Genomic DNA, 61,952 nt, shown 5'->3' with positions numbered 1-61,952 from the left:
ATTATGTGAGATGCATAAATTGTCATCATGATGTGTTGAAGCAATGCGACTTTCAACTGATTTATCTTCTACCTCCACAACAGGAAGAGTAGGATCAACAATTTGTGACTTATTGGAAAAATTAAGTTGATATGTAGGAACAAACATTCTATTGCAAGTTTAACCTCCATCCAACAGAGATGGCAGGGTGGTACCATATTTTTTTTGGCCCCAGTTGTCTTGTGGATTAATATTACCTGCTTCTTTGTTTTTTTTTTTAAATACATCCTAGCAAACCTGTTATCGTCAATGATAATTTCCTTCCCTTTGTTCGAATCATGGAGGCCTAGTAGGAGCCTCATGTTATGTTTTATAGACATCAGCTCTCTCCTGTTGGAGTCCCTCACATGAATCACGTTGAATATATCTCGGAAGATATATCGAATCTTGATGATGCCATCGTTCTTAAGACGATACAAATCTATTAACTTAGCCAAACCTTCAGTTATATATGCAGAATAATGACCTTTAATAATTCTAAGCTCTATATGATTATTGTTAGAATCAACTAAACGCATTGTTCCACATAGGAATTCCTTAAACCTTATGTAGAAAACAGTAGGAAGAGCGTGGAGGTCCTGTGTGACAAATAAACATTAAAAAGAATAAAACTTGTTGTGAAGCAGTGCATAATTTATGAACATGAGATACTATTTGAATAAAATACACATACTGAGTATGGATCAACATCGAGGTAGAAAGTGTGATATTCCATTACTTTGTAAGGGGGCATAATTTAATTCAACATTGCTAATTTAGGAAGTTGATGGATGAAATACTCCATTGGATAAAATTGGGTGGATAATATGATATTAATTATCTAACTGATGTGTACATGGTGGTAAATCTATATCAGCTAAATAGAAATAAAATTTATGATCAGGAGAATAATAAAAGCAACATGTTTATATGTAGTGAAAGAGTGTTGAATGGCGGAACGAACTCATTACAGATCAATGCTATATATATATATATATATATATATATATATATATATATATATATATATATATGAACGAAATAGGGAAATGAGAAGTGTGCTATGATATATAAATGAATTTCAATGGTTTTTGTATTTTTTATTTGATGTAAAGGATCTGAAGGGTTATCGTAGGTATAATTATTGCACTTCGTAGATATTGGGGCTAAAGGCTAATATAGGCTACGGCTATACAATATTAGGAGAAACGATAAAAAACCTTGCATGTTTTGCACGGTTCGACGTATAGTAAAAGGAATGTTATTGGTTAAGGCTCTAATATGTTCAGAAAGCTAATAAGTGCAAGAAAAGACTTTCTGTACAACATACCGTTCATTGATTAGTTCAAAAAAGATGCAAAAAGGGACTATTAAAAGGAGCCAGCATGAAATCCTTTTTGCGAGAGAAGTTGTACACTATAGGACATGAACCAAACAATCAGTGGTTCTCCTGCCTGAAAATTTAACAACTGTAAAAAGTGGAAACAATAATCGAGTAAAGTCATCATGATCATCATTAATGAAAAATGGCTTTAGGGGAAAGTATCAGCTTATCAATAGAAATATGGCATGTAATAGCTTTATTTATTCCCCTCTATTCACAATAGAAATATGATGGGATGATAGTTATACATTTTTTAGTATTCATTAATTTAATATAACTTAAAAATGTAATATATTAAAATTGAATAGCAAAAATATTAGAAAGTAAATAATTTGTACACATGTTAAATTGACTATATATGCATATTTGACCGATTATACGTGTACCACTACAAGAAACATCGTTAAAATCGACGGCCAAATCGACAGTTAAGCCGTCGATAATATTAAAATTCGATGGCAAAATGGACGGCGGAGGTGGTCGCTATTAAACTTTTCGATTTTTCAAAATTCTAATAAAATCGACGGCTTACTTAGCTGTCGATAATAATTTAATAAAATCGACAGTGTTTCTGTCTGTAATATGAGTGTGAAAATTTTACATTCTTACTAAAATCGACAACATTGTCGTCAATATTATTATATAAAATCGACGTCTTTTATGTCGATATTTGATTCAATAAAATCGACGTCTTTTGTGTCGATATTTGATTCAATAAAATCAACAACACTTTCGTCTATAATATGCTTAATAAAATCGACAACGTTGCTGTCAATATGTGATTGAATAAAATCGACACAGTTGCCGTCGATTTAATTATTTAGATTTGTCTATTTTAAATTTTAAAAGCGACAACTTTACCGTCGATTTTAATAGTTATATGTTTTATTTTTTTTCTATTTGAAAAATAGTAAACAATTAATACAAATAAACTTTTAAATATAAAAATAAAATTTATACAGAATATTAAAAAACTTTTTTCTCTCCATCCAATCCATGTTAAGTGACTATATATTTAGTTAAGATGGTAAATATTAGATTTGAATCTTAAATAATAACTAGAAAAATTACTTTTTCTATAAATAGATAATAACATATAATTTAGAAATAAAAAATGATATATTTGATGAGATGAGATACAAGCATGAAATTGTCATGTACAAAAGCAAGGTGGTGGTCATCCATCACTTATCAGTGCACGTGTAAAATAAAGATGACCACTCAGGATTGGTATGAGACTAAAACAGAGGTTGCAGAAGAAATCAGCAGCCTTCAGCCTCAGGCTTTCTTCATATTACTGAAAGGGCAATGCTGTTAAGTGTGTAATATCATTTGGGAAACACATACACACAAATGAAATAGTAACATAGTAAGATTATTCCAACGGCAGTCAACGGTTTTCCGTGGTTTTAGTGGCCCCTTGGCAGGATTAAAGAAAAACTCCACATCGGTCCAAAAGTTCCTAGAAGCAGGACATTATATATATATATATAATTAGAGTATTAGAGTGATGGGGAAGAACATGGGAGGCTGGCTGGTTTATTATCAAGTATCCACTCATGTGTCGGTTCCACATTGAGAATAGACATATGCTGACTCCACATTCTCTTAAAGCAAATTAAAGGCCCAACCCCAATGCCTATTAGCTATTTGTCGGTTCCCATTCCCTTTAAGTCATTAAAATATTGCTAACATGCATATCAAAGAAACTTTGGCAGATAAACCTACTATGTCTTTCATTCTCTTATTTTATATATATATATATATATATATATATAAAATAACTCACCCTGCATGTACTTCAAGGTCCCATTAACTTCGCTTTCTATCTTCTTCTTCTTCTTCTATACCATTGCTTCTCATTACTCTAAGAGCCTTGGTTCATCTGAACAAGTAAGTAATCCAAGTAGTTTATGCTTTACACTGATTAATGCTGCATAAAGAAAAAATGTTTTTAAACATTTTCCTTTTTTGGCTTCTAAAGTATGCTTCTACTAATTAATCCTTAATATTGTGTTGTTTATGTAGATATTTTCAGGTGCATTCCCTAAGAACTATGAACCTCCTGCTAATTTCTACTATGAAGTAAATGATGATTCTCCAATTGTACAGGTAGAAATCTAACTCAAGTATTGTTCTTCAGGGCTAACTAGCTAGTGTTCATTTAAAAATATGTGGTTTTTAACTTGAAGGATGATGTCAATTTGTTTGACTACAATGTCCCTGAACGTGTAAATGAGTTCGTCGTAGCGGCGATATCTCAGGTGTGGAACTTATCCTTAGATAGTTGTTTGTTCTAAATTTGTATTCCTTTTAAGTTCATAAGATGCTTTGAAGTTTTATATATTGCTGACTATCCTGTTTCAGGCCGAGATCAAAGGTACTGAGAGTGCAGAGAAGCTAAAAACATAGATACATGAGGAAGTAATGAGCATCCCTTTGCAGTCTTCCTAATGGAGGGGTCAGAGCTTTCTGCAAAGAAGCATCCGAAATAATATTAAGAATGTGTGACAAAATCAATTATTCTAATGGAAATGTTGTTGATCTTCCTGAAGAACAGGCGAATAAAGTTAATGATGTCATAAATGATTTTGCCTTTGAAGCTTTGAGAACTCTTTGTGTGGCTGTTAAAGATATAGATGCAATAGAAGGGGAAAACAGTATCCCTGATAATGGCTATATTATGATAATAGTTAGTTTAAAAAGATAGTTTGTATTAACATCTGTAATTGTAATTCAATTATATCAAATCAATGCAAACAACTTCTAATTATGTATCATGCATCTCATGCTTAGCTTATTCAAACCAAGCAATAAATAAAGCATATTTCATCAATCATGATGATGTCTTCATCAGCAGCAGCTCCTTCCAGTTATCGAAACCCTAATTCAATTCCAGCAGTAGTAAAGAGAAAGCGAAGTCAACCAAGAAGACCAGGCAAGAAATTAAAGAATACCTAATATAGCTTGAAATCTGTTATTATATATGTGAATTGATGAATTAAAGCATGTAGATCCAGAGGCAGAAGTAATAGCTCTATCGCCAAAGTCGCTGATGGTGACGAACCGTTTCGTGTGCGAGATATGCAAGAAAGGGTTCCAGAGGGACCAGAACCTGCAGTTGCACCGGCGAGGGCACAACCTGCCATGGAAGTTTCGGCAAAGGGAGAAGGAGGTGGTAGTGGTAGACGTGGGGTGAATGAGGGAATTTGGGGGAGTTTGCATTTCTGAACTTTGGACGCGGGAGGTGGACGCGGGAACATGTGTTTTTAGTGATAAAAATCGATGGTATATTTGTTGATTTTAATTAAAAAAAACAACACATATGGCGTCTATTTTATACATTAAATCTACACCATTTATTCCATTTTAGAAAGCGATCTAGACCGTTAAAATTTATCGACGGTAACGTTGTCGATATTTTAAATAATAAAATAGACACCATATTCGTCGATTTTATTTTCGACTTCTGATGCTTCGATAATATGATGATAATAGGAAAAAATATTAATGCATCATAAAAAAATCGACAACCTGGCTATTGACTTTAATATTTTATTTTTAATTTTTTTAGTAATATCGACAGCAAGCCGTCGAAAATTATCGACGGCAGAAACAACCGTCGATTTTTGGCGTCGTAAAAAACGCTTTTTCTTGTAGTGTACATATATATATATATATATATATATATATATATATATATATAGTTTATTACATAATTAATTTTATAAATATTAATTGACCAGTGTTGTAAGCTATCGGTACTTTTTATTAATAATAATCACCACTTCGTTACTCTTGAGATTTTATTTTTATACTATTAGACTATAATTTTTAAAGTTGATAATATATTTTTTAGTATTTAAAAATGATAAAATATTGGATAAAAAAAATAAAATTTATTACTCACGAAATTATTCTTATATAAAGACTATATTTAAAAAATATTAGAGTTTATATCATTATATGTATCACCTTCATACAAAACCAACATTTAAATATTCAATTAACAAATATTATTTATTTATTCAAGAATAAACTTTGTGAAGGATTTATTATATGTATTTTGTGATGGAGTAAAAAAGTCAAAGCTTTCAGTTTCTACCAAACCTTAGAAGAAAGAAGATCAGAAATTGGACTTTGTGATCCTTCCTTGCAATAGCTTATCAATAGAAATATGATGGGATGATAGTTATACATCATATGATGTAGTTTATTCAACTCATGATTGAGATAGGCATAAATCTAATTACAAACGCTGGATAGAAAACACAAATTTAACAAAGTGGATAACAAGACCGACTAAGTTCATCCGAACCAAAATTCTTAACCGAAACATGTAATTAACCAATCACAACGATATCACGTCAACATATAAAAATTCCTCATTTGGTGGGTATGCAGTGAATTTCAAAAGAGTTCCATCCCTAAATCCATGTGTCTTAGAGAACTGCATCCATCCCCTTGTTAGGTGTAACTGAGTCTTTCTAACCTTGCTCCAACGTAGTCCCATTCGATAAGTATGAGTATTCTAAAAAACGACAGTAACTGATGCTGGCCTACTTGGAAATGCCTTGTTGGCGAAACTTGCAGGAATTATCTGTGATCTATAACCATAAATTAGTTACTATAAATATTTAAAAAATTATAAAAAATTATATTATCACAACGTAACAAATTGAATTTATCTGCACCTACCACTGAGCTAATACCAACTTGACTAAATGAAAGAAGCCTATTGCAAGATATTCCCTGGGAGGTGGGTTTGATTTCATTAACACCATGAGGTATGGAAGGGCTAAACAAAGTGTTGTGATTAAATTGATGATTGGTGTTGATTGTATGAACTTGAACATGATGAGATGGGTTTGTCATTGAATTAAAATTAAACCCAATTGGGTCACTATATTATACGGGCAAAGGAGCATGGCAGATTGATGACTGATGGGATGCTGGGAAAAGAAACTGGCACTATCATTTGCAGAAGTATAATTCAGTTGCTGACTGGAAAGTTGACTAAGGTTAAAGGGCTTGTTCTCAACTAAATCAGATTCTTTAACCATAACAGGTAGATTATTAAAACTCATCTGCGTGACCGTTGTAGCAGGTTGATGATCACAACCAACTGAAGAAAGGCCCTTTGTGACTCGGGCAGTGATGGAATCCATAAACGAATCAGATGATATCTCAATGGGGACAATGGTTGCATAATGAGTGTACTTTGTTGGTATGTTGCAATTTGGCATTGTAGAAATTACTGAAGCATCAGCATCAAGAATTATCTTAACTGACGAAGAAGTCAGAATCCTCCGGACCATGTTACAATCCTTAACTTTCATAACAACGAATACATCTTCACCAGCATATATCAATTTCATCCATCCTCCATCATTCAATGCATATAAATTAACTAAGTTCTTAAACCCAGACCGAATGTACCCAGTAAATGCATATAAAGTAACTAAGTTCTTAAACCCATACCGAATGTACCCAGTAAAGTGACCTTTGCCTAACAAAAGCTCAACCTAGTTATGGTTTTGGTCAATGAATGTCACTGTATGATTTATTTGGTCCTTGTATTTTCTATAAAACATGGATGGTAACTCAGGGAGTACCTATCACCATATGAAAAAAAATAAAGTTATTGATTCTTCATGTAAGCATAGCAAAAAATATAATGATTTTCACTTAGAAATGTATATGTATAACACAAAGAGAGCTGATACAGGGGAACTTACAGCTTCTGGATCAATTTGAAGGTAGAAAATCCGATCCTCGTCGAAGTCATCAGGGATGAAGATTTCCTGGTCCATACCTGACATTGTAAACAAAAGTTTTTCATATATAATATGCATATAAACTACATTTTATAGAATAGAAATCTCTTCTTCTTAATCTCATCTTCTTCTAGTTACTTGTTGTGTTTGACATAAGAAACTATGATATGAATTGTATTTGGATGTTAAGATAGAAAGCATATTTATAGAGGTAGCCTTCTTTTTTTAAAACTTAAATAAATGGAAAAGCGTCTAAAAGCGTTACAAATGTAGGAATTTACTATTGAAAAAAAGATGAAGACCAAGCATGTACCATAAGTTCAGACTGTCCATAAAATTAAATTTTGAAAAAAGGAAAATAATACTAATTGAGTAGGTGGTGGCTAAAGAGGCAATAAGTATAGGTATAGTCCTGACATGGTTGGAGAAAGAGCCATAAAAAACGTCTTTAGCATCTATGGTTTACTTCACTAAAAGTTATGGGAATTTAGAACACCCTTATGGTTGTTTTGAAGTACAATATGTATTCCAGTATGGAATTTAAAACACTTATAAAACTAAAAAAAAATTAAAATGGTGTTGGTTATTTTAGCATATATTAATGCAGAAATTAAAATTGTGGTTTCCCATATCAAAGCATATTCATGGTACTTTTGTCTTGCAAATAATAAGATTCCAAGTTTAAGTAAAATAATTATCAGATAAAGATTTCACTATTTTTCAACATCTTACGTAAACATATAAGTTAGGATTGGAAGCTCCTATATGATGCGTGAGCATCTTTTCTATCTTTTCAGAGTGAATTTGCATTCAATTTGTTGAGTTTAATCAAGAATAATTATCTTTTAGCCACTATAGATGCTACTTTGAGTCTTGTGCAATTCTGTTTATTTTAGATAGCATTTGGTTGGATTTGATGGAGCTTCCGCGGAAAAAGAGAAGAAGGTTATATAGGGCAGAAATGCTTAGAGGATGGAGAGGAAGCTTGCACAAATGGAAGGAGCACAAGAATTAAAGGAGATGATCAGCGAGGAGTGACGCATGCGTGTGCCTGACGCGTGCGTGTGATTTGGAGCTTTCCATGGCGACGCGTGCGTGTACCTGACGCGTACGCGTGAAAAGTGAAGTTGCTCAGCGACGCGTGCGCGTACCTGACGCGTACGCGTGACATGCGCGACATGCAGAATTCGCAAAAAATGCTGGGGGCGATTTCAGGCCAAGTTTCGACCCAATTTTTGGCCTAGAAACACAGACTAGAGCCAGGGGATAGCAGAAACTCAAGGGAGATTCACACAAGAATAGTTATGCCCACTCCAAGTTAGGCGTGGACCCTACGAAGCAAGTGGTCCCCATCCATCAATTGAAGACATGCTGATTGCTTTAATTAATTCTGATTTAAACTTTATTTTAAATTTAAAATAGGAAAAGATATTATTTTAGTTTTAGAAAATAGATTTTAAATTAATTAGGATTAAATATAAAAGGGGATTGGCAACATTATTCCACCTACCAAAATACATTTTATCAGAATCCTTATTTTTCTCTCTGAGCCATGAGCAACTAAACATCCACTGTTAAGGTTAGGAGCTCTGTCTATTGTATGGATTGATTCTATTATTTTTCTATTTTAATTCATGTATTGATTTCTGTTTCAAGAATTATTTTCGTTCTTTATTTTATGAATTTGGGTGGAACGGAAGTATGACCCATGTTCTAATTGAGTTCTTGTATAACTTGGAAAAGCTCTTTACTTGAACAACAGCTTAAAAACAAATTCTCCTAAATTTTAATTATCTAGATTTAACGAGATACATGACATATAATCCTTTTATATTTGGGTGATTAGAGTTTCTGTGGCATATAAACTAGAATTGAACTTCACCCTCTAATTGGAATTAAGTGACCAAGGTATTGGCAGTTGATAAATTTTAGAGGAGACTAGGAAGGTCTAAGGAATTAGGGTCTAGTCACATATAGTTTGCCATGAATTAAATCTTGCATGATTAAAATAAATTAATAAGAAAAGTCAATCCGGAAAATAGATAACTCTGAAACCTTAACTGCCTTCTCCATATTTTATTCCTAACTTATTTATTCGCCTGTCTTTAAATTAATGCTTTTTGAACTCTCAACACTATTTTCTTTTTGTCTAACTAAGTAAATCATTTAACCATTGTTGCTTAATCCATCAATCCTCGTGGGATCGACCCTCACTCACCTGAGGTATTACTTGGTACGACCTAGTGCACTTTCCGGTTAGTTTGTGGTTTATAAATTCCGCACTAAGTTTTTGGCACCGTTGCCGGGGACTGATAGTGATTAACAACTATCAGTTGTTTGATTGCTTAGATTAGGCGTTTTAATTTTAATTTTTTTAATTTTTTGCTTAGTATTTTCGAAATTTTTTTTAAATAGCACTAATATTTTTCCTTAATTTCTGAAATTAAGTTTGGTGTCACCTAGTTAATTTTATTTTAATTTTCTTGTTTATTTTCTCTATTAATTTTCGAAAATTTCTATCTAATTTCAGTTATCATTTTCGAAATTTATTTATCTATTTTATTTAGTATTTTTATTTTATTATTTTACACAGGATACCTCACTGGGACTTCTCTGCACTCTGACGTAGAGAATTCCATCTTTTCTTGTCTTCTATTTGTTTATGCGCAGGAACAGGGACAAGAAACCTCTATTAGACTTTGATCCAGAACCTGAAAGGACTTGTAGGCGACGTTTACAACAAGCAAGACTTTGCAAGGCTGCAGAATCCACTATGGATCACAATAATGCTGTTAATGCCAATGTGGCAAATCTAAATGGGAATGAAGAACAAAGGAGGGTGCTTGGCTCTTACTCTGCTCCTACTGCAGATCTTTATGGAAAAAGCATTGTGGTGCCTCCTATAGCTGCGAACAACTTTGAGTTGAAGCCACAATTGGTCACCCTGGTGCAACAAAACTGCCAGTATTATGGTCTTCCCCATGAAGACCCAAATCAATTTATTTCTAATTTTCTGCAGATTTGTGATACTGTGAAGACAAATGGAGTGAACCCAGAGGTGTACAAACTCATGCTCTTCCCATTTTCTCTGAGGGATGGAGCAAAGCTATGGCTAGATTCCCAACCCAAGGAGAGTTTGGATACTTGGGACAAGGTTGTTACTGAGTTTCTTACAAAATTTTTTCCACCAAAGAAGCTGACTAAGCTTAGGGTGGAGGTTCAGACCTTCAGGCAGAGGAATGGTGAAATTCTTTATGAAGCTTGGGAGAGGTACAAGCTACTGATTAGGCAATGCCCTCCGAACATGTTCTCTAAATGGACCCAACTAGACATCTTTTATGAAGGCTTGGGTGAAATGTCCAACATGTACTTAGATAATTCTGCAGGTGGTTCATTGCACAAGAAGAAGACACTGGATGAGACTATTGAGCTGATTGAATTGGTTGCTAGCAACCAATATTTATACTCATCTAATAGGAATCCTGTGAACTCTGAGGCTCCTCAGAAGAAGGGTGTTATGGAAGTAGAAGCTCTTAATTCTCTTCTTGCTCAGAATAAGCTTATGTCTCAGTAAATAAGTCTACTTACTCAACAGATGGGTGGCATGCAAGTCTCAGCTATCAACACCTAAAACTCACCTCAAGAGGTCTCTTATGACATGACAGGTAATTTTGTGCAAAATGATAATTATGACTATGCTCAATGCTCTTCTGAACAGGTCAATTACATGGGGAGTGGTCTTAGAAATCCCAACAATGATCCATATTCTAAGATATACAATCAAGGATGGAGAAATCACCCAAATTTTGGGTGGAGGGACCAACCTCAGAGACCTCAGAATTTCAATAATAATTCTCAGGGCGGCTTCCAATAGAACAATCACAATAACTGCCAATTTTAGTCTCAGCAGCAATAATCACCTCAGCAGGCAAACTCTAAATCCCAAGAAGATTCTAATTGGGAGATGATGAGGAGTTTTATGCAGGAAACCAGAGCCTCCATTAGAAATTTAGAGGTGCAAATGGGCCAACTGAGCAAGTAAATACCTGAGAGGTCTGCAAGTACATTTCCAAGTGATACAGTGGTGAACCCAAGAGAAGATTGCAAGGTTATTCAATTGAGAAGTGGTAAAATAGCTAGCTCTAAGACAAAGGCCAATGAAGAGCTAGTTGAAAAGAAAGCTCCAGAGGAGAAGAAGGAAGAAGTGGAGCACACCCCTCCAAAGCGTGCAGACAACCCATTCCCTGACTCTCTTGACACGTATCCTACATTGCCAAAGGCTCCTGAATACAAGCCAAAAATTCCATATCCTCAGAGACTTTAGAAGGCTTCCAAAGAAAAGCAGTTCTCTAAATTTTTAGATGTCTTCAAGAAGCTACAGATCAACATTCCTTTTGCAGAGGCTCTTGAGCAAATGCCTCTTTATGCTAAATTTATGAAAGAATTGTTGACTAAGAAGAGGAATTGGAAGGAGCAAGAAACCGTGGTGTTAACCAAGGAATGTAGTGCTATTATTCAACATAAACTTCCTGAGAAAATGCAAGATCCAGGGAGTTTTGTGATTCCTTGCACCATTGGAGATGTCACCATTCAGAGAGCTTTATGTGATCTTGGAGCTAGCATCAATCTCATGCCACTTTCAGTAATGAAAGAGCTTCAAATTGAGGAGGTAAAACCCACTCGTATTTCTCTTCAACTTGCTGATATTTCTATTAAATTACTTGTGGGTGTTGTTGAGGATTTACTTGTGAAAGTAGGACCATTTATTTTTCCTACTGATTTTGTTATATTAGACATGGAAAGGGATGTAAAATCCTCTATTATTCTTGGTAGACCCTTTTTAGCTACAGGAAGAGCTCTGATTGATGTGCAAAAGGGTGAATTAACCCTAAGAGTAAATGAAGAACAGGTGGTTCTTAATATTTTTGAAGCTCTCAAGCACCCTAATGATTCTAAAGGGTGTATGAGAATTGATGTTGTTGAACCACTTGTTCAAGAAGTATTGGAAGCTGAAGTACTTGATGATATTCTGGATCCTATTTCTGAGTATGAATTAGTTGAAGTTGATGATTCACCACCCCAGAAGGCTATGGTTCACACGCCTAAAGCAGAGGAGGAAGCCCCCAAGCTTGAGCTCAAACCTTTACCTCCTTCTCTGAAATATGTGTTCTTGGGTAAAAATGATTCCTATCCAATGATTATTAGCTCTTCCCTGAAGCCTGAAGAGGAAGAGGCGCTTATTTCAGTGCTCAGGAGCCATAAAACAACTCTTGGGTGGACCATTAGTGACTTGAAGGGGATTAGTCCAACCAAGTGTATGCACAAGATCCTCCTTGAAGATGTTGCTAAACCAGTTGTGCAACCACAAAGGAGACTCAATCCAACTATGAAAGAGGTGGTCCAAAAAGAGGTAATGAAATTATGGGAAGCATGTATTATTTACCCTATTTCTGACAGTCCTTGGGTGAGTCCTATGCAGGTAGTTCCCAAGAAAGGAGGGATGACAGTGATCAAGAATGAAGAGAATGAGCTTATTCCTACAAGAACAGTCACATGATGAAGAATGTGTATAAACTACAGAAGGCTCAACACTGCTACCAGGAAGGATCACTTCCTCCTGCCTTTCATTGATAAGATGCCTGAGAGGTTAGCTGGTCATGCTTTTTACTGTTTTCTAGATGGATATTCTGGATATAATCAAATTGCAGTGGACCCTCAAGATCAAGAGAAGACAGCATTCACATGCCCCTTTGGAGTATTTGCCTACAGGAGAAGATCAACCTTAACTGCCTTCTCCATATTTTATTCCTAACTTATTTATTCGCCTGTCTTTAAATTAATGCTTTTTGAACCCTCAACACTATTTTCTGTTTGTCTAACTAAGTAAATCATTTAACTATTGTTGCTTAATCCATCAATCCTCGTGGGATCGACCCTTACTCACCTGAGGTATTACTTGGTACGACCCGATGCACTTGCGGGTTAGTTTGTGGTTTATAAATTCCGCACCAGAGTATTGAGTAAGAATTTTCGTTATGATCCACTACCTAAATAAATGATGGTTCATCTTAATTTTACTGATAACGAATTCAAAGACCATGTACACATATATTTGTGAATAATATAATGATGATTAATTGATATTGTCCGATCCAACCAGTGTTACTAAAAAAATAAAAGATGGTGTGCGCAAAGAAGCTTGATGTACTTAGCTGCATTGGATGTAAAGCATCTGAAGTACAATACATATTTATTTAAACACCACTATTAGTGATAATTAGTAAGAAGACACATGGACTAATTAAACAATAACGTGGTGCCATTGCATCCCCGTTAGTTATTGATAAGAAAAACACAAAGGAAACAACCATCTTTATTGATAGACATCATATAACTACTCAGCATGTTCTTTGACGGATTTTTCATTAAAGCTATCCACAATTTTTTTTCGTTCAAGGTTGGAGAAGGATCCTAATTAGTCTTCCTGGACTTAGATGATGAGTTTTCAACATCAGGAAAAACCTCTGACAATCGGCGTGACCATCCACCAGCAATAAGTGGCTTCTGAGGAGTGACAAATGATTTATCCCCATTAAGACTAATAATTTCACATGATTGTGTGCTTGTCTCCTGTATAGGTTTAAAAAGGATTTACATATTGATTCTTTTTGAATGACTGGTTCAATTAGGAAATAGCAAGCTGTATTTAAATATAACTTGTCTTTACCTTAGCAGTGTCAGTGGATTCAGTTTGGAAACTTAGAAGCTCAGAGTTCTCAAGCAATAAGTTTTTCTACATAAAATAAGTACAAAAACGTGTTAATTTGCTAGAGTTTGTGATATTAAAATCAAATATATTAGATAGTTTATGGTCATACATCATAAATCTTGTGCTTTGAAGCAAATGCAAATAACAACCTCCTATCTTCGGTTAACCTCAAGACAATTATCTTGCATGGTTGGAAGGCATTCATGTCCTCCAACATAACAGATATCTTAAAAAGGAACTTCTTGCTTTTGAATGAGTTAATCTCATAGAGCATATCATCATTTGTACATCCCTTTAAATGAAAAAAAATTGAATTAAAAACCCATGTTATTTTTAGTTTGTAGCTATATAAGAATTATGTGATGAATAAGTACCCTGGTTAGCTGAACAGCTCGAAGATCAGATGCAGAGTTACCAAGAAACCTGGTGCATTCCTTGTCATAAACAATGAAATAAGCTATATCCGTGTCATCAAAGACACGTAGATGGACACAGAATCTACAATTTAACAACATGATAAATTAAATTAACCGAAGTGACTTGTTTGAGTGAAAATATAAGGAAAAGAAAAATAATAATACCTTGGAACATGAGTTTTAAGATAAGTATCTCATGACATGCAATGATATGAATTTTCTTCCTCCTTCAAAGAATGCATACACATCTTGCATCCCTTGTACCACCACCCATTGCGATTCTCAATTGATATCATAGTACCAATGGTGGTATAAAAACCGTTCTGTATCGTGGGGTAGGTGAAATAAAATTAAAAAAGAGAATATGGATGAAATAGAAGTTTCTAAAAATTGAATGATAAAGAGTGATAACATTAGCCCCTTCCTTAAGATCAGCTATAGATTTGTATGGGGTCTGATGAAGAAGATCATCCTCAATGTTATAAAATGGCACAGCAAGAATTTGTGATGGTGTGCTTGCAGACTGACTAGTAGCTCTTATAACACTAAAAATAATAAGTTATCTTAGTGAGAAAACCACAGTGAAAGGACTAATTAAAAAAATTTTTGAAATTATTGTATTCAGACCTTTCTCTAAATGCCTTAACCTCATCGAAATCAGCATTGATATAGAGAACTGAATTGTAGTTAGTGTTAGAAATACCCATTGTACCTGATTCAAAATCAGATGGAAGAATAATATCTGACATTAGTTATTGTTTGATATAGTATGATAAAATAATAATATAATTTTTTATTTCAAATGTAAAAATGTGGTAAAGACAATCACCTTTAAACAGATTAAATTTTGCAAATTGGATCACCACGATGTATTCTGTTGTAGGATGTTGTTCAATATGTGTAACTAACTGTGTGGCAAACTCCTCCCATAATGCACATCTAATCCTGTCTTTGTTCCTTGTATTGTATTAAAAAAAAGAGTTTTATGAAGGATTCATAAAGATACATGTATAGCAATTTAAAAAGTTATTTAAAGAAAACAAATAATTTGATTAAAATTATACTGCTTGTCATCCAATTCAATGACAATATAGATGGATTTCTTCCCGTTCTTAGTGAATTCTATGATGTCACCTTTGGCAGTAAGGAGTCCAATTACATCTGTCAAAAAAAATAGTACAATTAGCTTGTGAAGCCCAATGTAACAAAAAATAAAATAAAATAAAATTGGGAGTATATAAGGATACCAATAAATGGGATTGGGCATTGACATGGGTGAGGATCAATTCATTAGGAACAAAGTGAAAAAAGTTTGATGGGAAGTTAACATTATCGACTCTTCGGGGTATCGTCTCCCTCCTAAAGTATATGCGAAGTTCATGGGTAGTGTGGCTTATACTTTTAATCATTTATCGCTAATGAGAAATTTGATATGCTATATAATTTTTCATCGGTGATGTCATTTTCAAAAAATCTCCTGAGGATTCTTCACAGAACATTGGATTTGATTACTCTGTAGAAGTAAACACATATTCTGTTAGCTATGTAAAGTTTATATAAAAATATAATGAATGTAAAGGTATAACTATGAGAAAATGTTTTTACCAACTCATCCATGACGACCATCTCAAGCATTGGCTTTCGATATCTATCTTCTGTAATTTGAATGGACCATGATTTGATGACCCTGACCTTGATGTGCCATGCTTGGTGGTCTGCTGCAACGTCGAGATCTTTCAAAAGATTGTAAGAAGCAGCCATGTTGTTGTGTTGATAAGAATGAAGGCTATAGGGAATCAGGTTTATGATAATACTAAGAAAGGATATTTGTCTTTTAAATTTTGAAGTAAGTTACGAAGCAGGGTAGAAAAATTTATAGACGGAATGTTGTGGCTAAAATAAAAAAAAATGTATGTCCATTAGGATGAATTATGGGAGAAATAGACCGAAAGAATGTAGCACAATAAAAAGGTACCTATGAGGGCATGTACAACAATATAAGGTGTGGCGTGGAACTTAAAGTGATTGGTGAAGAATATCATGTAAATTTATAATTAAGCCAAAAGCATATGATGCTTGTAAACCTATTGTTGATAGGTAGATCAAAACTTAGAACATACTAAGATAAACATGTAGAAAACTGAGGCAAAAGTACCTTATGACATACGGTTCATGTTGATATAGAAGTAATAAGTGGTGTGTTAAAATTTAAAAGTGGTTAAATAGTCCTAACATCCAAATAGTGTGTGGTTGTGTTGTCCCTTATTTGCATGTATAGTTCATGTTTGTATACATCCAATTAATCATGCATAAAGCATAAAACATAAAATTTTAAAAGACGATAAGTGGACTTTAGCATGAGATCCTATTGATTTTTTACATTTACTTATTAAGCATTAGAATAATTTTATATGTGAACGATATTTCGTAAATAGAGAAAATAAAACCATTTAGATTTAAAGAAATAAAATGATTATCTACTGCTTTTATAATGTTATAAATGGGAAACAATAATGACACATAGTAATGAAACCATGATTAAATGGTAGCCTCAACTGGAGTAATATAGAGGTAAATAAGATAGGATGATCTAATAAGATTTGAGTTGCCAATAATTCTAAACTAATTTATAGGCGATATTGTGTATATAAGATGAAATAATGGGAATGTCTAGTTCAACAAATCAGAAAAAAGTATGGAAAATATATACCATTATAAAAGGGTACATTTGAGGATAGCTAAACGTGAAAACAAAGTCATGGGATAGTTAAAATTTTTGATGTAGTCTTTCATGTAGCTATAGAACTAAATCTATATAGTTAAAAGATATGTTGATGTCCAATGGTATTTGATAGCTAGTGTTACTTGTACAATAGAAAAAAGAAATATCTATAGAACAAATACAGAGGCGAAAATACTTTATGAAAAAAGAGTATCTATAAGTAAGGCTATGTTACAAAAAGTTTGTATTTGCCTTGAACCTAAAGTACATGTAAAAGTTATGTTTCTTTGCAACCGCTAAATCATGCCTATAAAAATAAAATTTATTAGATGACAATAAGTAGTAGCCTTTTGCATGATGAGAATTTCAAGCTTATTATGGTATTAAATTACATGTCAACTGAAATTGAAATTTAAGAGATAAGTTGTAAAAACTAATATCAGCATGATAAAATATATAAAAGATTAAGAAGATGATATATGTTACCTTACTAAGAATAAACTCACAAAAAAGAATATCTATACTGCATTAAAATGCTAACCACAAAAGAAACAAATATATTGATAATAGTTTTATTATGAAGATTATTTTATAAACTAACCAAGAATGAAAACATTTTATATGACTGGAGATTTTAATGCAACAACGCTTATGAATATCTTATATTATAAAAATAATTGATTTTCTAAATAATTCAAACTAATATGATGAAGTTAAGAAATAGGCGAATTAAAAATAAAATAAATAAAAATATGTTATGAAAGATGACATTAAACACAGATAATAATTTGAAGGAAAATGCTATTTGTACACTAAAATTAGCTATTAAAATCAGCCACCAATGTATTTATGTATAAATACATGTGTAGTTTAATTTATTTTCAATATGTATTTGTATTCCAACATGTATTTTATACTGGTAACTGACTTTGGTGGCTGATTTTGGTGTACACGTAGCATAACCCTAATTTGAATCATAAACCTTCATTCCATTTAATTGAGTTATTGGTTAGTACCACTATGGTAAACTATCGCATTATTTAAGTCTATTGTAGGTTGATTAAAATTATATCATTAAATCTACCAATAATAAAAATAAACAAAAAAAGATTAAAAAGTACTTTAAATAATTAATTATGATGGCAGCACATTAATTGCAAAACAATAAATTAAAATAACTCAAATTTTATCCTCTTAAAATAATTGATCCATTAAATAATTTGACCGAATATAAAGTTAAAAGATATGATAAAGAATTGTATTAAAAAAAAGTTTTAATAGACCAAAGTTTATAATAAGATCTGAGTATATATAGGTGAGGTCGACAAATTTAACAAATGTGGCTTCCAACTAATATAGTAAAATTCAAAATGTCAAGTGAATGTGTATAGCTTTCAGCAGCACGCTTTGGAATTCATATATAATAATTTTCATAATAGCAAGATAAATAAGATCCGATGATCCAATAATATATACAAATTAGTTGATTTATCAATGGATATGATAATTAGGAACCTAAATTAGGGTGATTAACTTTATATTTATTTGTGTTGCTGAAAAAACAAAAAACATGAGAAAACATGATTGAAAATGTGATGATATCATCAAGCATGATGATTAGATATTCATTACATGATCAATAAAAATAGGGAAAGATTGTGAAATATAGGTTATACCAAAATGGATAAACGAAATTATATTAATTAATAATAAATTACTTTAGATAGCATAAACATACTAACAGCTCACATAACAAAAGTTAACCACAAATCCGTACATAACTCAAATGATTAACTTTATTATTCTTAAAGTTAAGATTACTCAGGGACTTATGATAGCAATAGATATGACTGTTTGATCCAGCGATGAGACGCTAAATCTAACAATGGTTCCCTTCTTCAAACCATGGTTCCTTGAAAATCTACGCCACCCCCTGGTGAGAAAAATCTCTTTCGATCTGTAGATTCTCCAACAAAGCTTCATCACTATATACGGACGACCATGTTGAATAACATTAACATAATCAAGCCTAGAGGGGAATGCCTTGGTTGCAAACTTTGCAGGAAAAAGCTGTAAGGGAGAATAGGAGAATTGGTAACAAAGTGTTATATCATAATAAAGAATATAATTAAAAATATTTATTAAAAATTATTAGTCTGAATTACCATTGAATAATGCTATGCCTGGTAAGTAGTCATAACATTTACGATTGAGTATACCACCGGTGTAGGAGGAGGCAAGTTTATGTTAACTGGCACATCATTTGGCGGTGACATACCAGAATGAGGTGGCATAACTTGGTTAGGAATGATGGATTCATGATCCTCAACAAATGACGCACATCTATTGATATGGGCATCCGAATTTTGAATAGTACCCGTGCTATTGGACACCATATAATCATTAATTGATGAGATACCATAATAGGTAGTTGCATGTTGGTATGGTGGAAATATTGGTGTAGAATCAAAAGATTGAATCGTAAATGTAGTAGTATTAACATCAAACATCTTGAGACATGACTTTGAGTTAACAGAGAGAGTTAGACTGTAAGGCTGGTAGAGCTCGTGAGGAATACATATATCATGAAGAAAGTTACTTTGGTTGGTTAGACTTGGAACATAAAATGGAATTGATGGATGAATTGGCTCAACATAGCCATTATCATTAGTATGGTTTTCTAGTTGGGTGATTGCAATATTGACTTCTAATTTATCGTTAATAACGTCAGAATCTATGGTAGTGTTTATATCAAATGATACCCTAGAAAGTGATTGAGAAAGATCCTTAATGGTCATATTGTGATCAATGACTTGGTCGATTATGAATCGATTGTTACCAATAAAAGAGACTTTCAACCATCCTCCGTGGCTAAGATTATATACTTTAGACAAATTAGTGAAATCTTTTGAAATAATGATTCTGCTTCTCAATGGTTAAATCAATGAAATTGCCGGCAGAGTCTGTGAATGTTATTTCAATTGACAACTCCTCCTTAAATCTTTGGTAAAATATTGATGGCATCTCACCTACATCCTGATAAATAAAAAAAATGTGAGATGATATAATTACATAATATATTAGAGTAGTAGATATGTGTCTGATGAGAAATAATTAGTGGGGTGTATTATATATAATCACTATGTCAGGAGATATTTCTAAGAAGAATCCACGGCTTTTCGTTTGGGTAACACTACCTTCCATGCCTTGAAATGAAGAGAATTGATGCAAAGATGTTTTTAGTAAAAATGATAGATTTATTCCTCTTGTATCAAAGATTAAAAATATTTACGAAAATGAGTAGGGGATGGGCATTATATAGCGGGAGAAGGCATATAAAAAAATTGAAAATTTAAAAAATTAGATAAAATAGGGAGATATCATGTAGTAGATGTAGTAGATGGTAGCTGCTATATCTTAAAAGATGTATCAATCTAGTAATGATGCTCCTCGTGAGGAGGAAATATAAGCAAAAAGAAATAAAAGTTAATAACATGGTACATACAATCCACATAGAAGAAGAAAAAAGTAGTACGTGGTTCAAGAAAAAAGGTAGCAGAAAGTGATTTATGGCTAAAGCGGGTATAATGATAGAAGCAATTGATATTATTGGTTGTTAGTGCTGAAATATGTAGCTATTATCACTTCATAATATCTGCTATTTTATACTAAAGATGTATTTTTTATATAAATTTTGTATATTTTTTTTGTATTAGTAATATATATGCTAATTTTTTTTAAAAAATATTCTAATAGCATGTTGGATATTATGTTATAAAATTATTTAACTAAAAGATTAGACGAATAACTATATTTCTAATACGAATATATCATATTTGATTTTTTTAAAAAAAGTTGTTACATAACTTTCAATAGTTTAAATACCATTAAAAATGGGTATATATTAAGCTTCTTAAAGTTAAAGAGGAAGGACATATTCGATAAAATAAATTTACATGGTAGAATCTCATTATTAATTAAAAAGTGTTGTAAATTATGTGTATTTTTTAGTAATATTAAGTACCACTTCGTTATTTTTTATATTATATTTTTATACTATTAAACTTTAAAAATTTAAAGTGGACAATTTATTTTTTAATATGTAAAAATGATAAAATATTAAAAAAATAATATTTGATAGTCACAAATTTATTTTTATAAAAAGACTATAATTAAAAAACATTAAAATTCATATATATCACCTTAGTATAAAAACATTTAAATAATCACTTCACAAATATTATTCACTTAATCAAAAATAAAATTTTTGAAATATATATATATATATATATATATGTATGTATGTATGTATGTATTTCACTATTTTGTGAAGAAGTAACAAAAGTCAAAAGGAAAGAAAATATGATGAGATTGAAAGGTTTTAAAAATAGGCATAGGTTATGAAAAAAATTCATGCGTGTTGTCATGTTTACATGAACTAACAACTCATGATTAATGGAATATACATATTATATGAATGATGATAGTATTATAATACACATAACTCAACCAATGAGCTGCATAATTTAAATGATGCGATGCATGAAATAAATTTCATTGTTCCACCATTATCGAGGTTTGAGACAGCGTGGAATTCTACTACAGCATGTTCTTTTATATAATAATGATATAGGATGTTTTTTTTTTACTAAAAAGTTAGGTATAATATTAATAATAATGTTAAGTAACTTAATTTGCTTATGAGTGTTATTATAGTTTAAATATTAGTTACAATAATAATTTTTAGTATATTAAATTAATATGAATATGTGGTGTCCTGTTTTCAAGAATTTAGTGGATATTATTATTATTATTATTATTATTATTATTATTATTATTAAGACTGTTATGTTTTTACACATAGTGTTATGAACTTTTAATAGTTATTGTTATTGTTGTTTATAATTATTTTTTTGTAATCTTTACTATTAATTACTGTTGTCATTATTAATTTGTGTTTGTTTTGCTTTGAAGAACTATTTTTTTATAATATTAATATTTTATTATTATTAGAAAATTGTTATTGTTAATGTTAAGCATAACTATTTATTATAGTTACTATTATTATTAGTTAAGTGTTGTTAATATTTTATTATTTCCAATATCATCATCATCATCATCATCATCATTATCAACAAATGTTATGATTTTTGTCTGATAAAATCAACAATTTGTTATGGTAGTTAATATTTTATTAATCTTACTATTATTACGTGATTCTTTACGTTTATAATATTATTATTATTATTATTATTAATTTATTATTTCTATAGTTACATTGTAACAAGTTACTAGTAGTATTCATATGTATTCAAATTGTCTATTGAAAACAATTTGAACTACCTCAACTAATGCATTTTATTATTATTATTATTATTATTATTATTATTATTATTATTATTATTATTATTATTATTATTATTTTAACAATTATCATTATTTGTTAGTTATCTTTTTTAGAGTTTTAGAGTAATTGGACTGAGATACTTATATACTCTAGAACCATATGATCGAATAATAGAATGATATCTAAGAGCTGCTGGCTTCTACAATGTGTCTCAGATTTGAAAAATTCCAAGACCAACGGCCCTGGTCAATACCTTAGTAGAAAGGTAGAATCTAGTGACTCATACGTTCCATTTTCCTATAGGTAAATGTACTATCACTTTAGAAGATGTAGTTTTGATCTTCAAAATTCAAAGAACTGGGATACTGGTTACAGGGCCAACCAACAGTAATCACGGACTCATGGTGCAAGAATGCTTGCTGAATTTTGGAGTTGCACCTACAGCGAGTGACTGTATAGGCAGCTTTATCAAGCTGACGTGGTTGCGTAATATTAAACATGGAATAATGTTCTAATCATGAGGCTATGGAGCGTTATACCAGGTGCCACATCATGTCATTGTTTGGTAAGACGTTATTTGCTGACAAATCTGGTTCAGGCTGCATTGAAAATTTTTACCTTTACTTCGTGATATTCCCAGAATCCAGACATACAGCTGGGGATCGGCATGTCTTGTCCATTTGTACAGGTCTCAGTGTAGGGCTACGCAATATGATTGCAAAGATTTGGATGGGTCGTTAGCACTATTGTACGTACGAATTTGGGAGCGGATGCCTTTCCTTGAACCAATTTGCCGTTCCCCGGCTTTCCCGTTAGCTTGTTGAGATGAGCTCTTAGGATATTCGTTATTAATGTTATATTAATTTCCTATTTAAATGCATTTTATCCATGTAATGCTGTCATGTCACAGGTGGAATGAGTGTGATTGTCCTTCGATGGAGTATAAATGGTTGACACTTGCACATGTCAGGCAGATGCTTGATAATATTACAAATATCAATGTATGTAAATCGGTGCTTATGTTTAATTCCTCGTCTTATATATACCATGCATGATAATTATTTTTACCATATTTACTTAACCCACTCTTTTCCCGTTGATGCAGTTTCTGTGGGATCCATATAGTCCGCGACACCTTGGAACGGATTTCGTGCTACATGATATGTATGAGGATGCACGCATGTGGCTTGCATCATCTCCACTCATTTCCTTCAAGTGCATTGAGTGGTGTCCAACCGATCGGGTTAAGAGACAATTTGGGAGACGACAAGACAGCTCGGATAATGCGAAGGTTTTTGGAAATGCACACAACATGTTGTTGACGGGTCCTAAAAATTTGAACTGGGCCCAAGAGTGGAGCGAATGGATAAACTTGTGGCAAGATAGACAATGGGGCGTGCTTGGTGCAGAGATGATTGAAAATTTTGACCCGTCAAATGATTACATAGATTGGCACCATCAAGAATATGCTGAGCACTTATAGTTGTCCGCTCGTGTGCCTCAACCACAGTCACATCCATCACCCCAGCCATGCCCACATCCGCCATCGCCTCAGCCACAGCCAACTACATCACTGCCAACACCACCACCACAGTCACATTCCATGTCACTACGACCGCCACAGCTGCAGCCACGATCACAGCCTACTAAAGCTGGATGGATTCCAAATTTTAGTGACATGGACCTATAAAACATGTGCACAACTTGCCGTATGTTCTGTCCTTTGATGTACCAGGGAGTCATCACAGTCCACCGTTGACAGAGGCAATGGTAGAAATAGCCTGGGATCAGATCATCGGGTTCATGCAAGATCCAAGTACATCGCAACTGTCAAATGTGATGGACCCAACCCAACATCCCCTATACTAGTAGGAGCAACCTCCTCAAGTGGTGTAGCAGCCGCCTCAGGTGGTGCTTGGTAGATTGTCATTCGATTCACGGGTACATTGACCTACCAGTTCCTCTTATTCATCAACTAGAGTATCACTTGGCTCCAGCAGAAGCGATTGGAGTCGAGGTATTGGTCATGAGTACAACTCTGGAACTATTGCATATATACCAAGAATCGATCTTAACCTTATTGATTTATCAATCCAAGAGACAGATGAAGAAGACCAATTTGCACATCATAGATATGGTGCATACCATGATAAGATGGACTCAAGTGACGAGGATGACGATGAAAACAATTTTGATGATGATGAGGATGATGATGATGACGAAAATCATGAGCAGCCTAGGCCGACCAGAGGTAATTTAAATTTAAGTCTTATAGTGTGATTATCTTGTAGTGTCTGTGTGTAGCATAATATACAAAATATACTTGTGATTTATGTTGCATTTATGATGTACAAGTACATTAAGATATGATGTATTCATTGGCAGGTGTGACTGGTACAACAACAAAAGAAGAATGTGACAAAGACCATAATTTGAGGGTAGATTCACTCCGTCAAAGCCAAAATAGATATACCCCATCAGTGATTATGAAAGCTATGTCTAAAAAGTACAAAAAAAAGTGGTGAACACAGTTAACAAAAATTTACAAAGTATCAGTGGCAAATTGATATGTCGTTTCATGATGTATTTTGTGCCTAGGACTAATAAAGGTGATTGTACTAGCTAATGATAATAATCATGATGTGATTTATTTTTATGCCCATGCTATGATAAACTACCAACTTGGCTAGACATATTAATGCATAACTTGGAAGCATACTTTTTCTTACTTATTAGTAGATAATAATTATCATTAATAGAAATTATGCCCATTATTCTTCTTTAAATTACAAACAGTCTTTCATATAATATACTATGCCAGTGGAGATGAATCACCTCTAGCACCATAGGGACATCTACTACGAATGTGACCTTCTATATTGCATACCCTACAACATCGTGGACCTCCCATTGATCGTGTGTCCATCTCATTTAGGAAACGAGTTTGCTTGGGACGAACTTTAGTAACTCTCTTAAGTCAAGGATTAAGTATCATCATTGGCCCTCCATACATGGGCCATATTGTTGGGTTGCCTAATGGCCTAAATCTAGATCGGTACACCTTTTGGATCTCATCCATCCGATACACCTCGTGTACATATACTTGCAACTCAAGACGTTGGTTTGCACAACATGCAAAGACATGACGACATGGAAAGCGATCTACTTGAAAATAACCACAATAACAGTGCCTTCATAGTAGATATACTGCATACTCAACACCGCTTGGTATCTCCTACAACTCGAATACCTCATTCTGCCTATCAAAGCAACTAACCATAATGTTTCCAGCTACGATCAAATTTGCCTGAATCCTTTCGGTCACTGCTTTAAAGAATAAATGTCCGGCTCTAATGCGAGTCTCAGCATCAACCCTCTTCCTTATGAAAAGCTCATTCAGTATATAAAAAGTCGCCTTAACTAGTGCTGTGACGAAAAGATTGCATGCACCCTTCAACACCCCATTGATGCACTCCACTATGTTTATCGTCTTATGACCCTATCGATTACTGCCATCATATGCCAAAGAGTGCTGCTCACAGGGAATCCAATCCAGCCAGTGAGTGTATGCCTCACCCTAACTACGCAACTGCTGATAATGGATTTCATATTCATCCACCATCCTAGAATAGCCTGGAAAATATCATACAACAAAAACACGCATTAATAACCCCTATTGGAAACATGTTCACATAGTGCATAAAATATTAAATAGAACACGTTGCTAAATTACCAATGTTTACCACAAGCTTTAGCATGAATAGTTTCTTGAACTTTCTCAAGAAGTTGGATGCTATGTGCCTAATGCAAAACATGTGTATGGCTCTTGGTGGCTCCCATGCTCCATTGCAACGAGAAACAGCTGACCTAATAGACTCATGTCAATCGGAGATAAGCCCAACCCCATCCTTCGTCACCACATGTGTTTGCAAATGACGAAAGAAAAAGAACCATGCATCTGATGTCTCACCCTCAATAAGGGCAAAGGCAATTGGCACAATATCGTTGTTGCCATCCTGAAAAACTGTAACCAACAACGCTCTTTTATATTTTCCATACAAGTGTGTGTCATCTACCTGCACAATCGGCTTGCAGTGCCTGAATGCTCTAATGCATCGGTGGAAACTCCAAAAAACTCGATTTAGAATCCTGACATCCTTAGCCAACTCATCTTCGCAGTAGCAAGGTAGCATTTCATATTCGACGGCTGTTGATGGCTCTTTCTTAACCATTGCCTTAGCTTAAACCATGTGGCCAACGCTTCATAAGAGGCTTCCCAACCACCAAAAATTTTTTCAACTGCCTTCTGCTTAACCAACCATGCTTTGTGATAGCTAATCGTATAGTTAAATTTTGATTGGACATTTGCAATCACTGATCGCACTTTTATAGATGGATCGGCCTCTTTTTGGTATATGAGGATCTATATTTTGACAAATATAACTCTTAAATTCATCGAACGACATTATAAAGGAAAGAACAGCTATACATGGATTATTACACATAAATATTACACCTTCAGATGTTTCTGATAAAATTTGACCATTATAATAAATTTTAAAACTAATATTTTTATTCATTTTTTATTATGAAAATCAAATTTTTATTTTAATAAATAAAATAAATTAATTAAACATTATATTCATAAAAAGAAATAACCAAACATCTAAAATGATAAATAAAAAGCAACACTAAAAAAGAAGAGAAGCAAGAAGAATAGCTTCAAGAAAAGAAGGAGGAGAAGAGATAAACAATTGCAATGGGATTATATTCATGAACTCTCTTTATATAGAGAGGAGATTATAGAAATCGTTATTCGCGTTTATAAATTAAAAAAAATTTCAAATTTTGATAAAACAAATCAACATTACCGATTTCATGGTTGCGAGATTCTAAAAATTTTTTGTCCTACTTTAAATCATTAGTCTCATTTTGGTTTGTGTTTTGTCTTCAAATCGTTAGTCTCATTTTCAAAATTTTTTTGTTCTTATTTGAAATCGTTTGTCACGATTTTTTGTGACTTTAAAAACTCCCATATCAGTGCATTATATCAAATTAGTGTAATATCAATGTATTACACTCTTCTGGTTGTAATATCTAAAAAAATGGTCTAAATTTATTACAAATTTAAAATATTTGAAATTATGTATTAAATTTTTAATAATTTTATTTTATATTTAATTAAATCGATTTAGTTACAATTCTATTCTAGTCAAACCATTAAATTATTAAATCAGTCATTTGACTAGTTTAATGATCGGTTCGCTTCTCGTAACTTTGATTTTTAGTTTGAGTGACGGGTAGCCAGCTTTCTTCGTAGCCATTCAATGTGCATGCTACTTTCAAAGTTAATAGTGAATAACATGTGTTATAGAAATAATCTAGCATGAATACTACAGCACATAATAATATAATTGCATTGTGTATCACCATAATTAGAACTTTAGATGGGATAGATCATATTGCGGTAGTTAGATAGCGCAATGCATCTATGCAGGTATTTATTGACTGAGTTATTACTTTAGGCACAATAATAATTTTTGTAGGATTTTTAAAAAAAAAAAAAGTAAAGTCGAATGAATAGTAAAAATTGTAGTTAAAATTTTTTTAAAAATATACATTATATATTATATCTTTATTTTTTTAAATAATTTTTATTGTAAGATAAATAACTTTGTTCTTTATTAAAAAAATACTCTTACCTTAACCTTACTCATTTTTTGTACATAACCTTTGGCGGGTTACGTGGGCCGGTCCGGCGGGTTTAGGCCCGCCAGTCCGCAGTTAGGCGGAGCAGAGTGGGATTTTAGGACCGCCTCACTAGGAGACGGAGCGAGGCGGGCTTCCCCGTTTGCCACCCTTGTTAAAGTAGCATTTGGTAAGGGGTACAAAGACTGAGATTTGGGACTAAAATTTAGTATTATGTTTGGTGGATAGAAATTGAAACTAAAATTTTAGTCTCCATCTCCAAAATTAAAAAGTGGAGACACAAAGAACTAAAATTTTTGGGACAAAAATTGAAACTTTAACAAATAATATTTTCCAAAATACCCTTATCCCAAATTTCAAGTTTACTCTCGTTTAGTTCTTCAACCACCACTTTTGTCCTATCGTCGCCACCATGACCACCACCTTTCACCTCCTAACCCTACTCCATCTCTCATCCTTACCACACACTTCTGTCATCATCCCTCCTTACAATCCATCACTATCAACAACAATAATACCAAGAACAATATCAAAATCAGAATAATAATATCAACAACAACAATATCAAACATATCTCAAAATCAGAACAGAGAAAAAAGAGAAGAAAAAAGATAAAAGAACATGGTGTAATATGACATGGCAGTGGATACTGTCGTCACTATTGCTGGAAAAAGAGAAAAACAGAGATGAGAAGAGAGAGAAAAAGAGAGAAAAGGGATGGCTGGTAGGCAAGAGGAAAAGGAGTAATATGATTTTGATTTTATTAAAGACATTTTAGTAATTTTATTTATTAAAATTTTTATTTTTATCTTAAATCAAACAAGATACTAAGACATAATACGAAAACTTAATTTAATTTCTATCTCTCAGTCTCTGTCCCTCAATTTCAGTGTTCCTTCCGAACGCCACTTAAAAGAAGGGGCAAAATGCCAAAGAAAGTTTAAGGCGTCGTGTATCAACTACTCTCTGTGTTATATATACCAAAATACGTTCTATAAAAGCATCCATATTCCTCTGATTTTGCATATCATCTATTTTATTATGATGAATGCTATCGTGATGAAGGGTAATTTTTTCCTCATGTGAGAAAGTGGCGTAGAATATGCTATTGCACAACTCATGGCATGCATGGCCAGTGGCGGAACTTGAAACAAAATTTTGGGGGGGGGGGGGGCAGATAAAAAATAATTGTCAAAATATTTTTGATATGGACCCCATTTAAGATAAACTCGTCTAATCTCATTTTTCTAGTTTAGGTGATATTGCCAAATTTAAAGCCGTTTTTCAAGATCTCGTTCCAAAAAGTTAAGGTTAAAGTCATCAGATGTAACTTTTTGAGCTTTTGAAGGTTATATCTCACTTTTTTCGTGATTCATTAAAGTAGAAGAACTATCTACAAGTGTTGATATTGTAAAAGTTATATGTTCTCCTTTTTAAATATTAGCCTTCCTCTTAAAAACTGTATCAATTCTTTAATTTTTTATTATTATTTTATATAAAAATTTGAATATATATCCTATAAAATATATAAAGAAGAAGTTAGAAGGACAAATATTAAAATTTATAATATTTATTAAATTTTTTTATCAATTTATATAAATACAATAATATTAATACTTATTGAATATTCTATTATTTTTTATCATATAAAAAATTAAATTAAATAAATAGTAAAATATAAAATAATATTAAATTAAATAAATAAAAAAGATCTAATTTTTTATATTTGAATTTAAAGATAGAGAGTGTTGTTTATTAAACTTATTAAATACTTTAAGTCATAGTAAAGTATTTAAGTCAATTGAACTATTTTTTATCTTTTAAAAAAGTACTACTAAATTTTTTATAAAAAGTTTGGGGGTCCTTGTTTAAACTAAGCTCCGTCACTGTGCATGACATCACGTGCAAATAATGTCTGCCGACCTCTTACTTATTGTGTAGTGAAATTGTTAGGGATGGGTCAATTAGGAGGACTTTTTATTTCATTATTGATGAAGAGAGTGAGATTTACGAGAATATTAGAAAAAATGGTGTTTAACAGGGATCTGGGGGTGCGTTCTTTGGGAAGCACAATACGCAAAGTGCGTATTCCCCTACAATACGCAAAACCCGTATTGCGTGCATGGTCGACACGCGTCAAAGAACTGCAAGCCCGTGAATAAGGTAATGTTTGACTGTCTCTCTCGTCAATGTACACAAGCTTCCCCAATTTGCAAACATTTTCAGAGACAACCACAATTTCAAACGTTCCTTTCCTTCTACTCTTTAATACTTCTTCAGTTCTATCCTTCCATGCTTCCTCCTGCACAGACTTGTCTTCATTTGTCAAATTTGTTATTTCTTCAAGTTTTAACAAGTAAGTTATTTACATATTATTAATATAATTAGTAGATTAACTATGTGTTTTTTTTATTTGAAATAGAGATAATGTGATAATAATATATATAGTTGTTATTTAAATTAAATAGTATTTATTTATTAGTAGTTAAAAAAATATATAAATAAAAATTATACTTTTATTATATATTTAGATGAATGATGATGATATTAATTAGTAATTAGTACTAATTAAATATATTTTAAATTTAAATATAATATTTTAGTTAGGCTATTTAAATCAGAAAATAAAATATAATTGTGAATTTAATTTATATGTTAGAAAGTTTAAATTTAAATAAATATTTAAATATGTTTCAGTTTTAATTTTATATTGATATTTGAATTTATGTATATAAGTAAATTTGACGTTACTATATTTTAGCTTTGTTTATAAAATTAAATTTAAATTTAAACATATGTAAATATATATTTATAATTTAAATTTAAATATATTTTAAATTTAAATATGTATTTAAATTTGACTTTAAGTTTACGTTGGTTTTGATTATAAATTTAAATTTAAATTTGAATATATTTGAAATTTAAATCAATATTTAAATCTACCTTAAAATCTGACTTTAAATATATTTTGGTTTTAATTAAATATTTAAATTTAAATTTGAATAAAATTTAAAAGTATGAAAATACATATTTATAATTTAAAATTATATATTTTTTGAAATAAAATACAGTCCAGAAAATGTCGTTAATTACATTTTGGTTGGTTTTCGGTATTTATTTAAAATTGAGTAAATATATATTAATAATTTAAATTTAGATATAAATTAAACATGTTTCGAATTTAACTATATATCTAACTTTGAATTTGAATATATTTATAGTCATAATATATATTTAAAATTGAAAATATTTTTAATTGTTAATTTAATATGTATTTAAATATATATTTAAGTTTGATTTAAAATATTTTTTAATTTAAATATATTTTAAATATGTTAAAGATATTTGATATTTTTTATAAATATCTAAATATAATAAATTTAAATAAGAGTTAATTTTTAAAATTCAAATTTAATTTAAATATGAATATTTAAATTCAGACTAATAAAGTTTATAAAATATATTTTTTTCAGGAAAAAATAAACGCAGAATATGGTTCGTGACATTACGCGTCCTGAAGATCATATTGTTGAATATCTGGATCGTCCACCATATGTAATTATTTTTTTATCTTTGTTCATTTATTATTATTATTGTTATTATTATTGTTCTTGTTATTGTTGTTGTTGTTTTTGTTTTTGATACTCATTATATTTCTTATTTTGTTTCAGAATTCAAGAGATTTGGGATCAAGATATCTCCACCAAGATGTGTATGATCCCCGAGTTGAAATCGAGTTACGGGATAGTGGATTTTATCACATATCTCAGATACTAGGAAAACTTACTTTGCACAATACACTTATCAATGCCTTGATTGAAAGATGGCGCCCGGAAACTCACACATTCCACCTTCCATACGGTGAATGCACGATTACCTTGGAAGATGTTGCAATAATTTTTGGACTCCCCACGGATGGTTTACCGGTGTCAGGATTCACAGATAGCAGTAGTAGTAGCCTCGAAAATGAATTCATGATACAATTTGCGACAGTACCTACTGCAGCTGATCACAAAGGAAGCGGTGTCAAACTTGCATGGCTCCGCACCCTAAAGCGGCGCATGCAGTTAGATACCGCCTTGGGCAGGCAAATGTACGTAAAGATTCATTATTATTGTTGTTCGGCACAAATTTATTTTGTGACAAGTCCGGAATGACAATCCACTGGAAGTTCTTGCCTCTGCTCCGTAATTTTGCTGAGATTAGGGACTTTAGTTGGGGTTCAGCTTGCCTGGCACATTTGTATAGGACACTATGTCGGGCATCACGTTATAATTGTAGAGATGTGGATGGTCCATTGGCGCTGCTTTGTGTATGGGCTTGGGAACGGTTACCATTCCTAGCACCTGTGCGATCGCAACCAAGCTTTCCGCTTGCGTGCAGGTAAGGTTACTAATGTTAATATAACATGTTACTATGAATTATTTAGTATGCATTGTTCAAATATATGATTTAAATGTATGGGTTTAGTATAATATAGTTTCATTTTATATTAGCTGGATTGCTTGGAGCTCGCAATTTCATGGCTATAAAAAGTGGACCATCTCGCATATTAGGCAGTTAATAGATGATATTCCTGCAGATGGGGTAAGTTTTTTTATTACATTTGTTAGTTTTATTATTATTGTGCATTGTTTTGTAGTTATGTTTATACGTTTGTTTTGTTATGCGTTTGCAGTTTGTGTGGAACCCGTACAGCCATGAACGTATGGGAAATATTGTAGTTCCTAATGAAATCTTGCAACATCGCTTAATGTGGAGTGCAACTGTGCCACTGATATCATTTGAGTGCATTGAATGGCATGCATCAGATAGGGTCAAAAGACAATTTGGTTTACAGCAGGAAGTTCCTAGTCAACCGATGATGCTTGCAGAAGCTCACAACATGGTCCTGACTGGACCAAAGAATAAAGATTGGAGAGATGAGCATTATGCATACATTATGATGTGGACAAACCGTTTGACCTCTATTCTAGTTGGTGATCCCGTAGTGCACTATGAAGCATCTGAAGCGTATATGCAATGGTATAATGACGAATATGGAGCTCACCTGCGTTTAACTGGTTATGTTCCACAGCCACAGCCACACCCACAGCCTCAGCCTCAGCCACAGCCACACCCACAGCCACAGCCTTAGCCACAGCCAGAGCCACAACCACAGCCACAGCCACAACCTATGATGCACCCATACCAGTACCCGTACACACAACTGTACACTGAGCCTGGAGTCTCATTCTTTAGTCAGTTATTCGATGACTCATATTCATTACAGATGCCGCCATATCAAGCATATTATCGACCCGCCATGTCACAGCAGAGGGACACAGCTGAGCAATCTTCAAATCGTCAGTTGTATCGGTGGGCACCTGAAACAGACACGTCGCAATGGGTAAATGAGTTATTGGACCCTCAACTGCAAATGCAACAATTTCAGCCGTAACCTCCTGAAATTAACGAGCAGGCTCCGCAGTGTAGTAGACAATCGCCTCAAATTGTTTCTGGTCGGTCATCTGTTGATTCGCAAGTACGACGTCGTATCCCCTCTCCACGCTCTGGAGCTAGAAGGTCTATTGACTCGATTCAGAGTGATTCGATCCAGAGTGTCGCCAGAGGGATTGGGTTTAGTAATGCTGTTGATTTTCCTCAGGTGCAGGCACCCATGGCTGAGGATGATAATGTTGGTGAGGATGATAGTGATAGTGACAGCGATGGTGATGACGATGCAGGTAATAATATACTATTGTATTCATTACTATGGTATATTAGTGTATGATTGTGATATATTTTTGTATTCGTTATTATGATATATTAGTGTTTTCTTGTGATATATTTATTATTGTGATTTTTGATGTCATATAGGTGGTGCGGAAGGTGCGGATAGGGCAGATACTCCAGATATTCATGGTAAAGGGTATAATCTGAGGATTGAGCCAACACGTAGAAGTGCAAGTAGATATACCCCTTCCACAATCAAGAAGGCAGTTAAAAAATGTACTAAATTTGTGAAAAAGACATTTAGCAAATAATTGTTCTTTATCTTTTAATTTAAGACCGCAATTGTAATTGTTATGAATTTTATAAATTCACATCAAATTCGAGTACACGGGGATTTCATAAAGTAGTATTTAATACAATTGATGTAGTATTTAAATCCAATTCCTAATGAAGGAAAAACCAAATGCACTAAGACATAGGTGCAGATCCACCAGCACTAGGCCCTGCACGATGGGGGCATCTACTTCGACTGTGGCCTTCGCCTCCACAAAGCCTACAACGCCTAGGACCACGCATATCACGCATATCCATTTCATTCAAGAAGCGGGTTATTTTGGGACGCCCTTTGGAAACCCGCTTTAAGTGCGGGTTAGGTATGTGTCTTGGTCCTTGATACAACGGCCACGTTGTTGGATTTCCTAATGGTTTAAACCGTGCTCTATACACCTTTCTTATCTCATCCATCCTATAGACCTCATGAACGTATTGTTGCCAATCAAGTCGTTGGTTCGCACAACACGCAAAGACATGGCGACATGGGATTCGATCTGTCTGAAACTCACCACAATCACAATACCGTTGACGGAGATTCACCGCATACTCGATACCAATGGGCATCTCACGTACCTCAAATATCTCATTTTGCCTGTCAAATAGGTTAACCTGGATGTTTCCTGCTGCTTGCTGATTTGATTGCAGTTTGTTGCTAGCATATTCAGAAAATACATGTCCTGCATTCCTTCAAACCTCAGCCTCAGCCCTCTTCCTAGTGAACAACTCATTTAGCCTATAAAAAGTTGCCTTCACAAGTGACGTGATAGGAAGATTTCGAGCTCCCTTCAGTACTCCGTTGATGCACTCCACTAGGTTTGTGGTCATATGACCCCAACGGTATCCATTATCAAATGCCAAAGCAAATTGCTGTCGTGGGATTCGATCAAGCCATCGCGTGTAAGCCTCACCACGTTCACGCAATCTTGCATACTGCACATTAAATTCACGTACATTCCTACAATAGCCTGTAAATAACCAACAAAACAAAATCAATAAAATGGATGCTATATGCCTTGTAAAAACAAATACACCTTAGTTTCACAATAATCTACGTACCCATATTGACTATCAGCTTCTGTAAATACGGTGCCTTGAAATTCCTCAAAAAGTTGGATGCTATGTGCCTAACACAAAATATTCGGATGGCTCTTGGAGGTTCCCATGATCCATTACTACGAGCTATTGCTGAGGTAATAGAGTCGTGACGATCAGAGATAAGCCCAACACCATCTCGAGTCACCACATGTGTGCGTAAATGAGTAAAAAAGAAGTGCCATGCATCAGAAGTCTCACCCTCAACAACGGCAAATGCAAGAGGCACAATATTGCCATTGCCATCCTGAGAAACTGCAACTAGTAGAGCTCCTTTATATTTCCCGTACAGATGTGTCCCATCCACCTGTACGATTGGCTTGCAGCTCCTAAATGCTCTGATGCAAGGATAAAAGCTCCAAAATACCCGCGTCAGTATCCTTACCTCATGGACTACCTCATCCCCTTGGTATGCTGGTGCAGTTTCAATCTCGACTGCTGCTGATGGATCTTTTTGTACCATTGCTTCAAACCACGACGGCAAAGCTTCATAAGAAGCTTCCCAACCACCAAAAAGGTTTGCAATTGCCTTTTGCTTCGCGAGCCATGCTTTGCGGTAACTTGTCGTATAATTGAATTTTGACTGCACTTCAGCAATTATTGATTTCACTTTTAAAGATGGATCAGCTTCAACCAATGGCTTTATCACCTCTGCAATCATGTCTGAATTTAGCTTGGCATGATCTTGAGAAATTCTAGTTCTAGTGCATGTGTGACTACCATTGTATCGCCTTACAACCCAACAAAACTTTCTCTTAATAAGACTAGCTCTAATAAGCCAATCGCAACTTGTTCCGTATTGTACACACTTAGCATAAAAAGTCGTTGGCTCAGATTCACGCACCCGGTAATCCACTCCCCTGCGAATGGTATAATCTTTAATTGCCGCAATAACAGTCTCTCTAGAACTGAATTCCATGCCAACAACAAATTCACCGTCCGAAACAACAACAGGATCTACAGCAATAACAACAACAAATAATTCTAACTATTGCTTTACAATTCAATAATAATAATAATAATAATAATAATAATAATAATAATAATAATAATAATAATAATAATAATAATAATAATAATAACTGCTTACTTGAATTGATATATTCAGGAAATTCTGGTGCATTCATAGCGTCTACATCCAAGGCGTGCATGAAAGAAGGCTCTCTAGATAGATATTGGCTCGCCAGTGCATTTGCCACATCTGTTACGTTAGATTCAACTATTATATCATCTTCACCCACTTCTTCAGTTGAACCAACAATATGTTAGGTGCCCTCAAATTCCTCTTCGCTTTCACTGTTATAAACAGTCCAGTCGATGTTAGCCTCCGGTAAATCAACCTCAACTAATTCTTCAAACTCAACATACAATTCGAGAATAGACACTTGTGCCCGTGTTTGTTGGTAGATCGAAAACATTCCTTGCATACTTCCTTCGTCAACCACATTCATCATTTGAAACTGAACGAAACCACCGAACACTAAAACAGGCTGTCTATAAAAAATATTAACGACTCTCTTTAATACTTGATTATCACCACATTGACAAAGTATACTCTTAAATTCCTCGTATGTTATTGCAAAAGGAATAACAATATCACGTGGATTCTCACAAACAAAACTCACACCCTCAGATGTTTGGGGAAAGATTTGACCATTATAATACATTTTCAAACTAATACCTCTCTCCATTTTTATACTCTTACATTCTCAAAAAAATAAAACACTCTCACACTCAATCAACCTAATACCGTTCCTCCTTTTATAGTACTTCAATTATAATTTTTTATTTACGAAAATACAATACGCAATTTGCGGATTAACAATACGCAATTTGTGTTTATGCAATTCGCAGTCTGTGGATTGACAATACGCAGTCTGTGTATTGACAATACGCAGACTGTGTATTGTCCCTTTAATATTAAAAAACACAATACGCAGACTGTGTATTGTCCCTTAAATATTATAAAATTACAATCCGCCCTTTGCGTATTGTCCTCATGGCTGTGGCAGACAGAATCTGCTCCTGACAATTCGCAGAGTGCGAATTCTCCCGCCGCCATAGTTTTGCAAAACACCCTCACTTCCAATATTAAGGCATTACACCAGATTTTTTACAATAACTAAAAAAATGAACCCAATTAGGATAGTTTGGTTATGTTTTAATGAAAGTGATTAAGTTTTTCAATTTTTTGACATTTTGTGGGTACATATTTTTGTTACAATTGGCTTTTTATTGTTGAGCTTGAAAGAAATTATGGACTTGCTTTAGTGTTTGTAGGCTATGTTTGGGGGTTTCAGAATTAAAAAAAAAGTACTTTACTAAAAGAAAAGTAATACATATATTTAAGGTTCCAGAATTAAAAAAAAATTAAAAAAAAAGAAAAATAAATACATATATTTAGGATTTTAAAATTAAAAAAATATTAAGTGTTTAGGATTACATAAAAATAAACACTTTAGAAGAAATATAATACAAAATGTGTTTATTGGAGGGCAAATCATGGCCAAAAAAAAAAGAAAAGAAAAATAAATACATATATTTAGGATTTCAAAATTAAAAAATAAGGTTTTGAGTTAAGAAATTAGTGTTTAGTGTTGATGGATTAGCGAGTGTGATTTATAATTTAGGGTGTATAAATTAGGTGATTGTTGACATTCGTGGTGATATAATTGAGCATTAGGTGATTGTTGCCAAAATAATTGGTGAATTTGATGACTTAGTGTGTATAGTGTAATGATATCTGGTATGTTTTATTTTAAATTTAATTAAAAGTTCTAATATACACTAAATACGTAATATGAAAATAAACAGTCATATATTATGCTTATATTGTTAGTGATATATATTTGGTTTTGAAAAAAAGTTTTACTTTACAATTTTTAAATTAGTGAATATTAATTTAAATTTGACAAAAAAAGTATAAATTAAATGACTTGAAAATAAATACTAAAAAAATTTGAATTTGTAGTTTAAAAATAAAATAAATTAGATTGTTTTTAGTTAATTAAAAATGTTGCCATTATTATTCAGCTAATGTTGGTTTAGGGTTTTAGGATTTATCAAAATTGATATTAGTTTGTAATTTTTTAAATTAACAAATAAACCTCAAATTTAAAATTTGAAATTATTAATATATTGTGAAATTATAAAATTTGAATTAACAAATGTAGCAGAATTAATTTTAAAATTGAAAATTAAAAAATTTAAAATTTGAACTTTTTAAAATTTGAAATTATTTGTAACTAACGCAGGAGAGTTAAGTTTAAAATAAAAAATTTTAATTAAATAATTTAACTGTAAAAGAAGCACACAATAATTTAACACTACAAAGATCATATTTCCAAAAAATCAAAAACACACTATGGGTCCGTTTGAAAAGCTTAAAAAATTATTTTTTTTTGAGCTTTTAACTTATGAAAAGTAGTAGTACTAATGTCTAGTGTAATTTTTAAAATTAAATTATAATTTTTTAAAAAACTATTTAAGTGCTTATAGAGAAATTAAAAAAAATAATTTCTTTTATAATAAAATTTTTTTTATCACATTTTTTTTAAAATAAGTATTTTTAAAACTAAAAAACCAAATACAAAATAACTTATTTATAAACTATTTTTAATATAAATTTTTATTATTTAAGTTATTTTTTCAAAAAGAATTTAATTAAGCTGTTTACTCAAATTGAGCCAATACCCACAAACATCCAAAACATGAGTTAATTGCAAAACTGAATGCTTCGTCGCCTTCAAAATCGGAGAAAAAACAAGGTACCTTCCATAGCTTTCCCAAAAATTGATCTGTTTCAGACAGAAACGCCCCAAATAACTAATCATATTATATGCAAAGCTAACTCTAATTAATTAAGCATAACTTCACCCACATTTCATGTTAATTCTCGAATATCAATGACTTTATATTTAACTAGCACGTAATTATGGACCCATTGAAAGAAATTACACTTAATTGACGCAAAGCAAGTAACATCATATGGTCATTGGTGCACCAACTTTCCAAGACAGGTAAATAATACATCCGACCATGGAGAGTCTGTCTAGCCTTTCCAAATGACTACCAATACAAACAGAAAGTATACAAAAATCACAGTTAGTTAATTACAAATTCAGGAAAATCAAAAGAATAAGAAAAAGAAGTAGCAGTGTGTCCTAATGTTTGTCAAATTATTACATCAATCTGTTCCTAGCATTCTACACTATTAACAATGAGCAGATTTTGTAGAACTGCCCAGTTCAGTAGCCATAGTTCGCACCATAAACTGAGCCATTGCCTCCAGTATGGCCTTGATCAGTTGGTTGGATGGTGGAGATGCATAAATAAAACTATGAGGAGGTGGTATCATCATAGCCCTCAATAGGTTCTAACCTCCACTCACTTCCATAATAAGAATTTGGCAACCCAAGCCAAAACTTAAAAGCCTCAGCTGCCCTTTTCCTCTCTATTCTCCTGTCTTGCCTTGCCCTTGAAGCATGCTTGCTCGTGAACATTCTTGAATGCATCTCCACATAGATTCTAGTAAACTTGGTCTTGTTTGGAGATATACCATTTTCTTCCATGCAAGCCACAATCTCCAAAGCCTTTCTAAAGAATGCAGCCCTCACACATATATCAGCCAAGGTATCCAAAAGCCCTTCATCTGGCTTCAATGGAGGAACACAAGAATTATGTTTCGAACCTTTTTTTACCATCTCCCACCTCTCCTTCACTTCATTCCAAAGCAAAAGTGCCTCTCCTGGCCTTCTTGCCAATGCGATTCCATTTGCAAAGCTTCCGTAAGTTCCCACATCAGGGTGGAACCCCTCGTCCTTCATCTTTTGAATCACTTTCTTTGCTTCTTCAACCAAACCCAACCTACAATACCCTTCGACCAACATGTTCCATGCGATCACATCCACCTTCACTCGAGGATCATTCAACATTTCATCGAAGACCTTGTGAGCCAGCTTCGGCTGACCAGAGAATGCGAAAGCTTTCATCAAAGTCGTGTAACTAATCTTGGTGGGAGCTATCCCTCTTGTTCTCATTTCATTGAAGAAGCCGAGAGCCCCAGCACTGTCATCAACCAATATGCACCCATCAATGAGTATATTATAGGACACCACATCAGGCTGAATACCTCTATCATCAACCATCTCCTTAATCAACTCTCTTGCTTTATCTATCTGAAATTGATTGCAATAACCCTTAAGAAGAACATTATATGTTACCCGATTCGCCGCCACGCCAATCCTCATCATTTCAGCAAGAACTTGCCGTGCCCTGTCCATGTAACCAGCCTTCACAAGTGCCGAAACCACGGTGGTATAAGAAACATGATCAGGATGGCTACCAGCATCGTCCTGCCGGCGCATTGCCTCTAGCATCCTCACAGTATCAGTAACCCTCCCAGCCTTCATATAACCCTTCATCAGGGTGGTGTACATTCTAGTATTTGGAGCATAAGCTTTTGGCAAAACCGGTAAATCATTGCAACTGTTAGATTCCATGAAATTCGGAAGCAATTTCGCAAAAGCATTCTCAACGTCAACATCAGCATCATTATCATCACTCTCACTTAATTCTTCTAAATTCAACTCAATTTCTCTTTCTCTTTCCCTTATTATCCTAGAAAGATCCCTTCTTCCTTCCCTCATTGCTTGAACCAATCTCTCAGCAGTTTCTAAATCGCCAAGATCAACATAAGAGGCAACAATGCAATGCAAAGTTGTGACACAAAACGGAATCCCTAATTGAAGAATCCTCTCCAAAACATAAACAAGCAAGTGCTTCCTACCAGTTCTACAACACAGCTTCATCAAAATGTTGTAACTGAACGCATCAGGAACGACGTCGTATTGAGGCATTTCATTGAACATCTGCAAGAACATGTTAGAGTCACCCAAATTGGCACAGGCATTAAGCACCGCATTGAATGCGGCGGTGTCAGGCATTGATGCTGCGGCGACTACACCGCCACTGGAGAGTTTTCGAAGGCGGCGGGTGACGCCCTTGAAAAGACGGAGAGCCTCGGCGGGGCCATTCTCATCGGAAGAGGCGAGGCGGCTGACAACGGCTGACCAGGCCTTGACGTTAGGGAGGTAGCCGGAACGGAGCATGGACTTGAGGACGGAGGCGGCGTAGAGCGTGTGACCGGCGTTGGAGGCGGCGACAGCAAGGAGTCCGAGGCAGTTGGCATCGAGGCGGTGGAGCTGGCGTTCATGTCGGAGGCGCGTGACAATAGACTGGGCGCGCTTGAGCCCCGAAATGGTTTTCTGAAAAGAAAGCTGAGAAACTAAGCGACTCAAACATGTTGAATTTGGAAGGTGTTGAAGATTAGAGTACAGTTCCCATGCTTCTTCTGTTTTTCGCTGACGTAAAAGATAGAGAAGGTTCTGGTCTTGGCTTTCGGCTGTGGTTGTGAGGTGTGTGAGCTTGGTGGTGATGGTGGTGGGGGAGGGGGTGCACGCGAGGGAGGAGCACGTGGTGGGGAATTTGAATGGAGAAGGGAAAGTGTAAGGGAATGGGTATGGTTTAGAGGAATAAGAAGCAAGAGGAGGAGGTGAGGTTGTTTGTGATGATGAAGGAAGAGGTTGTAGTATTCCGTTCATGGTTTGCTTCTCATTTGAGAATTAAGCAAAGTCGTAATGAGTTGTGTAAATTGCAGAGGTTGTGTATGTGAGGATAAGCGAGGGAAAGATATTTGAGTGGGTGTGTGGGTGCGAGTAGGGGTGTTCGTTTGCGGTTTGGTTCGGTTTTTAGAAGAAAAGTCATCCGAACTAATTACACATAAAATATTCGGTTTGATTTGGTTCGACTTTTTTTGGGAGACCAACCAAACCTTTAATTGGTTAGATTCGGTTTTTGGTTTTTATGTCACTTATTCAAAAAAAAGTTCCATGTCCTGCAAGGCTGCAACAATTTCACAAATTCTTTCTCATTCACCTTCTCTTTTCCTGCATTTACATTGAAAAAACAGAATTGAAATATAATCAATAGAACAGAACAAAAAAATTTAAAATTAAAAAATAAAATTAGAATCAACAACCCAACCAAAGAATCAAGAATAACCCAGTCAAATATTTATTACAAATCAGAATCAACAAGAGTAAACCAGAATTTCAAAAAAATCAGAATCAGAACAAAGAAAATCAAAACAAACCTGAGGCCTCCATTGGAAAGGAGGAGGGAGATGCTATGACGGAGGTGACGAGGCCAGAAGAACTGGAGAACAAATTACAATGAAGAATAGTTCATGAATTTTAAGTTTGCGAGCGGTTTATAACTCACACTAGCTCTTGAAAAGCTATATGTCACACATGTACAAAGCAAGCATTGAATTCACTCATTTTAGTATGCCTAAGATGCCTTAAATAATACTGGCAAAATAAAACAAACAAACAAGTTAAAAGAGCTTAAGGACATTTAGGCAATCAAAGAATTGATGCACTTGTGATGGATTGTGCAAAAGAAGAGTTTTAGCATATGATATGTAGTGATTGAAATTCAAATTTCAAAGAAACCAACATGACATTTACAGACAACACATGTACTCAAAACTCAATCAATGAAAAATTTTTAGCACTTTACCCAATTCTTTATCACAAATATTCATCTCAACAATGAATCATGCCAAAGAATCAAGCATTTTAAATCACATGATAGCTACAACATGTAATTCAAAATCCAAGATAGTCATACATTTTATCGAATACTTGGCTTCCAAAGGCATAAACAACACAAAATAGCACTAACAAGCATTCTTTTCAACATCAATTCACACAATTCACCATATATAACACAAATTCAGCTCCAATATCCGTCAAAGAATCAAGAATAAACATTTACAATCACATCAATGCATATTAAGAATAATTACATGCAAACGAACATTGATTTTCAAAGATTGAACCAAAGATTCATTAAAAGTTCTCTGAGACAGTTTATCGAACACGTGGTGTGCAAATGCATCAAACAACTCAAATAACACAACCAAGCCTTCTTTCAACTTCAATTCACCAAATTCAGCATCAATTACACAAAATCAACAACACATTGCAGAAACTCAGCAGCAAATCAGCAAACAATCCGAACCAAATGAAATTCAAACACAAGAATCATAATAGCATGATTAATTACGAACAAACTAACACCCAAAAATCCTAATTCTACTCTAAATCCAACTAACAGCAGCAAGTTTTCGGCAAAAACAACCTTAACGCAGTGAATTAACGCAATCAAACATCACTGGAACAATTTCAGCATCAAAATTCATCAAAATCAGCAGTAAAACAGAGAATCTCCATACAATCAAACAATCACAGCAATAATTTCTCAGCAAAATAGTGATCAACACAGCAATTAACACAATCAGACAATTCCAAACACTTCAACAATCTAAAACCTAATGTATTAAATCTAACCTAACTTAATCAACCTAAATCCACTAAGATTAGAAAACTAAACTGAACTAACTTTAAAACTGATTCAAAAATTAAAATTAAAACTCTAATTGAAGCTAAACCAAATTAAACTAAAATTAAAGGAATTGAAAAAGAGTTGTTCAAGAACCTGTAATGAAGAACAGAGTAAGAAATGATCAGGGAGGGAAGATGCAATTGTAGTGGCAGTGACCAGCGGCGTCACCGGGTGGTGTTGCAGCTTCAGGGTGGTGCCGGCGTTGGTGGATTGCTGGCCGGAAACTGGAGAACAGGGATGGAGTGCGTCTCGGAGGGCAATGCGGTGGAGAAACAGAGGTGAGCTCCTCGATGCTGGATTAGAGGGAGAGGCAGCGCTTGTGGTGACTCTAGTTCGCGAAACAGGGAGATGGAGAGAGACAGAGAAGGAGGTCTGTGAGAGAGAGTCGCCGCGATCCTGGGTCACAGAGGGGAAGGGCTCGACGGCGGTGGTGGCTCAGTCGAGGGAGAAGAAGAAAAGGAAGAGAAGAAGGGAGGAGTAAGGGGCTGACGCCGGTGGGTTCTGATTCGAGGCGAGAAACAGGGGAAAGGCTTCGGTGGGTTTATGATGGTGGGTGGAGGAGAGGCCGACGGTGATGGTGGAGCTCGAAGAAGATGGCGGTTCGGCGGCTCTGAGGACTGAGATGTGATGGTGAAGCCGAAGGGGAAAGGGGAAGAAAAGGAAGAAAAAGAAGGGAGGAGAGGCTGGCTTCGGTGGGTGTGTGTGGGGCTCGAGGGGAAGAAGAAGAACTGGGTGGGGTTCGGTGGGTTGCGGCGGCACTGGGTGGATGAAGATGGCGACGGACAGAAGGGGAAGAAGATTGATGCGCAGCGTTGAGAGATGGGGGAAGTGTGGCTGCCCGAGACGGGTGAGCGAAAGGGGATTAAGCCGCATGGTTCTGAAAACTGGATTGGATCGGCCGGTCGGAGCAGTTCGACCGGAAATCGGAGAACTTTATGGTTAGGTCCATGCTGAAAATCGTCATTTTAAAAACTATTAAAAAAACCCATTAAACTGGCCGAGAACCAAACTGAACTTCGACCGGTTTTCACAAAAGGATCAGACACGGTGAAAAGGGATTTTTTTTTTTTTAAATAAAATAAAAAAATTTAATAATTCTCCAAATAAGATATTTTAGTTTTATTTTCAAAAATATGATTTTTTTTTTTGGTAATTAGGGCAAGTTCGCCATACTCTCGGAACTCTATAATTTATATAGAGTTCGTCGCACACCCCCTGAACCGTATGATAGGTTTTCAAAATAAAAGCATACATGTTGATGTGCAGATCAGAATAGCACAATTTTGTTGTTCATTTTCTTTTTTTGACTGTTGATATTTTCTCTACGATATCAAAGAATCCATTGTTATCCATTCATTACGATGGTAAAATAGTGTATGACGAAGAAGGTTCAATCATTTTTAGATCGGGACAACTGATAATTACCTATATGAAGAATTTTATATTGTATTCCGTCGGGCAACAAGAGGCAAAAAGGGTAAAAAAAATTTACTACATATATCCGACCAAAATTGATGGCAGTTTGTTTTATAAAAGGTATATTACAGTTGTATTGTCTCTGTTGCTATTATATTTATCAGACCACGGTTGTGAGAAATATTTTTATTTTCTTTAATTGGGTACCGTTTGCGCGACAACGAGGACGTACGGCTTATAAGGTCGTGGCACAACCGATGGTCAAATGTTCATCTGTTGGAATTACTCGTGTATCTCGTTGAGGTGGGTGGTGTAACACCCTAATATTCAAATCCTTATGCTCGAGTCATAAGTCAAAGATATTACGGTGGTACGACTCTCAGGTGGATTTTTAATAAATAAATATAGGTAATTTCGAAAGGAGTATTAATCGAGAAGCCTGAAAAGAGTAGAAATAAAGTCGCGAAGACGTATCACTCACGTTTCGACAACAAAAGATAAACCGTGAAGTCGAAAACGATATACGGACAAGGCGTAGAGGAGATTAAGAGGTAGATAACATATATATATATATATATATATATATATATATATATAAGTAAATAGCCACTAGTCGCGACCCGCGAAGTTTAGGCCGGCTAGGGTACAGTAAGAAAGTAGTTGACAACAGTATATCCTAATCTCTCCCGAAGGAAACATGAGAGCCTCTACAGGCAAATTCAAAAGAGTACAATACATAATATAATCTTTCCAAAACAAAGGTGAAGAGATTCTAAGCAAAACACAAAGTAGAGAAAATAAAGATCTTCGCCGTCTCTCAGACGACCCACAACTCACTTCTGAGCATCTGGACCTGTATCTGAAATATATACGTAATGAGAACCCCGGGCCCATGGGTTCCCAGTACGGTAAAAGTGCCAAATAAATTCAATGTACTGCAATAAAAACTCACTAAGCATCCTAAACTTCTTCACCAATCATTCATCCTAGGTTCTCGCTAATCCATGAATAGGCAACTGTCATAAGGGAGTGCTAAATTTAAATCATGTTTCACATGTTTCCCAACTCGCTGACTCTTCCACGAATCAGACTCAGAATCATAAGCAAAACCATCACCAGTTGTTCTGCCTCAGCAATTCTATATCAATACATCATACACTCGCCTGGAGCTAGTGACACCACATCACTGCGTCTACCCAGGGAGCTCCAATTATCTCATTCAATAATCATCATCATGCAATCGCATCATCAATTCATCTCATCAAGAACAGCACTCAAAATCCACCGACACCAGCATGAGGGACCTCTTAGTTGTACAAACACAAGCAATACAAGCAAGTAATGCACAAGTATGGTACAGGTAGAACAGGTAGCACATAGTCAGGTAACATGGCATATATGATGTAGAAATCCAAACAACAGGCAAACCCAAACAATTCAAACATATGCAAATGATGAATGCCTGCCCTATGGCTGATGATATCATCCGTCGGTTATATAGCCAACCCGACATGTCCTGGTAGCTAACCATTGGACAGAAACACCCATTGCGGAGCAAGTAGGTTTGAGCTACAACCCCTTTGCTACTACCCGCTCAACCCAGAGCCAGTGAAATAACCACTACTGTGGCTACTACCCAGGCGGGTGTTTAACAGCTCAACCTGGAGCGAGTGGATCCACCACTACTGCCGCTACTACCCAGGCGTCACAATCTCTGACCTGGAGCAAGTGGGACGAACCACAACCCTTGCTACTGCCCAGGATCTCAAAACATATATTCGTTTAGTTTAAAAGCAATCATCATTGTTATCAAATCTCAAACATTAACCTGGAGCAAGCGTGATGAACCACCACTCTTACTACTACCCAGGTATCACAAATATTCATTTATTCAAAACTCCATAATTTAACTCATTTATCATAAACATCCTTTCCCGTTTCATACCCGGAGCAAGTGGACAACGCCACTGCCTACTACCCGGGGTCACACATCACATTTCAACATTCTCCATTGTTATCCATTTAACACATTCATTCATTAATCATATATGCTTTTATACTCAGCCATAACCAATAATGGCTTTGCCATAACCCGGCAATAACTCAGCCATCCGGCTCATGGTTCAATCAAGAACCAGCCATTTATCAATAAATATAGCCCTTCGGCTCATGGCATACACGGTACTTCCACCGTCATCCTTCATATCTCATATAATCATCTTTGATCATCATTGATCATAACTTTTTCCCTTGCTTCAACCGCAAGTTACCACATCCCCTAGCTCCTTTCTCATTGCTAGGCATATCATAATGATTTAATACATAAGGGGTGAGATCGGAGGCTTAGAAGTATGAGATTTGGCTTTTAAAACTCAAAAATCAACTTTGGCATGAAAACAGGGCCACGCATACGCGCACTCCACGCGCACGCGTGGATGGCCACAAAACTCATCGACGCGCAAGCGTCATACACGCGGACGCGCGGGTTGAAAAATAGCCAAACGACGCGCATGCGTCAGCCGCGCGTACGTGCGGATACATTTGTGCCTCAGGCACAAAACTGGCACAACTCTCGGGAAAATGGCTGGGCATTTGGTGCAGCGCATCGACGCGCCCGCGCACACCACGCGCACGCGTGGATGGTGCTTTCTTGAAGAACGGTGCATACGCGCCAAGTGCGCCTACGCGTGGAAGGTCGTTCTGCTAAAAATTTTCTAAGTTAAAAGCTGCATAATTTACAAATTCAACCCCCAATCTTCCGACGGACATAACTTTCTCATCTTAAATCTTTTTTCACCCGTTCTTTGAACGGCATGGACATCCCGGATCTAATTTCATTTTTAAACAAATTTGGCACAAAACAGAGATCCGTAGTCCAAGTTATGTCCCGTCAAAATATGCCCAAAAACCATGTTTTCATACAAAACCACAAGGTGCCATTTTCAAAACAAGCCATTTTCAACTATTTTCCAAATCAACCAAAACATGCCAATTTCATCCCTTTCTTTGAAATCAATCAAAATATACCAAAAACAACATCAAGCCTCCTCAACTCACACATTAACACTTTTCCACAATTCACAAAATATCATCCAACCATTTTAGCACTTCTCAATCAAATGGCTAAAGGACAAACACAATATCATGTCATACATCTTTCCTCATCCCAATTTCCAATAATACCGTTTCCAATCAACCTTCATTATACATAATCAATATCATACTCACTAGCACGTGGTTTCACCCACAAATCAACCTTAATCATTCCTCAAGCATATATCACAACATACATATCTCTAATGCATCATCATACCATCAAGGCATCAATAATCATAATCACATATATAACCACATAATATATCTTAACCAAAACCAAACATACCTCATCTACATAATTTTACCCAAAATTACCAGATTCCACACTTCACTCCTCAAACCTTATTACTCAATAACCAACCTAATCATTCATATATTCATTATCTGAAATTCATCCAATCACTTGTGCCATCACACAATGCACACATCGACTTACCTTTCTTACCTCTTTCCGGCCTCCGGCCCAAAATTCACGGCCTCCGGCCCAATTTTCATAATTTAAATGCATAAACCACAAATCAATACTCATTACCCCAGTACATCAAATTCTCAATACACCAAGCATACAAGGCCACACAATTCTCAACCCAATCATTAATTCACATTACATACCAACTATGCATATTAGTACCAACCATTTACACAATCCAAACTTAATCCTAGGGGCATCTAGCCTAGGAATTCTCATCACAACACACGGTACTTAAATGAAACTTTAACCGTACCTCTTGTAGCCAAACCAATTGAGCCTCTTCTTTGGAAGTCTTCACCAACCTTAGCTTCAAGCCTCACCAAAGCTCCTCAAGCAATACCAATCTCTCAATTGTGCACCAACATCACCAAATACACTAACATAACCAATATTACATACATACATCAACCTAGGGCTCATAAAAATGACAAATCACAAGGGTTTGAGCACTTCTTACCTCAGCCCATATGAAGTAGGGATAGAACCCGCTTAGAATCCATGTTGGAGTATCCCTAAACACCCAAAATCACAAGACTTCAACACTAACTATCCAAAAATGTGTAACAGTGGAGAATTTCGAAAACTGGGCATAGATAAATGGAATACTCACCACCAAACTTAGATAGAATTATAGAGGATGAGAAGAGCGATGCGTGGCCGCAAAAGGCTCGTCAATCGGAGCTCTGTAGCTCAAGTTATGGTGGTTTGAAGATCAAAGAGAGTTAGGTTTTCTCTCTTCTCTTCTCTCTTCTCAATTTCAGCGCCCCAACCCTTCTTTTTAGGGTAAAATGAGCTGAAATGCTCATAACTAATGTTTATATATGTTGGGTCTTGAGCCCACTTAGGCCCGGTTCACTTATTTTTGTCCGTTGGCCCAATTTTGGTCCAAAACCTTTAAGATTAGCGCTCTAAATCGCACTTTAAATATTTCTACCTTCCTTAATTATAATTCCTCATTTCTTAATCTTATTTACTCATAATCAATTTTCTCAGCTGTAGTACCAGACAGATCTCAGTCGGTACTGCCGGTCAAAATTTCATTGCGCACTTTTACGCAAAAAACTATGTTTTTTGACTTGGAAAAATTCACTGAATCCAAATATCATATTTAAATTATCAAATTCCAATTGCCAAATCTTCCAACCATATTCGCTCCTATTTAACTCATTATTTAATTAATTTCAGTTAGACCGGGTATTACATTCTACCCCCTAACAGAAATTTTCTCCCTCGAAAATTCCATCCATCACTGCGAGTACGCGAGCGTAGTCTGCCTTTATATCCAACGCATAACAGTTCCAGGGTCCTTTTACTCTGCGCACCTCCGTTGTCGCGCTCTGATTTCTCTATCTCCGACGGTCTCGGTCATTCGTTCAACACCGACCAACAGCCTCGTTCCTTACTTTTATCGTCTCATCAACTCACATCCTATTAAATCTCAAATCATGTCATCAATAATATTGCCATCATTGTTAATCATAGCCATCATCCCACATCACTATAATTAATCAAAGCCTTCTTCGTCTTTAGAATTCAAATGAGTTTGGACTAGCAAGCTGACAAAATCTTAAGAATCCAGCTTACTTTAATAATCTATAAAAGCATTTGAAACACATCTCTTTTGTTAAAGTTATTCAAATCAAAGGTCCTTCTCGAAACTATAACCAACACTCCTTCAAATTCTTGGAAAAAGAAAAAAAATCTAACAGCACCTTCCCAAAAATTGGAGTTTACCACCCGTCACGGGTTCCCTCAAACCAATCTCAGTACCGCATCAGCATTGCAATTTAAAGGTTTCCAAACTATTCCTCTGAAACCAATCATTATAAATCTTGATTTAAATCCAAGGTCACCATGACCAAACATCATAGCACTCATCTCTCGAACACGACAACTTGCACTCAATCATCATCTAAATCCGATTACGCATCAATGATAATTTCCTCATCCGTTTCAGAACCATCAAGGCTCACAGCCGCAATTAATTCCAATTATCTGGAATCATTATCTGCATAAGCTCACTAAACTTTTAAGTACTCGAAGCATAAAGCATTTCCAATCATACTCCACTTTTCCTTATTATTACCATACTATGCTACGCTTTAGCAAGCTTCCGCTATGCCACCTTGATTTCTCGTCAAGTATTAGTTCCATCACTTATTTGCTCAAATAATAAACCACCACTTAACTTGACCGACAATTCAAATCAACGTTTCCAAATCCATCATTTAGGACCATCCCTTATCTATTTAAATCAAAGGAACTAAAAGTCACGGGTTCAATCCGTTTCACCAAAAATCCAGAAATCAACCAACTTCATAACAAACACAACATATCATTCTCAACAGAAAGTCATTTACATCACAGGCATTTATCCATTTGTATTAAGGCAATTACCTCAATCTTACTGTCACAATCGGCCCGCATCCTGACTCTCTCCTTGTTGGCAATTTCTTGATACATGCCCTGGTAACCCGCACTTGTAACATACACCTAACCCCAATTGGCACGGCCTATTTGGGTGATGACTTACACATCTCTGACAGCTTGAAACATCAGAAGCAGCCGCTGCCCGTTTTCCCTTACCATTCCTTTGGGACTCCTCACTCGTCGCAAGGTTATTCTGTCCTTGGGGAAAATGTTGTACGTATCCTCTCTCCTTAAACTCTCGACCCCTTGGTGCGAATCCTTGGTTGTGTTCTCTATGACTTCCTTTCTCTGCAACCCTCCTTTTCACACACTCTTCAGCAATTCTGCTCTTATTCACCAACTCTGAAAAAGTTCGGATCTCCATTGGTCCCACTGAACTTAAGATGTCGCTCCGGAGCCCTACTTCATACTTAATGCATTTCCATTCCTCGAAGTCTCCAGAAGCTCCTTGACACATGCGGGAAAACCTGAATAGCTCCTCAAATTTGTCTGTATACTCAGATACGGACATAGCACCTTGCTTTAGCTGCAGTAACTCCAATTCCTTGGCTATCCTAGCGGAATTCGGAAAGTACTTCTTATAGAATTCCACCTGGAAGGCATCCCAAGTGATAGGATCATTCCCCTGTTGCAGGAGACGTCGAGCCCCTTGCCACCAATGCGATGCTTCCCCCGTGAGCAGATAGGTAGCAAATTCAACACACTGCTCTTCAGGCACCAACTGCGCTTGCAGTGCTCGCTCCATGGCCTGAAACCAAGTATCAGCTTCAGTCGAATTGGTGGTTCCCTTGAACTTAGGTGGATTAACCTTTAAGAAGGTTGCCAGTGTCATCGGGCCCTGAGCTTCCCTTCCGCCATTGCCATTATTGTTTATCTGTTGCCCAAGAGCCTCCGCGGTGGCCTGCATAGCAGCAGCCATATTCTCCAACGCCACCATAAGATTTACCGGGTTATTCGGGTTGATTTCCAATTCCTGCGTATTAGTACGACCTCTTTCACGTCCCCGACCGGGTCCACGAGGCGCCATCTGGTTCCTATACACACCAAACAATCGATATCAAGTTGATCAGTCTCAATATCGGAAGTATAGTGCTTCAAAGTACCAAAGGTACACTCATGGACTTCATGCTAGATGTATCGGTTAGATATCCTAACTAGCACAGGCACAGACTCAGAGTATGCATTGAAGCATAAGCAGTTCCATCCCTCAGGCTCACGAGGACGAACTGCTCTGATACCATAATGTAACACCCTAATATTTAAATCCTTATGCTCGAGTCAAAAGTCAAAGATATTACAGTGGTACGACTCTCAGGTGGATTTTTAATAAATAAATATAGGTAATTTCGAAAGGAGTATTAATCGAGAAGCCTGAAAAGAGTAGAAATAAAGTCGCGAAGACGTATCACTCACGTTTCGACAACAAAAGATAAACCGTGAAGCCGAAAACGATATACGGACAAGGCGTAGAGGAGATTAAGAGGTAGATAACAGATATATATATATATATATATATATATATATATATATATATATATATATATATAATGTAAGTAAATAGCCACTAGTCGCGACCCACGAAGTTTAGGCCGGCTAGGGTACAGTAAGAAAGTAGTTGACAACAGTATATCCTAATCTCTCCCGAAGGAAACATGAGAGCCTCTACAGGTAAATTCAAAAGAGTACAATACATAATATAATCTTTCCAAAACAAAGGTGGAGAGATTCTAAGCAAAACACAAAGTAGAGAAAATAAAGATCTTCGCCGTCTCTCAGACGACCCACAACTCACTTCTGAGCACCTGGACCTGTATCTGAAATATATACGGAATGAGAACCCCGGGCCCATGGGTTCCCAGTATGGTAAAAGTGCCAAATAAATTCAATGTACTGCAATAAAAACTCACTAAGCATCCTAAACTTCTTCACCAATCATTCATCCTAGGTTCTCGCTAATCCATGAATAGGCAACTGTCATAAGGGAGTGCTAAATTTAAATCATGTTTCACATGTTTCCCAACTCGCTGACTCTTCCACGAATCAGACTCAGAATCATAAGCAAAACCATCACCAGTTGTTCTGCCTCAGCAATTCTATATCAATACATCATACACTCGCCTGGAGCTAGTGAAACCACATCACTGCGTCTACCCAGGGAGCTCCAATTATCTCATTCAATAATCATCATCATGCAATCGCATCATCAATTCATCTCATCAAGAACAGCACTCAAAATCCACCGACACCAGCATGAGGGACCTCTTAGTTGTACAAACACAAGCAATACATGCAAGTAATGCACAAGTATGGTACAGGTAGAACAGGTAGCACATAGTCAGGTAACATGGCATATATGATGTAGAAATCCAAACAACAGGAAAACCCAAACAATTCAAACATATGCAAATGATGAATGCCTGCCCTATAGCTGATGATATCATCCGTCGGTTATATAGCCAACCCGACATGTCCTGGTAGCTAACCATTGGACAGAAACACCCATTGCGGAGTAAGTAGGTTTGAGCTACAACCCCTTTGCTACTACCCGCTCAACCCAGAGCCAGTGGAATAACCACTACTATGGCTACTACCCAGGCGGGTGTTTAACAGCTCAACCTGGAGCGAGTGGATCCACCACTACTGCCGCTACTACCCAGGCGTCACAATCTCTGACCTGGAGCAAGTGGGACGAACCACAACCCTTGCTACTGCCCAGGATCTCAAAACATATATTTGTTCAGTTTAAAAGCAATCATCATTGTTATCAAATCTCAAACATTAACCTGGAGCAAGCGTGATGAACCACCACTCTTACTACTACCCAGGTATCACAAATACTCATTTATTCAAAACTCCATAATTAAACTCATTTATCATAAACATCCTTTCCCGTTTCATACCCGGAGCAAGTGGACAACGCCACTGCCTACTACCCGGGGTCACACATCACATTTCAACATTCTCCATTGTTATCCATTTAACACATTCATTCATTAATCATATATGCTTTTATACTCAGCCATAACCAATAATGGCTTTGCCATAACCCGGCAATAACTCAGCCATCCGGCTCATAGTTCAATCAAGAACCAGCCATTTATTAATAAATATAGCCCTTCGGCTCATGGCATACACGGTACTTCTACCGTCATCCTCCATATCTCATATAATCATCTTTGATCATCATTGATCATAACTTTTCCCCTTGCTTCAATCGCAAGTTACCACATCCCCTAGCTCCTTTCTCATTGCTAGGCATATCATAATGATTTAATACATAAGGGGTGAGATCGGAGGCTTAGAAGTATGAGATTTGGCTTTTAAAACTCAAAAATCAACTTTGGCATGAAAACAGGGCCACGCGTACGCGCATTCCACGCGCACGCGTGGATGGCCACAAAACTCATCGACGCGCAAGCGTCATACACGCGGACGCGCGGGTTGAAAAATAGCCAAACGACTCGCACGCGTCAGCCGCGCGTACGCGCGGATACATTTGTGCCTCAGGCACAAAACTGGCACAACTCTCGGAAAAATGGCTGGGCATTTGGTGCAGCGCATCGACGCACCCGCGCACACCACGCGCACGCGTGGATGGTGCTTTCTTGAAGAATGGCGCGTACGCGCCAAGTGCGCCTATGCGTGGAGGGTCGTTCTGCTAAAAATTTTCTAAGTTAAAAGCTGCAGAATTTACAGATTCAACCCCCAATCTTCCGACGGACATAACTTTCTCATCTTAAATCATTTTTCACCCGTTCTTCGAACGGCATGGACATCTCGGATCCAATTTCATTTCTAAACAAATTTGGCACAAAACAGAGATCCGTAGTCCAAGTTATGTCCCGTCAAAATATGTCTAAAAACCATGTTTTCATACAAAACCACAAGGTGCCATTTTCAAAACAAGCCATTTTCAACTATTTTCCAAATCAACCAAAACATGCCAATTTCATCCCTTTCTTTGAAATCGATCAAAATATACCAAAAACAACATCAAGCCTCCTCAACTCACACATTAACACTTTTTCACAATTCACAAAACATCATCCAACCATTTTAGCACTTCTCAATCAAATGGCTAAAGGACAAACACAATATCATGTCATACATCCTTCCTCATCCCAATTTCCAATAATACCGTTTCCAATCAACCTTCATTATACATAATCAATATCATACTCACTAGCACGTGGTTTCACCCACAAATCAACCTTAATCATTCCTCAAGCATATATCACAACATACATATCTCTAATGCATCATCATACCATCAAGGCATCAATAATCATAATCACATATATGACCACATAATATATCTCAACCAAAACCAAACATACCTCATCTACATAATTTTACCCAAAATTACCAGATTCCACACTTCACTCCTCAAACCTTATTACTCAATAACCAACCTAATCATTCATATATTCATTATCTGAAATTCATCCAATCACTTGTGCCATCACACAATGCACACATCGACTTACCTTTCTTACCTCTTTCTGGCCTCCGGCCCAAAATTCACGGCCTCCGGCCCAATTTTCACAATTTAAATGCATAAACCACAAATCAATACTCATTACCCCAGTACATCAAATTCTCAATACACCAAGCATACAAGGCCACACAATTCTCAACCCAATCATTAATTCACATTACATACCAACTATGCATATTAGCACCAACCATTTACACAATCCAAACTTAATCCTAGGGGCATCTAGCCTAGGAATTCTCATCACAACACACGGTACTTAAATGAAACTTAAACCGTACCTCTTGTAGCCAAACAAATTGAGCCTCTTCTTTGGAAGTCTTCACCAACCTTAGCTTCAAGCCTCACCAAAGCTCCTCAAGCAATACCAATCTCCCAATTGTGCACCAACATCACCAAATACACTAACATAACCAATATCACATACATACATCAACCTAGGGCTCATAAAAATGACAAATCACAAGGGTTTGAGCACTTCTTACCTCAGCCCATATGAAGTAGGGATAGAACCCGCTTAGAATCCATGTTGGAGTATCCCTAAACACCCAAAATCACAAGACTTCAACACTAACTATCCAAAAACGTGTAACAGTGGGAATTTCGAAAACTGGGCAAAGATGAATGAAATACTCACCACCAAACTTAGATAGAATTATAGAGGATGAGAAGAGCAACGCGTGGCCGCAAACGGCTTGTCAATCGAAGCTCTGTAGCTCAAGTTATGGTGGTTTGAAGATCAAAGAGAGTTAGGTTTTCTCTCTTCTCTTCTCTCTTCTCAATTTCAGCGCCCCAACCCTTCTTTTTAGGGTAAAATGAGCTGAAATGCTCATAACTAATGTTTATATATGTTGGGTCTTGAGCCCACTTAGGCCCGGTTCACTTATTTTTGTCTGTTGGCCCAATTTTGGGCCAAAACCTTTAAGATTAGCGCTCTAAATCGCACTTTAAATATTTCTACCTTCCTTAATTATAATTCCTCATTTCTTAATCTTATTTACTCATAATCAATTTTCTCAGCTGTAGTACCAGACAGATATCAGTCGGTACTGCCGGTCAAAATTCCACTGCGCACTTTTACGCAGAAAACTATGTTTTTTGACTTGGAAAAATTCACTGAATCCAAATATCATATTTAAATTATCAAATTCCAATTGCCAAATCTTCCAACCATATTCGCTCCTATTTAACTCATTATTTAATTAATTTCAGTTAGACCGGGTATTACAGGTGGTCGAGGATTATCTACAGATACTGTCGATGATAGTCCGTTGAGTGGAGCTGTTAGACGAACTATCAGAAGCACTATGGTGGATCTAAATATGCCACCTATGGGTAGTCAGGAGGGGTGTAATGTTGAAGTTCGTTATGTTGACTTAATAGACGACGGTGTTGAAAGTCATGATGGTTCTGCTATCAGAGATCCGATGATGGATCAGTATGAAGTTAACCCCGACGACGGAGACGATGCTGATGAAGAACCACCTAAAATTCCTGATGATGGTGATGAGGAAGAAGAGATGAACTACTACGGTGACACACAAATCGTCCTTACACAGCCTGTCATTTCTTAACCATATGACCGACCGGATCATTTCACGAGGTTGAATCTTGATGCAATGACTTTGAATTGGTCATTTACCCAAGGAGGCCCTGAAGAGGATCCAAGCAACGAGTTTGAGGTTGGACAATAATTTAAGAACAAAGAAGAAGTCATGTTGGCAGTTAAGCAGTACAGTATCAAGAGGGCTGCGGATTACAAAATAGCAAAGAGTGACCAATTGAGGTACAATGCACAGTGTATCCAGTTTGGACCCAGTTGTAATTGGAGCATACTCATATCATATCGCCAAAAGAAAGAAAAGTGGAAGGTTAGGAGATACACTAGGACTCATTCTTGCATGCAAACTTCGATGGGATAATACTATGATAGGTTGGATTCGAAGGTGATTGCACAACACATTTTCACGATGGTCAAAACCGATCCAATCAGCATCAGGGTTATCCAAGGAGGTGTAGAGAATTACTTTGGTTACAAGGCGTCCTATAGAAAGGTTTGGCTTGCAAAACATAGTCATTGTTAGAATATATGGCGATTGGGAAGAGTCATACAACGAGCTTCCTCGTTGGTTATTCGCTATGCAGATGTACGTGCCTGATAAAATTTATTTCAAGTTTGGTTATTCACTTTTAAAAAATTCAGACGTGTACAATAAGCCAACTAATTATGTCTCTTTAGGTACTTAGGTGCAACTAGTGACTCAGCCTTGGCCTGGTTTCACCGACACGATCATGTTTCATCGAGTCTTTTGAAAGTTCTCACCATGTGTTGAGGCTTTAAAGCATTGCAAGCCACTTATTTCCATTGATGGCACTCACTTATATAGTAAATACGGTGGGACCTTGCTGATGGCCATAGCTCAAGACGGCAATGCAAACATTTTGCCTATTGCATTTGCCGTTGTTGAGGGTGAGACAAAGGAGGCGTCGTTGTTCTTTCTGTCGTACCTACGGGAGCATGTCACACCACACCCCGGGCTCTTAGTGATTTCAGACAGACACAAATCCATTGATGGTGCACTACGCCGAAGGGAGTTTATGGAAACCACCTCACGCCTTCCAGGCATTTTGTACAAGACACATTGCAGCCAACTTCATGACTCACTTTAAGAACAAAGACTTGAAGAAGGTTCTGATTAACGCAGCGTATTCGAAGTCGCAGCGTAAGTTTGCTCATTATTTTGGCCAACTGAGGGGCAAAAATGTAGCAATCACAAACTGACTTGAAGAAATGTCACGGTCACAGTGGGCACAGTATGCTGACGAGGGTCGTCGATTTGGTCACATGACGACCAATATCTCCGAGTGCATTAACGCTATTATGAAGGATTCCCGCAATTTGCCGATCAGGGCTCTTATTAAGTCAAGTTATTTCCGATTGGGTGAACTATTTGCAAGGAAGGGTTCCGAGGCACTTGCCCAACTTCAAGTCGGTGTTGAATTCTCTCAGACATTGGTGAAGGCCATAGAATTCAACTCTAAGCACGTGAATACTATGAATGTGTACCAGTTTGATCGATCGAGCACAAACTTCACGGTTGAAGAGTTAGCGGCAGTTCCTGGGTCCAGGAAACAGAATTATCAGGTGCTACTTAATGAGGGTAAGTGTAACTGTGGATATTTTCAGGCTCTTCACCTTCCTTGTCGTCACGTCCTCGTAGCTTGCTCTCATGTAAGACTTGATTGGAAGCGGTTTGTACATCCTGTGTATCGCTCAATTTAATTAACTAAGTAATAATAATATGAAAGGTTATTATAAATATTTATAATACCTCTCCATCAGGGGAAATCAACGAGTATCAAAGTCATCGGGCCATACCAGTGGAATATGGTGATAAGCCCAGGATAGCAGCAAGCTGACGCACCCACCCAAATTGCGCTGACCATGCTCTGGCCCAGCACATCTAGCGGTACATCCATGCCAGCACAGCCGAGCCCCACGATAACTGGCCACACGTATCAAGCTCCTCCAGTAAGGGGAGCCACCTGATATGCTCCCGAGAGTCAGATGCATCTGGGAATAGGAAGCCTCCTATCAAATGCATGATGTACCCTCTCGTGTACCTCACTAGGCACTCCTCTGTGGTGTCCTGCTCCAACTCTCTACAAACCGTGTTGTGAAACCAAGTGAGCTTTATAGTCCACTTCGTCTGTGACTGTCTGTCATCTGGGCCAGGAACAACACCCAGAATCTGCTCACATAACTCCTAGATGATGCGTCCCTGATGGTGCTGCTCCCACCCACCAATGCATCCACTCACAGGATCACTGTCGATCCTGAGTCCCAACTAATAGGCCACGTCCTGCAGGGTGATAATCATCTCCCCGCACGGTAGATGAAACGTGTGGGACTCAGGCCTCCACCTCTCTATCAAAGCCGAGGCAAGCGGCCAATCGTGCTCGAACTCGACCATATAGGCCGTATACTCAAACCCGACTCGTCTAAGATATGGCCTAATCTGCTCCAGCGACTGTGTCATCAAATTCCTCCTGGTGCGCAAGATATGAGGCGCCTACTAAACAGAAAAAAAGGGGGGGACGGTGAACACATAAAAAATAACAAGTTCACTGCTTATTAATTACAATAAAATAAAAAACTAGTTAAAAAAGTGTATCACTTGATCAAGCCTGCCAGCAATGTGCTCTGCGTGATCCAATCGGTATATCTCACCCTCATAACCCAATAATTGCTCCTCCATTTAAACACAATCTAGTAAAATGAAATCGCACACACTGAACTCAGTTCATTTTACATTAAGTAAATTATTAAAAAAATATGTAAATCCAAAATAGCTTATAAACTTAGTAATTCTACTTTTGCCCCAGCTAACTGATGCCATCAACTAACTAATTAATCAATAAATAACTAATTAATTATTCCACTAACTACATTCCGATTCACAACTTAAACTAATTATTCTGACTAAACTAACTAACAATTTATTTTGTTATACTACTTAACATCAATAAACAACAACTATACTTAAAAACAATAACATAAAAAAATTTAACTAACATAAAAACAGTAAGTCTAAAAAACATGTAAACAGTAAATCTATAACCCTAACTAACATGCAACCTATAAGTAATAATTTTATCCAACATGTAATCAGTAACTCTAAATAAGCTAAAAAAATAACTCTAAGTAAGCTAAAAAAAATTAACACTAACTAACCCATTATTTACAGACCTGGAACTGAGAATGTCGTCCATAATGAACTTCACGGGCGTCGAAAAACAAAAAGAAAGGTGGAACAGAGTGAATTTGGAAGAGAGATTGAAAAAGAAAGGGACAAAGGCAAATGGCCCCAGTGGTATATATAGTGTGCCGAACTCATCATAGAGTTCGGGGGTACGACGAACTCTATAATTTATATAAAGTTCTCCGATGGATATGGCGAACTTGTCCTAATTACAAAAAAAAATCGTATTCCTGAAAATAAAGCTGAAATATCTTGTTTGGGGAATTATTAATTTTTTTTATTTTATTTAAGAAAAAAATCCTGGTGAAAAATGAAAACCCCTTTCTCCCTTCCTTCTCCCCCAACCCCTTTCTTCTTTTTCTTTTTTTTTTCAGAAACAAATTGAGCCAAAGAAACCCTAGCCATCACTACTGCCGCAAGCAGTGGCACATCACCGCCATCCGTCCGTCTGTCTGTCAGTCCATCTAGCTTCCCTCGTGCTCCAAGTCTCCAACCCCTGTTCGCTTTCACTAATCGCAGATTCTTCCTCGAGGTCAGCTCAGTGTCCGTCGTCTTCGTCTGTTCAGCTGTGCTTCTGCTGCCAAGTCATTGAATCCCTTTTTCTTCGCGGATTGATGTTCTTGCCCCTTGCTTCTCGTTCGATCTGGCAGAGTGCTCACTTTCCACTCTCCAATCCATTCTGCTAAACGCATCACAAAGCACTAGTTGCAGAACTCTGTCGTCGCTGCGCCGAGGAGGACGACCTTGAACTTCTATCGTCTTATCGTTGTTATCTGTCGCCGTTTGTCCTCCTCTGCGATCGAAGGTGAATGACTTAGAGCTCACTTGTTCTTCATTTTTTTTATGCTTTGTTCAGAAATCATTGAATGATTATTGAATATTTTGTGTTTTTGTTGAATGATTATCTGATTAATGATTATTGATTAACTCTCTGCTGCTGTTTTGTGTTTTCTATTTTCTGACTTTTTGGGTTGTGATGTGTTGTTGCCTGCTGGTGATGAATTGCTTTGTATTTACTATTTTGTACTTTTTTTTGGAAAGTGAAGTGTTGTTGTTGCTTTGTATTTACTGTTTTGTGATTTAATTATGTTTAAATTGTGAGTTTGTAACTCTCTTAAACTCCTAATGATTCATTGTTTTATGATTTAATTATGCTTAGATTGAGTTTTGGTAAATTTTGATGATTGATGACAAATTTTTATGTTTGACATTTTATTTTTAGATATTTCTTGTGTGTTTAATTTTTGTTGAGCGATTATTTGATTATTGATTAGCTCTGATTCTGTTGTGCTGTTATTTTGTGTTGTAATTTTATTATTTTAATTTATTGATTATTGATTATTGATTAAATATTTGTGATATATAACCTCTGCTTTATAAGTACTTTAACTTTTGTGTTTGTGCACCACATTGGCAGAAAAACTATATGATTTTGTCAACTACCCTTCTTAGGAGCTTGATAAAATGGTTTTTGTTCCCTCTCCTACAAAATTGAAAATTGGTATGCTTTTGTTAGTGATAAGAATTTA

The 61,952-nt window shown here is 35.7% G+C and overlaps 4 protein-coding genes across 5 annotated transcripts; 1 reads left to right on the top strand and 3 right to left on the bottom strand.

The window, feature by feature from the left end:
- The first annotated feature begins 3,081 nt into the window (after nucleotides 1–3,081).
- LOC140182827 (probable alpha-mannosidase At5g13980) lies at nucleotides 3,082–4,179 on the top strand. Its single transcript, XM_072230269.1, has 4 exons — nucleotides 3,082–3,295; nucleotides 3,431–3,514; nucleotides 3,595–3,666; nucleotides 3,770–4,179. The coding sequence occupies exons 1-4, from the start codon at nucleotides 3,197–3,199 to the stop codon at nucleotides 3,812–3,814; spliced, it is 300 nt and encodes a 99-aa protein (XP_072086370.1). The 5' UTR covers nucleotides 3,082–3,196; the 3' UTR covers nucleotides 3,815–4,179.
- A 30,146-nt stretch (nucleotides 4,180–34,325) lies between these two features.
- Nucleotides 34,326–36,409, bottom strand: LOC112786236 (uncharacterized). The gene is made up of 4 exons (XM_025829639.1): nucleotides 36,373–36,409; nucleotides 35,247–36,239; nucleotides 34,884–35,155; nucleotides 34,326–34,820 (listed from the first exon to the last, which is right to left on the bottom strand). Exons 1-4 carry the CDS (start codon nucleotides 36,407–36,409, stop codon nucleotides 34,326–34,328), a joined length of 1,797 nt encoding a protein of 598 aa, XP_025685424.1.
- A 2,836-nt stretch (nucleotides 36,410–39,245) lies between these two features.
- On the bottom strand, nucleotides 39,246–44,757 carry LOC112782574 (pentatricopeptide repeat-containing protein At3g09650, chloroplastic). Of its 2 annotated transcripts, XM_025825029.3 has the most exons (3): nucleotides 43,845–44,750; nucleotides 42,436–42,497; nucleotides 39,246–42,229 (listed from the first exon to the last, which is right to left on the bottom strand). In XM_025825029.3, exon 3 carries the CDS (start codon nucleotides 41,882–41,884, stop codon nucleotides 39,620–39,622), a length of 2,265 nt encoding a protein of 754 aa, XP_025680814.1. In that variant the 5' UTR covers nucleotides 41,885–42,229; nucleotides 42,436–42,497; nucleotides 43,845–44,750; the 3' UTR covers nucleotides 39,246–39,619. The 2 variants fall into 2 exon arrangements, with proteins under 2 accessions (XP_025680814.1, XP_025680813.1); XM_025825028.3 differs by lacking the exon at nucleotides 42,436–42,497 and having other exon boundaries at nucleotides 43,845–44,757.
- A 14,367-nt stretch (nucleotides 44,758–59,124) lies between these two features.
- On the bottom strand, nucleotides 59,125–59,919 carry LOC140183185 (protein MAIN-LIKE 2-like). The gene is made up of 3 exons (XM_072231206.1): nucleotides 59,839–59,919; nucleotides 59,552–59,733; nucleotides 59,125–59,323 (listed from the first exon to the last, which is right to left on the bottom strand). Exons 1-3 carry the CDS (start codon nucleotides 59,917–59,919, stop codon nucleotides 59,125–59,127), a joined length of 462 nt encoding a protein of 153 aa, XP_072087307.1.
- Between the last annotated feature and the right edge of the window lie 2,033 nt (nucleotides 59,920–61,952).

The sequence above is a fragment of the Arachis hypogaea genome, chromosome 20 (genome assembly GCF_003086295.3).
Source record: "Arachis hypogaea cultivar Tifrunner chromosome 20, arahy.Tifrunner.gnm2.J5K5, whole genome shotgun sequence".
NCBI classification, from domain to species: Eukaryota; Viridiplantae; Streptophyta; class Magnoliopsida; order Fabales; family Fabaceae; genus Arachis; species Arachis hypogaea.
The sequence above is the reverse complement of the archived record's forward strand: the minus strand, read 5'-3'. Positions and strand labels throughout refer to the sequence as shown.

Excerpts from the sequence above, each read along its gene's own strand:
- LOC140182827 (XM_072230269.1), top strand. The coding sequence starts at position 3,197 with ATGTACTTCAAGGTCCCATTAACTTCGCTTTCTATCTTCTTCTTCTTC. Across the intron at positions 3,515-3,594 it reads ATGATTCTCCAATTGTACAG|GATGATGTCAATTTGTTTGA; the intron begins GTAGAAATCTAA and ends TTTAACTTGAAG. Across the intron at positions 3,667-3,769 it reads TCGTAGCGGCGATATCTCAG|GCCGAGATCAAAGGTACTGA; the intron begins GTGTGGAACTTA and ends ATCCTGTTTCAG.
- LOC112786236 (XM_025829639.1), bottom strand. The coding sequence starts at position 36,409 with ATGAATGCACCAGAATTTCCTGAATATATCAATTCAA. Across the intron at positions 35,156-35,246 it reads GAAGCTGATAGTCAATATGG|GCTATTGTAGGAATGTACGT; the intron begins GTACGTAGATTA and ends GGTTATTTACAG. Across the intron at positions 34,821-34,883 it reads GGAAGAGGGCTGAGGCTGAG|CAAGCAGCAGGAAACATCCA; the intron begins GTTTGAAGGAAT and ends CAATCAAATCAG.
- LOC112782574 (XM_025825028.3), bottom strand. The coding sequence starts at position 41,884 with ATGAACGGAATACTACAACCTCTTCCTTCATCATCACAAACAACCTCA.
- LOC140183185 (XM_072231206.1), bottom strand. The coding sequence starts at position 59,919 with ATGGAGGAGCAATTATTGGGTTATGAGGGTGAGATATACCGATTGGAT. Across the intron at positions 59,734-59,838 it reads TTGCTGGCAGGCTTGATCAA|GCGCCTCATATCTTGCGCAC; the intron begins GTGATACACTTT and ends TCTGTTTAGTAG. Across the intron at positions 59,324-59,551 it reads TCCCACACGTTTCATCTACC|AGAGTTGGAGCAGGACACCA; the intron begins GTGCGGGGAGAT and ends CACGGTTTGTAG.